This window comes from Eupeodes corollae, chromosome 1 (assembly GCF_945859685.1).
Source record: "Eupeodes corollae chromosome 1, idEupCoro1.1, whole genome shotgun sequence".
In the NCBI taxonomy this organism is placed as follows: domain Eukaryota; kingdom Metazoa; phylum Arthropoda; class Insecta; order Diptera; family Syrphidae; genus Eupeodes; species Eupeodes corollae.
The window spans coordinates 310,047,830-310,119,918 of record NC_079147.1 but is presented as its reverse complement, the minus strand read 5'-3'; the positions used below and the strand labels follow the sequence as shown (position 1 = coordinate 310,119,918).

The 72,089-nt window shown below is 32.7% G+C and overlaps 1 protein-coding gene across 1 annotated transcript; it reads right to left on the bottom strand.

Annotated features, from left to right (window-relative positions):
• Positions 1 to 31,474: 31,474 nt before the first annotated feature.
• LOC129940412 (homeobox protein Nkx-6.1) lies at positions 31,475 to 71,030 on the bottom strand. The gene is made up of 4 exons (XM_056048731.1): positions 69,215 to 71,030; positions 67,263 to 67,448; positions 47,865 to 48,076; positions 31,475 to 32,031 (listed from the first exon to the last, which is right to left on the bottom strand). Exons 1-4 carry the CDS (start codon positions 70,077 to 70,079, stop codon positions 31,825 to 31,827), a joined length of 1,470 nt encoding a protein of 489 aa, XP_055904706.1. The 5' UTR covers positions 70,080 to 71,030; the 3' UTR covers positions 31,475 to 31,824.
• Positions 71,031 to 72,089: the final 1,059 nt, after the last annotated feature.

Sequence of the window (72,089 nt, the reverse complement as noted above, 5' to 3'; positions counted from 1 at the left end):
GCATTAAACTGCCAGAGAATTCTTCAGGAAAACAATAATTGATAATTTGAGTATTTTTCCGGATATTCAGAGTAATAAGTTGAATCATAACTGGCTTATCATCGGGCTATTTTGGCAGCCCAAAATTTAACTTCATGATACAACAGTTGTTACCAGACAAATCTGATTCTTTTTGAATCAATCGATACATTTTCAAATTGAATATTTAAATTCAACAGGTTTGTAATGCCACCACATAATCTTCAACTACAGATTGTTTCACCTATTATTCTCCTGCCTAATTTGAACCTATCTGAACTATGCAACTATACACGTTTGGTCGTCAAAAAGATCACCGGAAATATTCTTGAATCAACGATTTTAATTGGAAAGTTTAAAGTAAAAGTGGTCCTGTTACTACGTATTTTAATGATACCATCAGATTCTGTTCAACACGAAACAAGAGAAGAACAGGCCGACCTTAATTTTTTTTCTAAAATGGAAAAACACACAATTCTGAAAAATTCCGAAAACACCTAAAATAAGTAAATAGAAAAACTCCAATAGTTTCGAAGGTGAATAGCAAATAAAGCTTGGAATTTGCCAAAAAGCATTTAAATAAACCAATAGAGTTTTGGGATTCAGTTATTTTTCCTGATGATTTGAAATATTATATTTTTGGGTGCGGTGTGTCTACTGTCAAACTGTTTTGGCTCGGCAAATGGATTGGCCATATTAACTTTTATTAAAGGTTTTATGACGGCCAACATGTACATTGACATTTTGCGTAATAATTTAAATGAATGTTTTCAAAATCTTGGTCTTAGGAATTCATTTGGCTTTCAAAAAGACAATGATTATAAGAACACGGCCAAAAACTCAAAACTTGTGGGTCGTTGATCAAACCTTGGGATCGAATATCACCTGAAACGACACCAGCTCTAGTATATCTGATGGACTGAAGATTTCAAGCAATATTTAATGCCAATTAGTTAATAAATAATAACAATAAAACCTTCTATTCATTGTATATGTAATCCTGTATTACAAAATATTTTGTGAACAAAACACTGTATCTTATAAAACTCTATCTTAAAATTCTTTACCTCAAGATACTTTATTACCAAGAAGTGTATTTTTAAAGAACTGTTTTTTATTTTTATTTAGGAAAACTTGGGACTAGCCGATTTATTCGAATCTGAAAAAAATCATACACAAGAATACATTAAAAAATCATAAGTAGATAAATAATGTGAAGTATGATATATAACCTAATTAAAGTCATGTGAATTTCAAGTTTTAACTTACTGGCTTTAGAACTACATATACTGGCATGATACTACGTTAGATTTTTCGAAAGCTTTCAACAAAATTAACCTCAAAATTCTACGCTGAAAACCGAAACACCTGTTTGACTTCGGATGCTCTGCTTATGAGGTGTGTGAGTAAGGAAACTTTTTATCTTTAAAACAGGGTCTTGACGATGTTTTCACGGCTAAGGAAACACAAAATATAGATCTTAAAAACAAATTTTACGATTATTTAACAAAGCACAAACGTTCTTCTTCTTTTTATTTAGTTTACAGCCTTTAAGTATCTAACTTAAATTCTTCTTAGTCATAAGTCTTTATTTGACTTTATATAAGGTTTTAAAAGATCTGAACCTTATACTTTTCTGGCTTTGAAAAAATATGTTTAAGAAATTATTTTTGGTGCTGATTTTATAATCTGAAATCCTATTTCAGCTGTGTGCTCAAATTTAAAATACCTGTTTACTTTTACAATGTATTTGATGCATTAGCCTTGATGGAAAACTGATTCGTTATCAGAACAAAAATGTACTTCTAAGCCGTATCATTAAAATAAACAGTTTATACTATCAAGAATTTTTAACTAGAGAAATTTTAGGTTATGACACTCACATTTCCTTATATTTAGCAATCTTCTAAATATTTAGAAATTAACTACAGCAATTCCACATTTTTTTTTATGATTTCCTTTTATTAGGATATCAGTTGTTGAATAAAATCTAAGGAAGTAAAACTACATTTGGGGATCAGGCCTATTAATTTTAAATGTCAGAAATTTATAATTCATGTAAGTCTGTCCAAATTACTTACACTTAAAGTATTAGTTTGGCTGTTAATGTTGTCTTTTAACTTAAAAACTTTAACTTTATGAATTGGATAAGTAATATCCTAAATCCTTAAAAATCAGTAATAATAAGTAAATTAAGCACTCAATCTGAAAACTATCTATTAGAGTATTTTAATATGTGTTTGTTAATAGCCTCTCATCTGTTTGATATGAAGATTTATGCACATTTTAAAATAAGCCTTTTCTTTTATAATAAATCGTATGACCTGCCTTTCATATATGAACTCTTTATTGTTGTCGTATAAAGAGCTGAAACTGCGCAAAGACCCATCACTAAAGTGTAATTTACTAAGTAACTCTTGATTCCGTTCCGGTATTTAACACCCCTCTTTAAGTAATATTTCCCTTAAAGCCCGCAACCATAAACAATCCACCCCACAAATTCCTAGAAATTTCCAAAAAAATGTCTATTTACCCAACAAGCACAAGTGCAACCCTCCTCCTCCTGTCTTCCTCCTTCTACTCCGCTCTGAGATCATCACATTACACAAAAGAATTGTATCCTTTTTGTTGCGCTCAATTTACCAAAGTTAAACACTTGGTTGACTTTTGTTGTTGTTATTGCTCTGTTCCTGTGTTTTGAAAGTCCTTAGCCAAAGTAAAGGAAGACAGAAAAAAACATCATTACCGCAGTTCAACAAGAATGAAAAAGCACACAAGATCGCGCCTCATCAAAGTCCATCGCCATCCTGTGAAACTCCCGCATCAGGACTCCCCCATCAATTTTGCTCGTAGCTCGTACGTATTAAGGAATAACAAAATACTTCCTTGTTGCAATGATATAGCTTAAAGACTATCAAATCATTTTATTCACTCTCATACCCCCTGGTATGTATATGGAAACGGTCGTTTTATAGAAAATTAATTCAATTGCTTTGCTGGAGTTGCGTTGATATTCGCGCACACAAAACATAATGACAATGAGGGTGAAATTTGTTAAAGGAAAAATGTACACATGAGTTGTACAGTGTGGTCAAAAAGTATTGCATCGCAACAACAGGGAAATTGTAGATTAATTAGTCTTAAGTTTCTTCTAACAGTTCACAAAATAATGTAGTATTTTACCGCTCTACCACGTGCATAGACTCCTAATTCCGTCGTTTTCTCATAGATGACTATAGTGCATGTATTGAACTACATTTGCCATACTTTTTGTGCATGTTGAGTTTGACGTCTGTGAATATCAATCATGTTCCTCCGGTAGTTATTTCTAGCTTTGTGCCAGAAAAGGAGCCTATGCACGAAGCTCTGCTTTTCTATTACAATTTGAAGAAATCGGTTTAGTCGATTGTAAGATGAAAATTGTACGGCCTGTGGGACAATAACAGTGCAAATTGGTTTCAAAATTTGCAGGACCATCAATTACATTACATTTTAAAATAAGACGATAAAGAACCCCAGAAAGTGCTTGCCGATGAATTGTGTGTTGATAAACCTGCCATTTTTAAGATTCTCCATGACATGAGAAAGGCTCACAAGACACAAGAATAAAAGCCAGATGGAGTGGCACCAAAACATGCAAAATCTTGGCACTAGATAAAAACCGAAAGTTTGTTTTCCTCCTTAAAAATCCACCATTGCACTTGTAAAAATTATCCTAAGCTACTTGGATACACTCAACTGAGAGGTGCTAATCCATCACGCTTATTCTCCAGAATTGGCAATGCATCGCTTCGATACTTGTGAAGACATCCGAAAATGACTTGATGAGTCATTTTCTTCGAAATAGAAGGAAGGTTTTTTGACTTTATATCCACAAACTGCCTTTCAATATGTTTGCTGTTGCTTTCTTCCAAAAAATAACATGAGTGTTTTTGACTAAAACACAGTATGCTTAAGGGTTTTCCAATATGTACTTTCATGTTGGTTAGAAATCTATTTGGACAGCTGTCATATTGAAGCTGTCGTTTTTCGATGGCACAACAACTTAATAAAATTTTTTTAAATTCACTACAAACAAAAAGTTTGGCACAGTTTGCAATTTTGTAAGAAACGTGTTCTTACAAATTTACTTCGCGAAAAGGTTGTGATTTAATTGTTAAGATATTCTTATCTAGGACCACAAAAAATATAAGATATACGCCAAAGCTCTCCAGTTGTAGATGCAATTGGTTTTCATCATTGAAATCGATCTGTTTTTCAGGTTAACATTACGGTGGTCTTCGAGTGTTGTAAACGTTTCGGTTATAGTTCTTTCGCCTATCACTTTCATAGCTCTTTTTTTGGATTCAACCTAAAAGCCTCAAATTTATTTTAGGGGCACCGTTCACGGATAGTTTCATGGGGTGGGTTACGGTTTAACGATAGGACACAGCATTAAGTTTTGGAAGCATTCAAATTTATCTAATTACACAATGCTGTCGAGATCGGAATTTAATGAGCTTATCATACGCTGACTTTGAAGTTCTAACTCACAAAGAACAAGGATGTGAATCTAGAAACTAATATGAAAAGCTGAGGTGAGGGTGCTGTCAAAACGAAAGAGTTCAATGAATTAGAAGTGGCAGACAAAAGATCGTCAGTGAAGATCAGCTCTATTGAGGAGTTCGAAAGGTATAGTTTCTAATTTAAAGAAGAAGAGATTCATCAATATCAAAAGCACGCATTTTTGAAAATAGAGCTTGGCAAATTCTATCAAATGCCTTTGAAATATCGAGTGCAATGATCCTACTTTCTCCAAAACGATGTAAGGATTTGTTCTATTGTTCGGGAAGATAAACTATGAGATCACCAGTGGACCTATTGCTTCCAAAGCCATGCTGCCGCTCATTAAGAAGCTTTCGTATTTCAAGATATTTCTTAAGCTGATAATTAATCAGCGTTTCCATGACATTGGAAAGAAGGGACGTGAGTGCTATTGGACGATTATTAGATGGGGAGAGCTGTAAAGTTGGAAAGATGGAAAAGCTTACGAAGCCAGCGGATTTGTGTATGTCATTGTCTTCCGTACCCTTGCAACTGTAGCTTCAACTAGCATCTAAAGATGGAATTCCAAAACTTCTCTAGGGCATACATAACATATGGTAACCCGCAAAGGTGGGAATAGAGGTCATGGTACAAATTTCATGAGGATATGAAATTTGTATCAAAATAAAAACTCTCATTGCAAATTTGTCTACTTCTTCTGAGCTAAAACGACTACACTATACTCAATGGAAAGTGTCTGAAAGGTTTTAATCCACACTGTTGCGATAAAGTCATGCAGACAAGAATAAAAAATGGATTTCAATAATAATAATAGAAGGATTTCGTTCTTAACACATGTACTATGCTGCTTCTGCCATTGTTCTCTTAACATTCGTATTCTTATGTGTTTCTTTGCTGTATGTACGTATTATTTAAGGATATACACAGATACGAGAGCAATACACAGCAACAGTATTACTTCTTCCTTTTCAAGGGTTGTTGTTTTTGTAGGTACAGAAAAGACTGTATACAAATAATATGAAACCAGGTCTTGAAGGAGACTGTAAGGAAGAAGAAGCACTTGTTTACAGGGAAACTACAATCGTATTATATAGCTAACACATGTATCCCTTGTATTATTTTATCCCCGCAAACAGAATCGAGAAGATGTAATTTGGGGGTGCGCTCTGGCATTATCCTGCCACTCGCCAACCCCCAACTCGAACAACTCGAATAAAGTGACTACATTGTCATGTGTGAGTTTGTTTCTTGAACGTTGTGGTTTTCTTTTCAATTTAAAAGCTAAACAAGGATGGTTCACGGGGATAATAATGACATAAGGGTGAAGCGCTCGCACTATTAAAGGTGGAAACAGAAACAAGGAAGAGCAGGGCCTTGGCAAACATTTAAGGAGTGATGAGCATCGAGCTGAGCTAACCTGAGCTGGTGAAAAAATTGTTGTGACAATCATTAGTGAAACGTTAAAAATTTGTATAAGCCAATTAAATTTACGATAGCCATCAGGAGCGGGCTTCACAAGTAGAAAGTAGGACATTATAAGTTTATGATGCTCATCTTTGTTTACTACCGCAATCAAGTTTAATCTGCGTAGGAATATACTCGTAATTATGAACTATTTTATGGAGTCAACATTTTATATGATTTAATAAAACAGATGTGGATCCTAATTCAAGCTGATGCGATTTTGCTTCTGGGTCTTTAATTGGAATTACATTTGATAGATTACTCTCCCATACCAAGTTTACTGGGTGGAGGTAATAATTTAATTTTCCTCTGATTTAAGTGTCTTAATAACGAATCATAAATCAAATCAGGAAGAAAATAAAAACAAAAGAAAAAAGCAAGGAAATTTTTCAAAATAGAAAAAAATAAAATACGAATGAAATAAAAAATTTCTTTTCCGCGATGTCAGTGGCAAGTGTCACCTTAAACTTTTAATTTAAACTCATGACGTTTTTTTTTTCCTTCGTATAGATATTCTGACTATAGGAAGGTAGGTTGCAAAGTTAAGCAAAAAGAAAAATGAAAGAAATAAGGCACATGGCGAGAGCTTGATGCGCTTCCGCTTTTATGTATTGTTGGTAGATATACATATACAATTGACCAACCCTAGATACGTAGGTATTAATTAAAAAATAATTTCCCAGTTGTTATTTTTCTTTTCTTTAATTTTCTTTTCTTTATATTCTTCTGTAAATATCTTGAGATTCTTCAAAATTTAATTAAGCATTTAAAGGGGATGATGAGAATGTTGAATTTACTTATAGTTTATATACTGGTCACTGGAAAGGGAATTTAATCAGGATAACCAAGTTTATTTGTTCACAATAGTTTAGAAATATAGTGAACTATCTAGCCGAACTCAAAACATGGATTGTCTTATTATCACCTTGTATTTATTTCATCAACTCCGACTTGAATTCTGTGTTTGTTTGAACAAATAACATGAGTTTTTTTTCTTTTAACTGAACACCCCTATTGCGTTTGTAAGCTATCAGTTAATAAATACTTAAATTCGACTTTCTAAAAATTGATTTCCTTAGAAACTCAGCAATTTTGAATTGGTATTTTTATGTTTTCATGCTATTCACAACAGTCTGGAATGTTGTTGAAACCTCTTTTAATTGGCTGATGAAATGTTAAACTATGATATTTATCAACTGTCAATTTATACTTGACATTTGCAATTTCGGTGTTTTGTTAATGCCAGTGAAAAGTTTCTCATATTTGAAAATTAATATCTTCAGATTGTTTTGGTTCTTGAGCGAGATTTATTTTACTTGTAGTAAGCTAAAAAATTTGTCTTCATACAAAAAAATAAGCAATGGCCTGATTAGGGCATACAAAGCGAACAGTTTTCAATTCGATATCTTCTTTACAACCGGACTTCTACTTCCAAGATTTCCTGATAATTGGCAGCTGATTTCCAGGGATTTTTATTTTTAATTTAAAATCCTTCTATTTATGAGTTATAACTAAAAATTACTTAATTTTTGAAAGTAGATAGATAGAAAAAAGTAGATAGTAAAAAAAAATGTTAAAAAATTTGAAAAAAAACAATAATAATAAAACAACAATTTGGTTGGACTCGTATACTACAATAAATTATTTAAGCAATAGAAAAAACTTGATAAGTAATTATTAACAATTTTGATATGAATTGAAACACAAAAAAGATATAAATTTTAATATGATTTGAAACATAAAAAGTTTACAATTTTAAAGTGATTTGAAACACAAAATTATAATATTTAAAATAATGGTAACTGGCAAAATGATTAGACTTTACGTTGGCAAACTATTTCGGAAATGTACCATCCTAGGGAACCATTTAATATCCCATGAAGTCTGTTTACAATGAAATGGCTTTCATTTAAATGTAATCGACGAATTTCCTGTAATATCGGACAAACCGCAATAGATAATTCATTATTGAAATAGTAAGCTTCTGATGGTAATTGCTGATTGAGGTTGCTATAGGTGTTCCTGGAGGATGTTGACGATGTGTTAGAGAGAACTTGATTGTAATTTCTTTCATCAATTTTGGCAGTAACATTTGCAAATATATAGCTTCATTCATCTACATTTGACTCCATTAAAGTTCTCCATTTTTTAAAAGGGATGTAATTAGAATGCAGTAGTCTTAGCAAGATGGTTTTATGAAGACTTCTTTCATCCCTCTTCATCACTCTTATTAAATAATCCAAGTTCATTTTGAGGTTTTGAGTACATATTTGTGTTACGCCAGACTCCACGTAAATATTATAAAATGGTGTTAAATTTGGTAATCTAAACAAGCGTTTGAAAAAATGTCTTTGAATTGCTTCAAACTCCTCGAGAGCCAAGTATCCAAAAACTTGATCACCGTAGCATATACAAGTGTTGACAGTTGCTTGAAAGACCCGATATTTTGACACAAGAACGATTTTTGGTTTGGCAAAAAACTTTGCCATAATAAATATTCGACGCAATAGAAACGAATTTGGATTGATTCGCTTGTTTATAAATTAAAAATTGAATGTTTATTTCTCTAGTTCAAATTTTTGAGAAAAAAAATAAAACCAATTTCACGGGTTTACCTAACCTCAAAAAAAACTTTCCGAAAATGTATGCGTTAAAGATGGAATTGAATTTTGAAAATTGAGCAATTGTAAAACGAAATAGGTGAAAGCGAAAGAAGTAATACTAATTCTCATTTTCGACAGCGAAAACAAGAGAATTATTTTTTACGGCTTTCGACGTGGATTATCAAGGCAAAGATACGCAAAGCCTCCGTACAGCAGCCTAATTTTAGTGTTTTTTTTTGAAAAATAAGTACTCGGAATAAATGTAACTGTAACATTTAAAAGAAGTAAGCTTCCACCTTCACCTTTTTACAAATTTAAAAAAAATTTATTTGTGATTTTCAAATACCTGTTTTTAATAAAATATTTTATTAAAAAAATTTATCGCAGAATCTATAAAAACAAAGCTGTTGTACGGAGACTTTTTGGACCTTGTGTACATTAAGATAATTGACAAATCCAATGTTAAATGGCGTGAGATCTGTAAATACGACCTGTCTTGAACATTAGTATGACGGCCAATAAAAAGACATTACATTAACTCTTATTTGTGAAAACGAAATGCCCACGTTATGGAACTCATAAACAGAAGCTTAAGAAATGTATTGGTGGTAGTTCAAAAGCCGTGTATAACATCGTCACAGTTGCTGAATCACGGGATTATGCCAATTACGTAATGCAGTCATAGCAATATCACAAAGAGCAAACCCTCGTAATAAGGTAAATACAAAAAAGTAAGTATACGCCCGAGTATCATTTTCTTGTAGGCACTTTTCAATGCATATTATGATATTTTCCCAAAGCTATCGAAAACAAACCAAAGTAATTTAAATTACTTAGAAAATGTTGTTTAAAATTAATACTGTACATACATTATTTTTTGTAAAAAAGGTACAAAAGCATTACGAAAAGTTTACGTAGAATATTTGTATTGTAAGACAGTGACTATTTAGATCTGTTTTATTCACTCTTTTTCAACTTAACTCAAAATTCGTAGGTGATCGACTCTATAGAGTTGATATCAAACTTAAACTTGAAAATCAATTTGATGATTGTTTACCTGCACTTTCGTAGTTAAAATTTGAAAGTTGACCTTCTTGAAGTTTTTCAAAAATATCTACTTGTTATAAATTTGAAAGTAATATTTTTTTAATTCAAAAATTATCAGGCTTGTTTTAAGTACGAAGAAATAAAATAAGTTAAAAATATTAAGTGGCCCATATACAAGTTCATTTTAAAGCTGAATAAAATTAACAACATTTTTCATATATTATGTGTGGCTTCATTATAAGACCAAACATTCATATTAATTAAAACATAACATCGTTCAAGTGGATGCTTCAGCTAACTTCGGGGTAGTGCATCCTATCACTCTAAGATTACAATACATTGTTCATGATTCCTTTTTCTTTGGCCTCAATAGTTTTTGGAAAATATCACAACATGTGTTCTTTACGCTCTGAGATGGCCAAGTGTATTAGTCAAAATAGCTGTTAAAACGATATGAAAACTTGGGGCTCAAGAAATCGGATGTGTTATGGCTGCGAGTAAAGGTCATCCATTTGTTTAAATTCACTAAGAAAAAAAGTTGTTAAACACGGCTCTGTAAAGACCACTTTAGGTCGAAGTGTTGTTTCCTGTTTGGTTTTCGGAGAATAATAGTCCAATGATGCCCCTTGCAACCGCGTCTTATACGATCGTTTTGTACCGCTTCTTTCAATTCATAAACCTAGAAAATTCATCCAAAATTTTTTTTTTCAGGTAGTTATAGTTTAAAAAGTATTTTGTTAAATGACGGAACAAACAGAAGACCTGATATAGAAAATCTAATGTTGTGTAGTAAGCTTTCTTGAGTGTTGAGAACATCTAAATTTAAAATCTTCTGTTGAGTTTGACAATTTCAAGTGGCAAAAATCGCAAGTTAAGAAAAAAAAACTTTGGAAGATGAAGAAAATAGATCTTGTAAATAGTCTTCGACGTAAACTTTCACCGTCCAGGAATATAGTTTTAGAAATATTCCCTAGGAGATTTCTTGTAAGTTCTTTAATTGAATTCACTCTGTATGTTTTATAAATATACTCATGTATGCAAATTGCTCGATAGTATTCTTAATAAATTATATTTTTGGCATCTGATCACATAAAACCTCCATTAACCAAATTATAAAACTCTGGAAATAGTTTTCTAATTTCGAAAGTTCTCTGAAAGGCGCCAAAAAATCTTCCAACAAAACCGCTTGTTAGTCAAATGATGCCAATAACAAGCTTCCCAAATATACTCAAGCTCTCATTCCATAACCTAAGATCTCGATCCATATTCAATTCCGCCGCTGCTCCACGCACATATTCATAAGACCAAAAACAAATTTTGACGAAGAACTAGAAGGACTACACTACATCTACTCATACGTATCCTTTCAGATTATAATTATCATTTTCCGATTTCCATTTACTTAATAAGGCCAAAGGCACACGAGAAGGGAAACATCAGTTTCCAGTTCCGCACTGTGTATACGGTACATTGTAAAAGTATTTGGATTTCATGGATATGCCAGGGCATAAATTAAAATTGCCAAAACCACACAGCAAACAGCTTTCACATTAAGTGAAATTTTGTTATTATCTCCAATTTCAAGCCCCGAACTCCCGATTTCTACGAACGAGTAGAGCAATAGTCGGAATAGTGTTGGTTTTGGGTTGGTTTGGGTTATCGGTGGATTGGGTAGGTCTTCCAATTTCCACTTATTCCATAACCCAACTCTCAGCTCTTGGGTGTAATTGATGTTTTATTATTTGCCATTTCCCCAAAGCCAAGCTGTGCGAATGTCTCTGTGGGAAAACATATTGAGATCGTGTTTTTAAAACATCGACACGACAGCCCTTTTCTTTTTAACTTTAGGTCTGCACGGACTAGTTGGGGCGTTGGGGGTATAAAGCGGAACCAGGTCGCTGTCGGCGTGGCGTGGTGGCGGTGACGACGACGACGGGGAGATAAGACTTCGTGGTCCTTTCCTTTATATTGTTGTCGTTCTATTGGATATGGAAGTCGCTTTTACGACTTTATTTCTCCGACATCACAGTGCTTTTAGTGTTATTTAATTTTTTTTTGGTCCTGACTGTCATCCATATGTGGGGATGCAAAGACGAAGCCGATGCTGATGGGGCGAGCCTGTCCTGGTCTCGGTTCTGGTCCCGTGTGTTTGTAGTTGTTAATTGAATTAGAATGAAATATATGACATCAGAAGAAACTTTTAGCCATTTAAACCCGAGTCTATGGTGTATTTGGTATTTGGTATAAACTACTTTGCATATATCTTAATTATTTCTCAAGAATACCGAGCGGGATAAACGTATCGTAGAGGAGCTTGGATTTTGATATTTGCTTACGTGTGGCGTATATGGTGGTTCCTTTTGGCATTACCAGGACCAGCCTTGTGCATGTCGTCGTCCTCGTCGTCGTTAAGTGCTTATTGCCAAAGTGGAAATCACAAATTTTGAAGAAGGGACCTTATTCTCTCTGTATACATATAGATGGGAAGATGAAGAAAAAACGGGTTTGAAATGTGTTTTTGTGGGTTTTGTATATGTATATTGTATATATCGAAAGAAAAGAATTTTGGAACAGCAGTTTTTCCATTTTTAGATGACAGTTCTAGAGGTATTGTTTTTCTCGTTTATTTAGTTGTGTTTGGGGTAAATGGTTAAGTAAACGAGTAAAAATCACTATTTGCCAAACCGCTAAGACCAATTTATTACTGGCCCCATGTTGGCTAGTAAGTTGACGAACATGATGGCATTTTGCAAAGTGGTTAGAAATGTTCTTGAATATTTATGTAGGTATACCTACAACTCTGTTTTTTAAAGAGAATTGTAGTTTTAACACTTCGGAGGGTTGACTATAATGTTTTGGGGTTTTCAAAAGTTAACATTTTCGGCTTCGCAGAATAATTTATAGTTTCCATATACTCTTGCAAAACAAAAACAATAACTGAAGGTATAATGGGAAACATATTATTGTATATACTAATGGGGTAAAAGGATTTGATTAAATTTGAAAAAGGATATGGAAATAAAATATTTAATTAAGGAATAGAAAATTACCTATTAATAATATATTTTTATTTTGAAATGAATAACAAAGTTTGGTTTTAGGTCGTAAGCTATAAAATATTGTATAAATGTAAAACTTAAAAAATGCAGTGAGTATCGTTAATCTAGATAACAAAATATCAAAGAGAATATTACATGATTTTTTAGAAAAGCGCTTAGTAAACATCAGTTCAGGGTTCGTAGCAAACACTTAACAATATACTCTAGTGGAATCGACTTAAGTGATAAGTGATTGTCAAATTTTTATTTTTAGATATGACTATAGTACAAAGTTTTTTGCCTGTGTTGATAGATTTAACTTAATTCAAGTCGATTGAAAAATTTGCGATACGAATCGTCAAATTAATGGGTGCCATTTTTTCGAAAGTCGTTACCTTTGTCGGTTTTTTTTTAATAATTAGCGAACACTAAAAGGGTTTTAATATGCCAAAGACACAGTGTGAGCATTATGAAAAGAGGGAAGGGTTGGATAGGAGGTGTCGGTGTACATTGATTTTGAATTCTGAACATTACAATGATAGGGAAAGATAGAGCGTTTCACATTCGAGTAGTACGTCGAAAAAATGATTCTCTGTACTTCATAGTACGGACGAATTTGGGCTCAAGGGTAACCTGAAGGGCATTCCTAAAAGCGTTATCTTAGTCTTAAAATAAATAAATAAGGTGGCGCAACAGTCCGTAGAGAACTAGGGCCTATTGACTTACAACTCTCAACCATTCCTCTGTGCGAGTAATTTAAGGGATGGAGGGGACCTACAGTTTATATGCCGAATCCGAACGGCTTATTTTGAAGAATTTGTCAATTCCTCGCAAGAGGCAGTACCTGTGAATAAAACTTTAGGTGGGAGGCTGGGACAGTCAGGAATATTTTGAAAATGACTATCTAATTTTGGTTTGAAAGCTTTTTAGGTATCATTTTTGATTATTTCCTTACACGTGAGTTGATTTTGATTGTCGTTTATCAAACATCATCCTAGTCGATTTGACCAAGATTTGATAGCCTTAGAAAACCAACTTCGAAATCATGCAATCATATCAATTTTAAACCACAGTTTGAAATTCTAGACAACAAATAAGTATATTTTTGTTTTCTTTTATTTATATAAATTTACAAAATGGCGAACAATCATCCAATTTTTTAATCCGTTTTTTTTATAAAGAAACCATACATATCGTTGTTTTGTAGGTTATGTCATGTCCTTTCAAAAGATGTATAGCATTTCCAGATACGAACTCTATAGATGCGAAATTCAAAAGACAAAAAGGCGAAAGGGAGATATTTTCCAACCTTTTATAAAACAATAATTTTAAGCGATGGAAATTTTTATTTCTGATATTCGTCAAGTGACTTGAGTCAATGTTGATGCACTGCACTTTTTAACGCATTCAATACAGCTTTCCGATTTCGGCTTAAAACTGAACACACTTATTGTCAAATATTCTCCTTATGGAATGTGAGTTTCTGAAGTATATTAGTATAAAAGTATGAATAGTAAGCAGTTCCAAAGATCATGAAACAATGCCAAAACAACAGATTGTATTCGACCAAAAAATACTTTATGCATTTATCCATTGTGGCTCGTGCTCTTTGTGTTCGGTTGCACCGTTTTTTTTTTGTAAAGCACATATTAACCAATCAACTTTTACCCGATTCAGACAATAATATTTCGTTTTGTCGATTACTTCTTAGATTTATTAGATTAACGCAACTAATGGCAACGCCTCTAGCTTAAGTCAAGAGCAAGTTGTCCGTTATCTCTTGCAATTTGGTTGCATGCCGCATCGGGAAAATTCCTTTTTCAAAATTTTTCAAAATTATATTGACATATTTTTTACAATCTATCATATTAAAATAAATGTCTATACTGTACTATTTAACTTTAAATTCTAATATTTTTTTCCTGCGAAGCTATCGAACACGTTTCTTTAATTAAAATTCGTTTTTAGGTCCATCTGGTAATGCTACATTATGTGGTCTATCGCCTGATTGATGTTTTGTCGCATATCATTAGAGATATCGGAAGCCATAGCCACGATTTTGAATGACCAGTCAGATGAAAGCCACGCCCCCAATTGTGTCCCGTGGTTTGCTAAGTGCCGGAGTATTTGTTTAGTTAGCGCGACACTCTTAGGAAAGTGAAGCTGACATTTACGCTGCGCTTAAACCACTGACTTTATTTGTCAAAAAATTAGACATAGTTATTGTTTTTACAAATGTTAAAGATGATTGACGTACTTTAATACTCATCTTCAAAAAGTGAGTGCGTTTTTTTGGCAGTAGTATAGTCTAGTGAGAAATTGCCAACAAAACAATCCGCAATAGCCAGATTTTTGTATTTAAAGATTGGTACAACTGAAGAAGAAAGAAGAAAGTTTTATGAAAAAGTAAAAATTAACTTAGCAAAAAACTAACTAGAATTAATAAAATGGACAATTTTCAAGAAAAAATGTTAAGAAAACATCTGGAAATTTAGATTCTATAAAAAAAAGTTAATTTAACAATAGCTCAAAGGAGGGGATTCGTTCGTAGACTACTACATTAACATGTGGTGTTGAAGCGAGCTTGAAGCTCGCCTCAATTCTTTATATACCTAAATCGTGTTGAAATGAGCTTCATTCGTCTCGATTCCGGTCGGGGATCGGAGTCGAGTCTAAATTTGCCAAGAAAAACCTGTGTGATTTTATCAAATAAAAAAAAAACTGTACATGGAGTAGGTAGCATATTCTTATATATTGCTGAACTATTTAATTTGTCATTGTTTAACATGAATCAAACTATCTCACTTGCACTTCATAAGAAATATCGAAACAACATTTGCATTTTAGAAAGTGCTGTCAAACATAATCATTTTTAAAAAACTGAAACTAAATAATATCAACAATATTAGATTGATTTTTTCCCCAATGGAAAACACATGATTCCTAATACACATCTACTCAACGAACACAGCCATCGAGATACAAATGCAATATCAATCGTATCAACATTTCAGAACTAAATCCAATAAGATCCATTCAAGACTCGTATAAATGTCAATAATCCATCCCTAGTAAGATTCTACTCTAACTTTTATACTATGGATATTGTTTTTGTTATTCGTGTAAGATCCTACTATACTATTATATTATATATGGATAGATTTTCCAACAAAACACGGGTAGTATTTTCAGTATCTTCATTTATTTTAAATTTGTTTCATACCAATGCCTAATTTTTGGCGTGAAAGAAACCCAGTTGGTATCAAATTTGCAGGTAGTCTTAGTAAAGTTGATTACAGAAACGTTTATCTGAGAGAACGTAGTAGCCGCGTTTCTGAGAAAAAGCGCATCAAAAGTAAAACTTTTCCGACAATTGAAATAGGGAAGGATATTAATTTAAATGCATTGCACCTTGACGCCAAAGACTTTCTGATTTTAAATATGGTTTTGACAGAAGTGTGGGTTGCCGCGTTTGTCCCGAAGAGTTCGCTGAAAACTCGGAATTTATTTCTTATTTACTCTGATTTGATTTTTTAAAGTTTTGACATAGGTATACTGACGTTTGTAGGTCCCTAAAATTAAAATCCACTTTTTAAGGGAGATGTTTGTTGTATGTTGTAACTTATGTATGTTCATCCGTATTTCCCTACGTCGTGAATACCTTGTTTAGTAACATATTGCATGAACCAGCAGAGAAAATAACTTCAAAAAAAGTTTCGTTTAACTTATAATACCATAAAGATATGCAGAAAGGGCATTATGGGCGATGCTTTGTTAACCCAATTGACAACAATTAATTTGCACATTGTAACGTCATAAAAACTTAACAACAAATTTAATCCGTAGTTTTAAAGATAAACGTTTTTGACATCTCGTAATTTTTTTAGAAAGCCCCGATTTATCAGTTTTGGTAACATAGAATACAAATTAATAATAAACCTTCAGAGAAACTAATGAGCAATCATTTAGAGTTAGGTACGATAAACATCCAAGGCAATGTTCCTGATCTAAATTTAGAAACAGATTTGTAATTTGTGTCAAAGGTTGTAGCTTATCCATTCAACTCTTTGAGCAACAGATTGTAACAATAATTGTCAAAACTACTAAAATCCCATATCAATAAAATAAAAATAAACTATTACAAAAATCAAGGTCAGTTTAATGCAGTGCCCATTTAGTGGACCATATCGACGATGAAAACATCTCAATTATACAAAGTGCGTACCTACGATTTTATGTACGTAATAATTATAAATCCCATCACAATTTAGCAGCCCCCTTTCTACAAATAGCCATCCTCATCCTTAATATAATAAACTATCGTTTTTTTTCTTTAAAGTGAAACTGTTTCCGACTACGACGACGGACAATAGAGTCCTGGTGCTACTGTTTCCACACTCACTTAATTATTACGGAAAAGTGCATTCTTCTCGGTTCCAAAAAGCGAGCTGATAATGGTTATAATGATTCAAATAAATGGCATTAAGATCGGGTAATTTATTGCCTTTTAATTTAATGGGTTGGTCTGAAACGCGCATATCGTATGGAATCCTTATATATAGGTATACACATATAGCCATTATGGTATTAAGGACTGTAATGCTTTGCATCAGGGTAAGGATATGACGCCGCTGCCTTGATGTTAGCTGGTACGAGTAACTGGTAGGTAGAAAAGTTTCAATTCATTTGTTCATCCCTTATATATTTTTGTTGAAGCTATAAACAAGTTCCATTTCTCCTGATTCTGATTCTTTTTGTAAAATGACAACTGTTCAAATAGACATGAAATTAAATGCAAAAAAGGGATCATCAGGCAGCAAAAATCACACACTTTATGATATAAAATTAATAATATTAGATAATATTAAGTGATATGTGTATGTGAAGTCAATAGCAATATTTCAAGAATACAAAAAATGTACAAAAAGTGTTGAACACAAGAAAGATTGACTGACATGGGCATTGAAAAATACATAGATTTTCGATGTTTCTACAATATAAGCCAGATGTTATGATTTCTGTTTTATTTTTTGAAGTTTTATGCGAAATTATAGATTTGTATGATTTTTCTAGTTCATTGGATTATTTATATTATTTTAAAAGGTCTAGGAGTGTAAGATTTCAGGAGAGAGTATTTTATGTTACGTGTATGCAGCACTGAAATTTGCATTATGAAATTGCTATAGAGCTCCAATTTCTTTAGGGATACTTTTGGACACTATAAGCAAAAACAAATGTTTGAGTCTGTTGAACTATGAACTATAAGTGTAAGAACAAAAATATTGTATTTGGTTCATAAAGGAAGCGTAATGTAGTTTGGACCATACCATGAGCTACAGTCAGTCAGATAACCCTTTACCTTACCTATAGAATTTTTTACTTTGGTTGCGTGATCGGCCTGTGTCTGATCCATAGAAAATAAGAAAGGGTCCGAATATATGTAGATGCGTATTTGTCTTATGATTGATTATTATAATGGAAAAAAAAAACAAAGTTGAGTAAAACATTTTACATTCTTGTTGTGTGGCTGAAAAAGGAATCTCTATTCATGACAAAACGTCCGAAAATGAACTTAAGGGTTAATTGTTGGATATTTTTAAGGGGAGCAATGCAATCGTCTATTTTAACAGACGTAAGGGACTGTTTAATGTTTGAGAATTTTATAAAATGAGAGTTTGTTTTTTTTTTCAGAAAAAAAGGCAAGTCAGTTAAGCCATATGAAGTAAAGTTCAGATGGAAAACCACGAGTCTTTGAATAAATAACAATTTTTACAGAGAGTATTTTTGTTTACACGATAAGTTCAAGAATATTAAAATACCAGTATTTCTATCCACATCCGCAGCAGCGACTTTTTTGAGTATATTCGCTGTCTAAAGTTATAACACTATACAAAATTTGATGGACGACAAATCGATAGCAGTTAAAAATTGTAATTTTGCAGAAACAATAAATGCAATAGAGAGAGGAATTTATTTGTGTCAGCAGTATTGAAATTGCATTACTTGATCTCACATCTCAACCATTTTCCCTGCAATATCTTGACAACTTTAGTGATGATTTATCTATAAACAGGGAAACAGATTACACCAAGTTTTTAGGTGGGACACGCATATGATGCAAAAATACTAATTTTTCATGAAAATTAATCAGCTGTAAGCATTTCAAAAACTTTGTAAAAAGATGTTATCAATTTTAATAAATCTAGGAACCTTCTCTCGAATCTCAAATCATGGTTTTTGAAAAGATGTCTTGTTGGTATTTTATACTTTTTGTTTACATTTCTCAAGAACACGGATTAATTTTGACTTTAAATAAATTCAGATTTATAGATCATAGCATTAAGAATGAAGAAAAAACTTGAAAAGAAAGAGAAATCCAAAACAACGGGTTATTCATTTAGCGGTTTCAAAAGTATAGGGCTGGATTTCGACATCTGTCAAACTAAGTTGTGAAAACAATTCTTTTATTCAGTTGAAAGTCTGACATTTACGAAAATAGAACTTTTATCTATCGCATCTATCAAAGCATATACTAATTGTTAAAACCTGCTACAATGATGCTTCTGCATCTATAAAAAGTTTTTGAAAATGACCTCAAGAGAATCGATGCAGTCATTTAAATGATAAAGTGTTTCACACATATTGTCATAACGTTCAAACTTTGGTTTACCCGGCTTCACCCGGGAGGTATTCAACTATTTTATATATATACAAATTAAGGATGAAAAAATTACTTTTTTCTTATATTGTACTTTTTTTTTATTTATTAATTTATGTATTATCTCTGTATATATTTCTATTACAGTTATAATACTTCTTTGTAAACAATATTTTGTGTTCTTTGGTGAGGCGCATACACACATATATTTTTTTGTCGAGCTGAGCAACATAAAATTGTCCGTGTGTAAACCAGGGATTTTTGATGTCCCTGTGCCTTATTGATTGACGTAGCTAAACAAAGGAAAATTGTACTTGTTTAAATTCGATCGGGTATTCGTTAATAATCATCGGTATCCTGGGAACGAAAACGACTGGACCTTAGGCTGAGCCGGAAAGAATTTTAGCTTCAATCATTTTCCATATATAGTTACTATCCGTAATCTTGTACCATGCATAGTTTCGGTACATTTAAATTCCTCATAAGTATTAATTTTCTAGTCCATATGCGAAGAAAGTAATGATGTATAAAAAATATTCAAAAATTGAATTGGAATATTAATACCATTATCTTGATCAGTCAGATTATCAATAGAAAGTTTGTTAATGGGCCTGGAATCGTTTTAGGTGCTAAAATCGCACGTTCGCGTAACCAATCATCCGTTTTTTCTGAAATTTGGGCGACTTGCGGATACACATTAGCTATTAGTTCATCTAGTCCAATGACGCTAGTTGCAAATGTTGGTTCTATTAGTACTTTACCTCCTATATCCAAAAGAGTTCTGAAAATTGTGTTGCACCCAAATGCACGCTTATATTTGTGGTCAATCTTAAAAGTTTGACAGAAGCGCACAGAAACGACGGTTTTAGGCAAACATTTACTTCATCACTTTTTTACCTCTTGGCACAACTGGCAATGTTTTCCGAAAATCACCAGCGAACAGTATCACAACACCTCCCATCGGACGTTGATCAGCTTTTAAATCTCTAAGTGTAGGTACGATTCAGAGCTTCAGGCCCAACTTTATTTACCATAGTCAATTTGTCCCACACATTAAACGTCATTTCTTTAAGCACTTTAGCCAGTGAGCTTTGTTTCGAGATACTACAAAATGGACGCTCTTTGCTTTGCTTTGCAAATCTAAAGGCAATTTGAAAGTTGCGTGAGCGGTTTTTCCATTCTGTAGTAATGTTTTAGCAATCCCAGATAATGCTACTGCTAATGCAATTTAGTCTTACATTTTAAATTTAGTAAGCAAAAGATTTCCAGTCCCGCCAGGTGCATCAAGAAGAACATTTTACCACTGTTCTGCATCACGTTGTCGATTATAGTGTTGTATGCAAGTCGATCGTCATCGGTTAATTTTTGTTCATTTTCTTGAACTAAAATAGAAATTTAGTTGGCATCATACGTTGTTTCTGAAAGATGATCCCTGTCCTGAAGAAATTGTCTGTCAGTTTTTTCAATCCGTGTAGTAGATTCCATCATTTTTCCTAATATTTTTAGGAGTTGATCTTCAACCAATATTAATGCCACAATTAAAATTTATGGCGTCATTGTTAATTCCCGGTTGTTAAAATTATGCCTGTGTTGTTGCAATATTTTAGATGCCATATTTTCTGTTTATTTCATAATTCATTTAAATGTATGTATGACAACGATTATCATGGTTACAAAAAGTTCGCGTAAATGCGATGCAGAGTGAAAAAAACTGCTTCCGTTAAAGTAACGTCCCAATGTTTAAAAGCCTGGTGGTTCTTAAGGCTCACTGACTCAAGTGAGATCAGTGTGTCAGTGATATTTGGATTTTATATGTATAGATAACAAATTATTGACTAACATTATCGGACTTTATTTATGCCTAAAACCTGCTCCGTGATATCCTCTTTCATTTAAACAAAACTGCATGACAATTGGATAACAAACCGTAAACAAATATTTTCTCTTTTGCTTGATTTCAATTTTATATTAAAGTAATAATATAATAAATATTGTATATGTGTTTTATTAACATTACTTTTGAAACCAAAAAATAAATAAGCCTGTATATTTGCCATCACGAACATTTTACGAAATGAAGAAAAATGATATTACAACCAAAATTGTTTTATGCAACAAATACTGGCGTTTTTGACATCTGGTGTATAATTTCAGAATATTCTAATTAGACAGTTTGTTTTTAAAACAAATAAAAACGTAAAACAGTACCAGTAAATATTAATACAAATTAATTTCTACTCGAATATCTTTAGCATGAATAAAAACGTTGAATTCAAACTAACTTCATCTTATACAAAAATGTTTGTTAAAATTTTTAAAAGAATAATATAAACCTATAACAAATACTTTTAAATTAATTATCTTAAGAACAAATAAAGCAATAAACTTCAAGCTAATCTCAAAAATATTCTTGATAAGTTAAAGGTAAATTCATAATAGTTTGGAAAAAAAAAAGAAATACTATAAAAATGCAACTCAAAATTGGTTAAACGTTCTGAATATCTCGACAAAAGAAAATTAAACATTAATTATAATGCAGATAGTTCAAGGTTCGTTTAGTGTTAATTTGGCTTGTTACAAGCAAAAATTATTATTTAAAGAAGAACCAATAAGAGAATATCAGTGTGGGTAGCATTTAAGTCCCTTTTGTGAAGTCTTAGTAAAGGATTCAAGCGTGCTTTAAATGCTTCTGTTCTTAAAATAAATCTTTTAATTGGCCATAACGTAACTTAAGTTTCATTCAAAAGTATATCTAAAGTTATTTTATTTTCCTTAACTAATAATACAACAATAGAAGTGTATCTTTAGATAGGTAGGTATAGAGTCTAATTCAAATACACATTATTTAATGAACTACCTATATTTATAGGTATATATTTAGATACCCAAACCAATTGTATCCCAACCTCTTTTGTATAGGATTGCTAGGTAGCTAGCCGTAAGAACGTAGCAGACTTATCTGGACAATTTTTCATTATTAATTGTAATCAATTATCGATTGTCCCCTATTTTTATGTACCTATTTATTTTTTGTCCAAACCCGTTAAAGTATATGTTTTCCCAGTTAAGTATACGCAACGCACCTCACCCTGTACGCCATGCCATTGGCTCCTATAATTTATTGATATGAAATAGATGTTCTTGTGTCTGCTTTTTCATGTCTCCATTAACTCGCATTTACTCATGTTATTTATAAAATATACATCTCAAGGATACAATATATATGTATATGTGTATACCTAGAACATTTGATAATATTATGTAGAAACAAACACAATATAAAACTATATTCGGTCAAAGATATAGATCCTACTTACATATCCTACATTTAGTACTTATGTATACATACATCTATGTATTTATCTTCTATATACGAAACGCCTAGGAAAACTCTATAAAATTCCATAAGAAAACCCTTTCCTCTGAAAATGTCCTCTGGAAAGAGCTTCCCAAAAGGACAACAACACCATCATCAGCAAAGAAAAAACCAACAACAAAAAATGACTAAATACAAATGCGCTCAAATCATCAAACAATAAACTCGAAATGGACTCCGGGTCAGCTACGAGCTACGATACGATACGATACAATACGACCACAGAGAATCCTTTTTATCATCTGCATTGACTGTGAAACGGAACGATTGGAACATGGAACGGGCAAATCAATCCAACTCATGGCAAGAGGAAGATGTTGAGTCGCATCCCTAACCGGGAGCCATTTTAGAAAACCCGTTTTATGTGTAGACACACCTAGAGGCGTGGCTAAGCGACACAGTCGTCAGTTGCTATCACCATCGCAGCTATGGCCATCAAAATTGTGCAATGTGTATAGTGTACTCCCGATTCCCGATGGCTTTTGGGGTTGTTTGTAACGGTGATGCTCATTATTTGCTGTTCACTCTGTAGAACTGTAGAACTAAATGGGATTCAAAAGGATTAAACAAAATAAAAGGAAGGAAGAGAACATTGAATGCCTAAATAAAAGTCTTGGAGTAAAAATCATTCAGTTCAGTTCACTCGGATCCGGATTTATCCGCCATATACCTACAGGCTACAGTATAAACATAAGTTGATTTAATGAGTGAAAGAGAGAAGGCTATAGCTGTGCAGTGAACGGCGCGGCGTACGTGAGTGAGAGGAAGAGCGTGTAAAATGAACAATACATCGCACACGATATACTCCACTTCATTAACTTGGAGCTTGGAACTTGGAGTGTTGCTGTTGCTGCCTCGTCGGCGGCGTCGACGACGATGACGATGACGCTGACGAAGACGACAATGGCAATGGCGTTATTGCTGTTCGTTCTTGTTCATATTCCTCACTCCCAATCCCAAAGCAAATCCTCATCCTGGTGGTATGGTGGTTGGAACACCAGCATCAGCATCAGCTTCAGCATCAGCATCAGGGTGCTATGTATCTAACCAGTAAGCTATCGACGAATTTAATCTGTTATCGATTTCGAATTTGTTAAAGTTCGTACTGAATTTGTAATCGACATTGGTGTTGTTAAATTGGTTTGGTTTAACTATATACTTCAATATTTATATCTACTCGTAGATACATACATATATAAAGATGAGAGGTTGGGTTTTGGCTATGAATATACATGGAAGGACAACTGTGTATAGTCATCATCAGACGGGATTTTACATAATCACAGTTCGAAAGACAATTGAAAGTTGCCCAGCAGATAGTAGCACTATTATATTATTCGTATGCCGTTGCCGAGTAGATGCGGAGTTGGAGTGGCTTGCGCTTGGGCTTGGGCGTTTTTATGAAGTCACGCTGTATATAGTGTCCGTTAAATAATAATATTCAAACAAAAAAAAAAGTGGAAAACATTTTGGTTTTGTTTGGATGTCAATTCTTTCGGAGCTTCTTGTATATTAAATGCTAAAGGTCGTTGACATATGCTGACGAGGTACTTATACTTATTATTTCATTTGAGTTTATTTTTTGAAGAGAACCTGCATATTCGGTCGATAGTTTCTTCATTTTGATAGGGAGCTATTAATTTATCGATAAGGATAATAATTTTTCAAAGTGTAACAGAAGCCACGGAATAAATGAGTAAAAACATTATGTTTCTGCCATCAAACTGTGGTTGAGTTCATACATAAATACAACCTTGTTGCCCGTGTCAAGCAGGCAGAAAAAAACTTTTTTATTGAATGTACATATTTCTGATCAGGAAAATACTGCAAAAGTATGGGACGCTTCTGATGCACTGTCAAAAAAAGTATATATACGAAATTCAAAATTTTAAAAAGTGTAGAAATCGGCACATCAAAGTATTTAAATATTCAATGATTTTACTTGTTTATCTATTTTTTGGAATCATTTTCCTGTAAAATGTCAACAAAACTAAACCCCATGCAGACTATCGCATAGGTACCTATTTCTTCTTTTTTTTTACAGAGTTATTAATGTCATAGAATTTGAATATATTTTATAACTACTTTATTTTTATAACAATTAACTTGCCCAAAATGCATTGAATGAGGTGATGCCAGATGTATATCAAAACACGCGAGATTATTTTTTGAAAAAAATCGGTGAACAATTAAGTTTTATGGTATATTTCAATTTAGAAAACGGGTGGAGAAACGCTGCATTTTGAAATACTGTATGGTTAAAATTCTGTATATATACTGTTTTGTCATAATATTGTACGGTTAATATTCTGTATTTCAAAAGACTGTACATTTAAAATACTGTATCACAAAATGCTGTATTGTTAAAAAACTGTATCTCATATAATATTAGCTTGGTGCAATTGTTTATGCAATTGTTCATTGTGATAGGTATAATAAATGTAAAAATTAAGAAGAAGAAAATCAGAAAGAGGAAATAAGAAAAAGATACCATAAAGAGTAGGTACATACTATGTTATTGTTCAAGATACATAGTACATATTAGAACATCATGCTTTAAACAATTATTATGATGGTTTCCTTAAAAAATATTTGGTTTTAAACATTCTGTATTTCAAAATGCTGTTACATACAAACATTTTTTTTGTTTGAACTGTTTGCGTCCAGAATTTAAAATGCTTCCATAAGTCGAATTGCCTTCCAAATATAAACCTCTTGAAAAGTTGAAAGTACAATGGATTAGCTCATAATTCTCAACTTGGCTGAGGAGTCATATCGTGAAAAATACTAGACAAAATGCTTCAAATTGAAAAAAAGACGAATTTTCAAACCTCAAACTTAGTCAGGCGCAATAGAAATCAAAAGTCGGTAAATCCTAAATGTCGTTTTATGGATTCTCCTATATGTGGATTGGGATTCATGTTTATTGAAGCCGATTTCTTATATGTACGTTACCTATACGCGAAAGTCCCACCTGATGATGAAGAAGGAGTTACCGGTTTGTGTTGGAGTCAAAATACGGAGCAGGTGTAAATACTGTTTTTTTCCGAATTTATGTGATCAAAATATTTTATGATGATATTTTGTATTCAAAATACTGTTCATTTAGAATTGTGTATTTTTAAAAATGCTGTATGAACAAAACATTGTACATAAGTCATAATACTGTTACTCCAAATTTCTCATTTCAAAATACAGTATCCTTATAAATTTTGTTTTTCATAATAATAGTTCTGTTTTGCCAGCACTAGATTTAATGTATTTTTGTGTTCAAACCAGAATGAACGTTGTATACAAATTTAATAAAAAGACATACGAGTAGAAGTTGATAAATACTATTAAACATCGTAATCGACAATTTCGTAACAATTCCGAAAAATACTATTACCAAACACGTTCGTATACAATTCGAACGCATTACGTGATATGGTGTTTCGGAATTCGTAAAAGTTTCCTATTACGGTGGAACTCGTTATATGCCTAATTCTAAATTCTGTCTAAATGAAAAACAAAATATTGACATGTTTCCAAATCACTTAAAACTAAGAACTTTTTAGGAACACAAAAAATTCACATGCTGTCTGACTGAAAAATATTATGATACCAAAAAATCCAAAATGCATAATTTCAGTATTTTTCAGCACAGAATTTCTAGAACAACATATACATATGTATGCTAATAAATTAACATACCAATTTTTCATTGACTATAATAAAGCAAAATATTTTAAGACGTATCATTCATGAATATGGTTTGAATAAACATGAATTTTTTGTGTAACTTATAAATGATTTTATAGTTTTCGAGTATTAAGTCACTTTTTATATGAACATATCAGTATTTTAAATTTTTATCGAAATAGTGTTTGTAAATTTGTATTAAATGAGTTACATACACGCATTAAATGTGGCTTGGTATGTAGCATCGTATAAATGTCTGTTTAATCAATTCTTTTATTTTACAGATAGTTAGAAAATAGATAATTGCGATGTTTTTACTCAATTTCACGATATTGTGTTCAAAAACATACACCATTACTATTGATTTGTCGGATTTTGTTTTTTATTTTATTTATTTAAAAAAAATATTACAAACACAAAACACGAGACCACTAAAATTCACTTATTACATGCAATTTTGTACTTATTAGTAGAAACAAAAGTACAAAATAATGGTAATGATAAAACTAGCAGGGTCAATTGAAATAGCATACTATTACTTTGTCAATAATTATTTCACATGTGATATTAACGGATTTTCAAAAAACGGGATGATTAAATTTATGTTTACAACATTATTTTACAATATTTTATTTTTAAAATATTACAGTTTTTAATTGAAGTGACTAAGGTTTGAACGACAGCTCTTTTGTTTATTTTGAAATTGAACATTTTTTTTAAGTGAATAGTTCAAATAAACGTAAATGGATTTTATAAATATCCAAACATTTTATATATAAAGTTTAATACACAAAAAATTCAATTTTGACTTGTGAATTTTAGTTTGACGGCCGCTTTCTTAAAATTTGATAATGCCGGTGATGTGTATTGATAGATGTACAAAACATTACAAATCAACCAATGTTAGGATGCACAAACTGACGTAAAATGAAAAACCATCGTATTAATTTTCAATACCCGTAACAAATATTACACACTTCTGTATGGGTCCCTTAACCAGTTACCATATCTTTAATTACCTTTCACTTCATCAATGAGTGATGGATGGTTTTGAAAGACAGTTCAAGAATTCATTCATAAAATTGTGTTTCGGATTTTCTCTTCTGTCATTATTTTTCCTTAAGATTCTTTTTTTTTTGCAGCTATGTACCTACCTACGTTTTATTTTTAGGCCCATATACAAAATCAAAAGTCTATTAACCTGCTTCGCATGGATGTTTCCCTCAAACAATGTTTGTAACAATGCTAAAGGAAAGGAAGAGAAAAAATGACATTTTTGGGTAATTCCTTCGTTTCTTCGATCTGTCCAAAAATCAAAAGGTTTTAATAAAGTGACAAGTGATTTAAAATTAAAGCTGAACGAATAATGCGCAACTCAGAAGCGCACAGAATTAAAGCAACAAGTTGTCCTGGAGGAACGCATCAGATTGATTAACTGTCAATCATAAAATACAAGTAAGTACAAAAATACAAATATAATAACAACACAAATAAAATTTCATTATATTTAGTCTCATAAATTTCATTAGCCATCGGGCATTATTCAGTCATGTGAAAAAATACAGTAGCTATTTATGGAAAAGAATTTATCGACCGAAAACATTATGGATGGATACTGTTTATTCGACAGACCATTAGCGGGTAAATGATAATGGAATTCACCCTCGTTGAGTCATGCTCTCCCAAAACAAAAAAAAAAAAACAACCAAATGTAAAGTGCTGAAATAAAGTATGTACATATCTAACAGGTGAGTCCTTTTTTCTACTTATTTTCAAAACCCTTTTTAAGAAAATAAAACAGAAAACTCAAATAAAAGATCAAACAATCCATCAAAATTCCTATACACCAGACAATAAAAGGTAGACATCCGGAAATTCCAAAACAAGCATGATTAAATAAAGTTCCTATGATGGCAATTTCAAAACCCGACTTTATTCCTAACGAACAAAAACAAACAATCAACCTCAAAGTACAGCCTATCGATCCTCCTTCTTTTTGTTTGTATGAAAGAATAAAAAAGAAGATATCGTGCGTCTTTGAATGCAGAGACTGATCATCACTCTTAAAAGGCCATAAAGTCAAGAAAGATTACATTTTTAATCTTTGAAATCGATACAGTCCATCGGTATAGGATGGGGACAAAAGCCAGGATGACAGGAACTAGGTTTCCTTGTGCCAATTTTTAATCCAAAATTTTGTTTCCTATATTTTTCTGAAGGTTTACCTACTTACGTCGTACAGTATCCAGGTGTGATATTTTTGTAACATTTGCATTTCTTCTTGTATATTATCTACCTGGAGGAAATGAAGGGAGGTGAAAGGTTACAACAAAAATTTGAACTCATTTCTCCCTTGGGATAGAAATTCTCGTTTCTCTTTGTTGTTTTCAAATCATGTATTTGGCAAATCGGAAGGAAACAAAAATTAAATAACAAGGGATTTATGAAAAATCTAAAATGAAAATGAGGATTTTGCGGATTTTCTTTACTCAATCGGATTGAAGTTTGTGTTTTTTTTGTTGTTGTGTAAAAGTTATACCTATACGTGCCAAAAAGGATGTTTTGTGTAGTCAATAGTTTGCCCTATATTTTTGTATATCTATTTATCATCCGATTTTGTACTTTGTGCGAGTTAATTGGCTTAAATTGGTCCTTTGTTGAGTGAATGGATTGGATATTTAACCTACCCATCTGGCAAATTGTTGATTCTAATCAATTTGATAATTTGTTGTTGTTTTTTTTACCCTAGATAATCCTATTAAAGGAGACAGACAATGGTCTTAAAGGTATAAGTCTTGATATTCGTCAGAACTAGCTTTCAATTCAAGATTTCGTTTTTACAAGGTTTTTTCATACTCAGTTTGCAGGGCATATAACCCTTTGTAAAAATAGCGAGTGTCGTATATTATACAAATAGCTTTTATTTCGATAAATGATCCGTGGCTTGATTATTCTTCTTTTAAATCGCACAATTAAGGGGATGTGAATACCCTTATAATGATTAAGTACAGTGCGATAAATTAAGAAGTGAGGAGAATGCAAATTTTCTTTGAATGTCTGCACGTTGTAATGAGTGGGAAATATTGAGCCTGTTAAAGTATTCCACATTCGTATAGTGCGACTGAAGAAAAAAATCCCTTTACTTAACAATATGTCAATAATAAGGCAAAGGGTAAACTGAGCATTCCTAGAAGTACGGGTATTACGGTTGAAGGGAGTAATTAAACCGACTGTTCCACTAGAAAAATAATGACAGGCATGACACCTTACGTCGCTCGGTGCTCAAAAGATGCAAAAGTTTCAGTTAGACAACGGTAACCCAATATTTAGCTCTCTTTTGAGTTCTGTTCAAGAGACTCAAATAAGTAATTGGAGCATCTGCCCGGATATGGGAATTTTACTCAAGTTTCGGACGAATGTATGCTTATTAAATTATAGCGAGATCTAAAGGCGTAAACAACAACGTACAGCGACACTAACCTAGTTAACAGAATTAAATTCTAACGACTTAGACGGCTGGGTCGTGTAGAGCGAATGTACATCAACTCTCCATCCCGGAATGTCCCCGAATCCAATTCCGAGGGATGGCGGCGCAGTAGAGGAAGACCGCGACTCAGGTCACCCACACAGGTGGGTGAAGACCTCAACTAATTGGGCGTGCGAAACTGGAGACAGCTAGTTATGGACCGAGCTGGCTGGAGAGGCATGTTGGTTGAGACCCACGTCCGCCCGGTATTTTTTCGTTTCGCCTATGAATATTTCCGACCGAAAAAATTACAAAATACTTTTCAAAATCTGCAGAGTGGTTTTCTTAAGCCAAAATGATGTACGGCAAAACATTCAAATTTCTTCTTTACCCGCTTAACCAGTTTATTAGAACGTCTTGATCGTTGATTAATGGTACATGCTCATCAACATTCGTTGCTAAACGATGATTCATGCTTTCAGACGGTGCTTATTTGCCACGATATCTTTGACCGCTTGCACGTTGAATTAACTTAACATAACTTAACTACAATTTTTAATCCAAAGCGTCTCTTTTTCGGTGTGTCCGTTGTGTCAATGTTATTCATTTAAATTAAACCAAATAGACTTTTTTAAAATATATCTACAAAATTGACTTGATTGCTAAATGTCAAAGCTTTTCAAATTTTAAAAAAAGCTGACATGAAAGATAGTGTATGTATCCGTTATTTGAAGGTTTTAACGTTGGACTCCTTTAATATGACGTGAATTTGATTTTTCACCCTTTTATAAACTGTCAACTTTCTTCTTTTATCTCTTTTTTGAAAAGAAGATAAAAGTTATAGAACACCGTTTTTGATTGATACACTTTGTTTTGGCCTTCAAATGTACGTGATGCGCAAACAACGTGAAACAAAAGTCAAATAAATGAAGTACGTATACGCCCTGCTCAGCAAATGTTCTATCACAACAGTGTTTCCATTTTGAAGTGTCGATATTATTATTTTGACAGTAGACACTAGCACAACGCTTGGAAAATGAGCGTTTGTTAGCCCCAATTCTACATGTCAACTATAGGTTGATAAATAATAAATAGCAGAATTTGACTTCTAATCGTCAAATTCATAATTTTGACAATGAAGAATTTCTCAGAGTGTTGTCAATAGGAAGACATTTTTTAAATATCGATTTAAGTTATTTAACTTCATAACGAAAGAAGTTTCAAATTTAGAATTTCAATATTTATTAATTGATAGTTGATAAATATGGGTGTATCTAAACTGGATTTTTGATAGATAAATCCTCTATAAACTTTGAATATCTTGCCATAAGCTAAGAAGCAATATTAATATAATTAAAGTAGACTTTTGCATACCCGTAAAATGTGTCACTTGTTGAAGCAAATTAATAAAAATCCATTAAATTTGTATTTATTTATTAACTTATTTATTTTTCTTTTGTTTTCACTCTTCCCAATTTTTTCAGTTCACATTGAAATTTAATTTTTTTTTATTTTAAATTAAGTTTTGCTTTTATATAATATTTCTTTCTTTTAGCTTTGTTTTGTTTTTTGTTTGTCTTTAAATTAATTTTATTATTATAATATTAAAACATTTTATCGCCATATCTCTACAATAAATCTATAATAACTATAAATTTGTATCCATTTTATTTTGTTTTTATTAAATATTTAGAATTATGTAATAATTATAATAGTTAAAAGTAAAACTAAATACACGTTAGAGTAAAAATTATATAATATATACAAGCTTTTATGTGTATTCCTGTTTTGTTTTGTTTGTGTGTGTGTGAGAGTGTGTAGTGTTTATATGTATGTGAGCGTATTTATGTATGTATCTTTATATATATATATGTATATATTTATATGGTTACTTTAATAAGCCTTTTGAAGACCCTCAAAGTTTGTAACTAATTATGATGAAACTCATCCTCCATTCGACATCGTTTCCTGTTCGGATCACCCATGTCCAAACTTTCTGAATCACTGTCAATTGTTTCACTACAATCCCCATCAGCATCGCCGCCATCATTAATATCATCTTGCTTCCGTTTGGCGGTAGCCATTTCGGCTGCATGCCTCTTGCGCCACTTCGTTCGTCGGTTTTGAAACCAAACCTAAAAAAGAAACAAAAAAAACAAAAAGAGTTAGAGTGGTGGATATTTTAATTGGGCTCATGTAATTGAACCGTAGATTAAGATTAAATAAAATGTTGGCAAATATCCTTTTTGCTTAAATATGATACAAAAAAGGGAATACTGCAGAAGGTAACAAATGGCTTCTTTCGGGCGAATTCTCTGGGTGAATAACCATTACCCGCACCAAAAACCGATTGCCCGGAACTTATACAGACATTTTGTTGTATCCCTTTGTGTGGATATATAATTCTGGGATATGTGGTATTTTAGGTCATTAACACACATTTGCCTTAATTCATTCACTTGGTTTCGTATTCGTAATTGTGATGATGAACATATGTATGTATAGTTGAAGCATTTAAGCACATAATACCCCAAGTAAATCGAATCAAGAAAATACCAGCTAAAAATGAGGCAAGTCTGGAATTTCACTTTTAACTAAAAAAAACACAAATATACATGCATATCTAATGTACAGTAGTGGCCAAAATAATAAAAGGGAATTAATCAATTTTCTTCATTCGGAAATTTTATCCAAAAAACCTTGATTTCTGTATATTTTACCAATATATACAGAAATCAAGTTAAGAATTGATCTCAGAAATGTACCAGTCAAGGGAATCTTTTAATTATAAAGATTTTAGGACAACAGGGTACAAAAATAAAATAAATAAAGATATCTTTTTAACGTTTTTTTTAATATCTAATCAACACTTCAAACTTACTCCATATGTTGTAGAAAAACCATTAAAGGGACCAAACAAAACTTAAAGTCAAAAACGAGTGCCTCCGAAAAAAACGTTACTTATAATCGACGGAAAATTGTTATTGAAGCTCTTAAAGATCAATTTTCAAAATCCACCTTGATCAAAACAAATTTGTTATAGCTCCCGAACGATTTTTTAACATTTACAAGAAAAAAAATGTACATACAGAATAGGTAGGAAGGTTCAACAATTAGGCAAAAGGAACATAAAGCAGCGTATTGAATTCCTATAAATGTTTAACAAACTTTGGAAAATCTAAGAAACTGGAAAAATATTTTATAAGGCGACAAAAGCGGATTTAGGTATAAGGAGAAATAAGAATGTCCAAGCAACACCATTAAGATAATTAAACATGGCAGTTATTAAAATTAAAATTGGGTGTTGTTTTTCTTATGCTGGGTCAAACTTAATTTGCGTAGATGTTCCAACACAAAAAATTACCCCAAATATTCTCCTTAAGTCGTGACAGAGTTGGAAAAAATGATTATAAACCAATTCAATTACAATTACTTGTAATTGAAATCTCTATCCACTTTTTCAATTAATTAAAAAAGTAATTGCAGAATTTCAATTACTTATTACTTGCAATTAAATTAATTAAATGTTATTGAAAATAAAAGCAATATTGATTATTGTTTGATAAAGGGTGATGCTTTAGCTATTATCTTTTTAGCAACACTGGTTTAAACAGCTGACGCACGTTTCGTGTTTTGTTTCACTGTCAAACATCTTCAGTTTGGTCTATAATTTTACCATAAATCGTCTTACAAACGAACAACACTTGCAAATTATTTAATTTTATTATTAAAATGGGTGCTCTGTGAAAATTGTGTTCAGCGACGAAGCTCATTTTCGGCTCAATGGTTACGTAAATAAGCAAAATTGTCGATTTTGGAGTGAATACCAGCCAGAAGCATTCCAAGAGCTACCAATTCATCCAGAAAAACTCACAGTTTGGTTCAGTTTATGGGCTAGTTGCATATTGGAACGTACTTCTTCAAAGATGATGCGAATCGTACCGTAACTTATATTATATAGACCGTAGGTACTATCGATTCAAATAAAGATTTCATGCATTTTTCTGTATTTTATGTGTTTTGTTTTTGAAAAACTTTCTTATAGCTTTAAAAAAATCACCCTTAACAATAATGCCGATAGATTAAGTCAATTTTATTTTAAAATAAATAACGTTCTATTTCATTGGTTAAGGGTCTATATTGTTATGTTGATAACAAATAAAACAATCACATAAGGGATTGCAATGTGTGAAAGTTAAAATTAATCATGACAAGTAGGTAATCATTATTTTCCAACTCTAATTGGTAAAGATGTGGTTTATTTTAGTTTGTCATTGACCTTTAAAATCCTCAATCTAAATTCCAAAACCACTCATCCGGAGAACCTATGGAAAGAAAAATTGTACGAAACAGCTTTGGAAATACTCCAAAAACTTAACTCGATGGCAAGAAGGTTATGTAGCACAAGTTCTTAAGACAAACGGCCACGAAACGGAGTACTGAAGTGTTTAGGTGATCCATGTTCTTTACAATTATCGAAAATTCTTCTTTTTTGGTAGATTCTCTTTAGGCAAGATCTGATTCATTTTTAATTTCTTTCAACTGCAAACTGTTTTCTTAATATTGTTAAAAACCTATGTTACATAATTAATAGTTTATAAGTCTAAATCACAAGAAAATAATTTGATTCTCATAATTTTGGCCTCCACTGTTTATGAATTGTTAAAGGATATTCATTGTGTTATGAGCGAAACCACTTAATTTTAAGTTCATTGGATTTAAACAGCGCCTGGCTGGCCCATATACCCAGTTTAAGGATAAAAGTCTACATCTGCGCCGCACATAACTACGGTACGTACCTACTGTCAAAAAATAACGAGTATGGAAATTATTGTCGTTAATTTGAAATCCCATATGATTATAACCCTCGGACTTTTCGAAAAGTGAGTGTAGGTGGAGTTTAAGAAATGATACGGATTTGGCTATGGATATTGTCGGTTTATTTTTTCACTTTTTAGCAGAATTATAATGTTTTCCGCCTTAACAAATCGCTTTATAATTCATGGGAAAAGTTTTTCTTTTATTTATCAAGGTGAATTGTTCCTTACAAAAAATACTGAAATTTGAGAAGATGATTGATGATGTTCGTAAATTCTAGAAGGAAATTTTGTCATGGGAACTGTACCTTTAATTAATTAGTTAAACACTTATTTAATATAGACATTTATCGAATCATTCCTTGATTTGTTGCATTAGGGACATTAAGGATATTTTTCCTTTTTTTGAATGATATTAAATGAAATGAGCTAACCACATGTTCTATATACCCAAGTTTGAATCGTAAAGAAGGTAAATTATTAAATACTTATTTTTAAGAAACTGGGATTATATTCCTGATGAGGTTCGTGAAAATATGATAGATTAGATTTTAATGGAAAATAAATCTTAATGAAGAACCCAACTATAAACGAGAATAAGTATATAATGACCAAAGAACCTTTTTTGATTACATTTACTTGCTATACCATCATTGCGGTCTTCAGAAGCTTAAAGGGAAGCAAAATACAAAAACAAAAAAATAAACCTTATAAAGCAAAGAATATACATTTTCACGAGAAAAAGAAACTTCTTCTTGATTCATTCATTCAATCTTATGTACGAGTATGTACCGCAGTAAATGACTTCATCTATTGTTATATAGAAATCATCTTAACATTTTTATTTCGTTGAGCTTTGCAGAACAATAAATATTTATTATATGATGATAAAGCCAACCAGACTCTAATTGCTAGATGTTAAGTGTATAAGGGGTCATAAAGCCGAAGAGAACATAAAAGAGATTAGATACAATTTACACAAAGAAAAAACTCAGCTCGAGCTTGGTGATGGGTGAATGGGAAGTTGTTTTTTAGTCTTTAGTTAGAAGCAAATCAATTAATTACTCGAAACATATCTATTATATTGGGGGTATAGCTCTAATGCTCTGCATGTATCTTTAAAAAAAAGTAATTTGCTAATAAAATGTTTTGTTCGTTAAAAACTAGCACCTAATTGCTAAGTTTTTCTTTGTTAAATACTAAATAAATGCTCACAGGCAATCAAATGACGTAAACAATTAACATTCACTTTTGGAATTGAGTTTTTTAGAGATAATTTGTTTTTAGTAGAGTGGTATGAAATACAAATAAATTTAAACTTTAACATTACCCTTGTTTTTTTTTTTAAACAGGAGACATTTATATGAATAACTAATACAAGATCCACATCAGTATCGCATTCACGACGATAAAACGTAAATTGAAATACTGCTGGGGAAAGAGATTTAACTTTCATTCGAGTAATTTTCGAGGTTTTAAAACTTTGGCATGTTAAATATTTTCTTTGTCACTTCGGCTGTGATTGTTAGTGCATTGGACTTTCATGCCAGAGGTATTTGGTTCAATCAATGTGCCTTCTAATGTTGTTTTTATGGATAGTGCCTTTTGCGAGAGTTCATGTCATGAAAAGTGCTTTATTAAATTAGTTCGGATTCGGATGGTTGAGTGTTTACAGTCACTAAGCCCTAATTCTTAACGGAATGTTGCACCACATAAATATTTTTACTATGAATATGTTCGTAGAGCAGTGATTATATAATATATTGGAACGTGATACCGAACCAGTATACTTTTGGAAAAAAAACCCAATCAACGGATTGAAAAAAAAAACTGAAACAAAAATTTTACGAATACAAAATGATTTTTTCTTCAAAACAATTTTGTGCTACGAAAAAAAAACGTTTTTAATATCTGGTAAAATTTTGAGAAAAATCGAATCCACAGTTTTTTATAAAAATTAAAAACTTAAAAGAAAATTTAACAAAAGTTGGTTAAAATTCTTTTTCTACCCAAATATCTTTTCAAAAATTTGAGATTATGGCTTCTTACAAAATTTAAATTATAAAAATATTGTTTAAATTAAATTGACAGTTTTTGTACAAGAAATAAAACCCTAAATAAAACAATGAATGAAACTTGGTAAAAAATGATTTTCGGCTTCAATAGCTTTTCAAAACTTTGAGATTTTGGCTTGGATATAATTTTAACTAATGGGAAATATTGTTTGGAACATTCTATAAAAAAAATGTTTTGAAAAATCGAATCGAAAGTTTCTTTACAAAAAAACTAAAAACCTAAACAAAAACTAAAAAAAAGGTTGGTAAAAATTGATTTTCGACTAAAATATCTTTTCAAAAAATTAAGATTATGGCTTCCGAGTAATTTTTTCTTATTAAAAATATAATTGTTTTCAACATTTGGAAAAATTTTGAGAAAAATCGAATTGACAGGTTTTTTTTACAAAAAATAGAAACCTAAACAAAAAAGTTAATAAATGTTGGTAAAAATTGATTTTCGGCTAAAATATCTTTTCAAAACATTTTGGTTTTAAGCTACTTTTATCTTTTAAAAAATATTGTTGTCAACCTTCAGTAAAATTTTGACCAAAATCTAATTGACAGTTTTTTTTACAAAAAATAAAAAACTAAAAAAAAACAATACTAAGACTTGGTTAAAATTTACTTTCGACTCAAATAGCTTTTCAAAAATTAAAAACATTGTCTTCAAACTTTTTTATTTTACAGCAAATATTGTTTTTAGTAGTTTTTTTTTATAAAAATCCAACAGTCCGTTTTTTCATAAAAAAATGAAATCTACAAATACTACCTACGACAATTTGGTAAAAATTGATGTTCGGTTCTTGATATCTAATATAAGAAATGCTTTTATAATTGGTACAAATTAGATTTCGAGTAAAAATCTATTTTACAAAACTAGATTTTTAAACTAAACTATTTCTTTATATGAAAAATATTGTTGGTAATTTTAAAACTTTTAAGAATAATTCAACTGACAACTTTTTTAACCCAGTACGAAAACCTACGAACAAATCGGCAGACGGGATGACAAGTTAACAGAGTAGCTAAATAATGATTGCTTTTCGGAATTGATTTTTTTTATTTCATTTTTTAATTGATCTTTTTTCAATTATAATTGCACGTAATTGTAGTTGAAAAAATATAAATTTTTATATTACAATTTTGCAGTTGTAATTGAAAAAATGTGCTTAATAATTATGTTTATATATGTAATTGAAAATTGAAATGGATTTGTTAAAATTGTTTAGGGAAATGCTTTTTATATTATACTTAAAGTAACTGATTTCTGATTTCTCAGTTATTTATTCTTCGTTTTTTATTAATTATAAATAAAAGAAACTTCTCATTTTATTTTTCCAGATTATTCAGCATAAAATTGATCTTTAATTTCCCTTCCTTTACTTGTAATCTTTTTTATAACTTTGTTTGTTTATTAATTAGTTTTTGAATCGTGCGGAAATATACATAAGTTTTGTTATTATTTACTATTTTGCAAAAGTTATTGTCAGCAAACAGCACTACTTATCGCGCCATCTGTTGCGCTTAAAAATGTACACACCATTTTAATTATTTCTTATGTTTTTTGAATACAATTTTCAAAATAGAAATATGATACGAAAAATTTTGATGAATGACATATAAATCATTACAGACATTTTAGTAGGTACCATATTCTCCTAAAAGTTGACCATTTTATGAAGTTAAAATTACTTACGGACTACATTGTTTTATATATTTTATCAATTTTGAAATATAAAAAATTATCAGCGATGACGAGTTTTTCCAAAAAAAAAACACTGGTATTGATGTTTTGTATGTAATAAGTACACAATTTAGGAATTTTATATTCATAAATTTGTTTTTGTTTTTATTTCACAATAAAATCAGGAATTGAAACCAATCTGACGAACTCAAGTCAAACAAAAGCTTCAACGTCCTGTTTAATTTGTCAGAGGATTTCAATTCAAAGGATTACTGCGCATATGTACATAGGTATAAAATACGATGCCACACGTAAAATAGTATACCTATGTTTGTATATAGGACGAGTAGACTTCACTTTGGATATTCTCAGCGAATGAAATCCAATAACGATTTTGATTTGATTGCTAGATATTTATCTGTCTGTCCGATTGTCTCGTCCTCGTCCTTTTGTCCAACCCAAATCGTCATAAAGGCATAAAATGCATTTTCCACTTACATATGGCAATCGATATCGATATATTCTGACAGAGGGGAGTCGAAGGGAATCACAGCCACCGTGATGTCGATGTGGATGTCCACGTTTTACCTTTTTATTCCGTCATTTTCTTTTCAATGTTTTTGTTGTATTTTTGTTTCTTTTTCGAATTCTTTTTTATATAAATCACATAGCAATAAAAATTCACTTAAACCATCACTCAAAATGAGATTTATTGCAGTTATTAAAATGTGCGCTCACCAACGACGACGTCGCTACGGATCGAACAACGACGACGACGCTATATAAACCATATTTGACAAAAGCAAAACTACATATGAAGGTGGAACGGAGCCATGGCTTTAATAGCCCAAAACGTCTGATTTGAAGGATATGGTGCAAGATCATGGCGTCCAAACAGTTAAATTTTGTCTGTCTGTTAAATATTTATTTGTTATTTTGCAAGAGCCATCTATATGTAGTAAACATAAATTAATTTTGAACTCCCTCATACATGTATAAGTTCTACCCTTGACAGATTGCCATTGCACCTTTAAATTTACTGTTTATTTTTTGACAGAACTCAGAATGTGGTAGAAGTTTTATGGCCTCCACCGAAACGTATACAATTTTGTTTTATTTGGGGTCTATTCTAGATAATTGGCTAGATAGACTGTGGATATCGGATGGAAGACCTTTTTGATGAACAACTGACAAATTGTCAAAACCATAAATTCAAATTTTATTTGATGTTGTTTTGACATGGTCGACCAGCCTAGATCTGATGATAGTCACCTTTGCTTACTTTGTTAAGAAGCCGTCATTTATAGATATAAATTCCTCTCCTCCTAGAGCGAGCCACCACTAAAATTTGTTACGCCCGCCTATGAGACTGCTTGAAACTTCCAGCAACCTTTTTTTTCGAAGGCACATCGTTTTTGTTTCATCAATAAAAATGCCAATGACTTCTGATTTATATTGGTTTTCGCTAGAATGAATCTGACGTAAACATTTTCCTTTTTTCGGACAATGGTCGTCAGACCAATATAATCCTTCACAATGAGGCTGAGTGATTTTGTATTCAAATTGGATTATCTCGAAAAATGTATTTACCTTACCTACCTATAGACGGGTTTTAAGAAAGTGCGTTTGTGTATCTATAAACAATTCAAAATATTTCAAAGGGAAACCAACTCATTTTGACACAACAATAATTTACAGAAACGACTGACAGGGAAAGTTTTGTGATTCATACACAAAAACATTGTACAAGCAACTGTCAGTTGCCAATTTGTCGTCTCTACACTTCAGTTATTCGGTTAAGAATCGATCAAAACTTACATGAATTAGACTTCTGTAAGTTAACATTTTGGGCCGCTCGAATAATTGTATTGAAAAGTTTTATTGTAGGTTCTTTCAATTATATGACAAGCTGTCAAATTATAGAGTGACATTTAAAAATACAACATTGGCTGCCGTTTGTGATCATCTATGTATACATGTGGTAAAGGGTGTTTCATAAATAACGCAAATTGTTGTTTTCATAGAAAATAAAGATATTTTAATAGACTTTTAAAATTGGTAACTATTAACTAAATTGGGATTTTGTATATCAAAAAGCGCATCATATAAATGGCCGCCGTGATAGTTGATGGTGGGTTCGTAATCTTTTATTAACATTTTCTGTAACCGTTTCTCATAAATGTAGAGTCAAATCACAAAATTGTGGATTTTCAGTTTTGATCAGAGAAACGGCCGATTGCACAATTTAAAAATGATTTATGGAGCTATTGAATTGTGTCTCTTGCATGCGGCATCGTCTTGTTTAAACCGCGTGTTGATGTTCGATTGAATTTATAGGATTTATTGTGATTTGCGATGTCAGGTGTTCCTCAGGGCAACCGGTTAGGCCCAATTTTATGTATTTTATTTAAAAATGAATGGTGTGATATAAATCGTTATTGATAAAATATTTTTCCAAGTATTTTTGGTTAAATATTTGATTCTTTCTTTAAAAGAATAAACTTCGGTATTCTTCTGATTTGGGATTAGTTTTAGTTTCAAAACTTGCTCATTGAGCAAATTAGTTATGTTGTTAAAAAACAGAGTCCTTGGCTTGGTCGGGATTTCCGTGATCATTATGTTCTCATATTACTTCCAATTCTTGCATATATAGTTATGTGGTTTCAATTTATGTTATTTAAATGAAACACACATTCAATTATTTTGAACTTTTATTCACTTATTTAAATTTATAAATATAAAGCGAGTTATAATTACTTAACATAAAGAACACACAAAGTCGACTAACTTAAATTATCTTAAGAACTTATTTACATACGAGACAACACTTAACGATGTATGCTTACGATATTAATTGATCTCTCCAGTATTATCTTATTCAAAAGATTATATTGGAAAGAGATTAAATGATTGTCTATGGAACACTCTTGCTGTTTGCTTTACAGACGGCAAGAAGTGTGGTGAAAATGACCTATTTACTTAATAGGTGAAGGCATTCCAATATGTGACAATATGCTTATGATGTTTGCGCCCAAAATCATATAATGCGAATGGAAAGAAGTCAGAGCAGGTTCTATCGTTTTTGTTTAGGTTTTTTCCTTGGTTGCGTGGAAATATTTTGTACCATTATTCTCTAAGGCTTACTTTTATTGACCAATATTGAGTGTATAATAAATTGAGCTTCAGTCGATTCTTATTCATTTTCACTTCAATTTAAGTCGAGTTAAGTAAACGATTGAAAAAACTATTATCTACATCAATTTCTTAGCCGATCAAACTATGATGCTCAAAGTCTACTTTTTCAATTTATTAAAAATGTGTAACACATTTTATTTTAAATTAAGTTCACTAAATGTGAATTTTAAAATTATGTAAAACAATTGGATGACATCCATATCATGAAATTAAGGTACATAAAACTCGGTTATCTGGTTATGAAAAAGAACACTATTAATTGTTATTCCCTAACCACTAATAATGCCTCCAGACCCTAACCCAAACTAGACAGTAACATGTTGAGAATTAATTTGTTTCTCAACAACTACTTCCCGTTTGTCTGAACCCGAAATGTGACAAATTTATAGGATCGATGTGAAAATGAGCTTCATTACTGAAGATGAATTTGTACGAAAAATAGCATAAGCACCCATTTAAAAATATTTATCAACAGTGAAAATGCGTTATTATTAATTTCAACTAACAATAAACTGACAGCTGTCACATTTTGCTATATTTTTTCTTTTGGCAACTTTGGTACCTTCTATTGGACACATCCAAATTGAATTATGGACACCCTTTACATGCAAACATGTATCGGAACTATTTTAAAGGAGTGAGGGTTATACATTTTTAGACTTATAAAAAATAAACAAAGTTCAATCATATACAATCTAAGCGCATTGCTCATCGGCCTACATAAGGGTGACATATTCCCCTTTTAAAAAAATGTCAAAAAACAGACATAACTTTCCACATTTGGATTGCAAATTGCACACCATATATAGCGAAGGTATTCATCCCTTTTATACTCCTATATATATATGTGTATGGTTGTAAAAGTACCTGTACCTGCTGTAAGAATATCTTTATGACTTTTATACTATTTTACATTGCTCCAATCCATTCTGAATGGATGCGAAATGCATATATGCATTGGAACAAGGGATACCTTACAATTGCTGGATATACATTTCGCGGATATCCTTTTTTCAAATACGTCCCTGTATGTGTAGATACCTATAGCTATCTTAATTGGGCATGCTGATGATCGTTATCGGAGTCTTTTTTTAAGGATATACATTTTTTATGCAGCTATTGGCTGTGTCGCCCGACAGAATAGATAGGTAGGAGTATATATGTATATAGGTTAGTTCGAATGAGGAAAACTTGAAAAATGAATTAATTTTTTCTGTTTTGAGTTTGGCAAAAGGTAGGTATATATCCTTTCCAATCATGACGTGTCCTAGAAATTCGGAAAAAAACCATACCACAGAGTTATTCGTTATCGTTTCGTCCTGGATAGAAGGTGTAGCAGGAAGAGTTATATATAGTAAAGTTGGTATGGGCAAGAAGGAAACAATTAATTTCCATAACTCTGATGGGATAGCAGCAGGCGCAAACTCGATTTTTGGTAAACATTTTCCAAAGCACTCTCTGCAACACAATGACGACGACGAGCTACGGGGTGACGGTAATTAAAAACCATTTAGGACGAAACGCACAAAAGCCTCTTCGTCTATACCGTTCATCAGCCCTTAGTTTCCTGGTGGGTGGCAGTGGCGATGGCGGTTGTGGTGTGGTATGGTATTGTATTGTTGTATAGAGATTTGATGGTGGGCTGCAATTTATCAAAATTATCTAAACTGACAAATCTCGGTCTTGATTTACTTGTTACAGTTTACAATCATCCATACACTCTGGAAGGACGACGACGACATCATCCATGGATGCCAAGTGAATGCCGGGACCGGCAGAAGGAGCAGCAGCATCAGCTTCCCTTTTCAAAATTTCAACCTATAAACTTTGAAACGTAGGTAAACATACGTATATACGGAATTGATTCAACCATTAATAACCCCAGAGATGTTGTGTATATAATTTTATAGGTAGGATTCTGTTCGGTGTAGTTTTGCTCGGTTCTTGTTATTTATACTCCTAAAGGACGAACCAGAAGGGTTTGACAATGACATTGTGTCTATATAGTATACTTTGTGCATGAATATGGCGATGGAGTGTCAGGCTGGCTGATGGCAATGTCAAATGGAAATCTGTCTCTTTGGTCTTAATTGTTTTGTGGGGTTTTGCATAATTCTCGAAACAAAGTGATTTCGAAAGTTTAATTATGAATGCTTTTGGCTATAATTATTCTTGTTAAGTGAATTTGTTTATGAATTATGGACCATCAGGACATATACAAACAAAAATAATGATAAGAATATATGTATATGTTGATAATAATTAATTGATAAAGATGAAGTGCTGAATCGTACAAAGTTGTTCTTGTGGCTAAAACTTTTACTAGCCAACCTTAGAAAATAAGGCCAATCAAAAAACACGTCAAACGACCGTCCCTAAGTTTGTTTAATATGTTAAAAGTTATTTCAAATACTTACTTTTTCGACTTATTCACATGTTTGAAGAAAAGCCTTCATGCTTAATAAATTTAAAAAAATTAAGAATTTTTTTTATTTTAATTTAGTACCGTTTTTTAAACTATGTTAACATAACACTCTCAAACAATGTTTATGTATTTCTTTCATATTTGTATCCTATTTAAAAAATAAAAATGTTAAACACACTAAACGAAACTAAACCTTAAATAAACGAGACGATGCTACAAAACAAATTCTAGACCAAGACGAGATTGAGTTATACCAGACCTACTAGCCCTAATTAAATTCATCAATCCTGAAAGGTTTTAGCGTCAAGTAAAGACAAGATCTCTGCGCATCGTAAAAATGACCTTCAAAATATATAAACATAAATTTGAAATAATACAGTTGCTAGGGTACCACAAGGATATGTTTTTTTTCGGTCCAATAGCGTTATTTTTTTGCAAGCGATACGTTTTGTTTGCGTTTGCTGATGACATTGCAAGACAAGATCTGTGCAAATTAATCAAAAAACTCTATATTACGCTGCTATAATTGGTAGAAATCGATAAAACTGAAACTGATTTTTGAATTAAACTTAGAAATCTCTTTAAGTCCATTTTTAGCAAAAATAGATAATATAAATACGCCTATTTAACAAAATCTTATTTCTGTCAAAAATCTCTTACATCTACGCTCTACTATTATTAAATTATAAAGAACTAGCAGCCAGTCCAGGCTTCGCAAGGGTAGACATAAATAGGTACAGATATTAAAGTTATAAGCATGCATACAAATTGTATGCTTATCTAAAAGCCTCCCTGTAAACTCGGTGGCTGTGGTATTTTTAGGTGGCAACAAAACGTTTTTATTTTCAGGAGATCTAACTCGAGAAAGTGCAACATACTATTGCCTGTGGGAAAAGCACTCTTTGCTTAAGTCAACTACTACCAACTATGGAAAAATTTTGTCACTGGGATTTATTTATTGTTAGGGCAAAGGATATTTTTGAAGAGAGCTGTAACCTTTTAAGAGATATGGGAAAATCAGTTGGTATCATCGGGATCCACGGAACATGAGCGAGCTGACCGGCCGGGGACCCGTAATGATAGTTGCTACAATCACATTATCTCTTAATTCTTTGATCAATAGTCTTGTACTGTAACACATTTTGGGAGGGCGTTTACTTCTTAAAAGCATAACGGGTGTATCTATTTTTAATTTTAGTATATGAGGTGGCAAGCCAGCAGGATTGAAGGAATTTAAAAATTCACGGTGTCAACAGATTGGTAACATTTAAAATCACCTGGTACTTTTTCAATAAGATGCCCGCCGGCATGTATTTTGTCTGATTTCAATAATTCATAAAGTAATCATCAGTCTTGAATATTAAATTATTTATTTATATAAAAATGTGTAAATGGTATGGATAACACGGTCTGATTTTGATCGGAATTTCTATCAATTTGTTAAATGTAAAAAAGTAGTCATAGTGACGTAACTACAATAGTAAGACATATAGTCTCGCGAAGTATTTTGTAGATATTGATATATTCTATTATATTGTCTAAAATTTGTTTGTCCTATCATTAATATGAAAGACATTTTATGGCTAATTTGTGTACACCTTCGGTTGGTTTTAAAAGGAATTTATAAAGATTTCTATAGAAATCAAGTACTAGATATAGCTTATGTTACTCAGTGATAATATATCTTTCTAACAAAAAAAGAATTATTAAAATCGGTCCATTACTTTTTGAATTTAATCGTTACATACAAATATACAAATCTTTCCTCTTTATAATATGAGTGTAGATAAACACTCCCGAAATCTGGTAATTTGTATATTGATTTGGATTTTGTAATGCAAATATCTCAAAACACCAAAAATTCAATTAGTATTAATAGAACGAGGACGATATACAGTTACAGCCCCCCAAAATAATTTTGTTTTACTATTTAAATACTTAAGATTAACACCAGCGAAGTAATAAATCATTGAAAATATTATAAACAATCTTTAATTATAGTTAAAAGCTAACAACTTGTAGGTATCTATTTGAAACACTATTTCGAATAACATGCATGCCACAATTGCAATTTGCGCGTCACCGTCGGGGCTTTCACTTCAAAAAAGGACTCCAAGAATGTAAAATTTTACAACAAAACCGAAAATCTAATACATTTAACTTTTCTTACTTCATTAATACTTGGTTTGAATTGCCTCACTTGCAATTTTTTTTTTAAATCTTAAAAAAGTTTATTGACATTTACAAAAATTGTATATTTGTCACCATTTTATGTCAAGCTTACTCACGTAACGTATTTAAATGCAATTGTATTTTTTACTCAAAGTATATCAAATAACAAAATCTCATTATTTACCTCAAAAATAACAAAGTTCGAGTTGAGTTGACATCGCGTGTAGGTACATCTATACCTATACCTACATTAATATCCAAGGATATCTTTTTCATGCTTATACTCATGACATTTATGTAATCAATTAATTTAAAAGTTAACTTAATCATTCGAAAATAAAATCACGCTCCTAACCTAAAAACTCACAATCTCAAATTAAAACAACAGAAAAAAGAAAAACCTCTTTCGCATACGATTTGCCATCCAGAGCACTTAAAACTCCCAATTAAAATATGGATTATGTTTATGTCTCATTTGAATAACACGCTTGTACACTTGTATACGCTTGTAAAGCCGGGAACGGGTACTCATCCCTCTTCGCAAAAGGATTTACCACATCAAATGAGAAAACTAAACATTTTTAAAATGTTTCGCTTCCAAGGATTCCTTCCATCACACTCAATGTGAATGTTGTATAAATCTAATATACATATCCTGACACACTCTCTCGCTCATGTTCGTGATGTTTAAAAATAATGTGTATAAATCCCTTCGCCATCTCTTCGTCGACAAGGCTGCAAGGCTGCTAACAGCAACTGAAAAATCCCTCCCATTTACCGCCCACAGTCATCACATCCTTGCTCCTCATCGTAGTAGGTAATCCTATTGCAGACATTAATCTGAAGTCGTCATCGAAGGAGTGAATGAACAAAAAGAAAAATGGAAACAAATTTAAAGAGAGGAGAAAAAAGTTTTTAAAAAGGATACCCTACCCGCACCATCACGTTAGCAATTTAGAGTTGCGGTAAGTCCTTGTGGACGTATAAAGTGCGGCACGACGACGACGACTACAAGAACAAGGACGAGGATGAGAACAACGACGACGTTCGTGGGTCGTGGTGGTACAGCACAGCTCAGCACAGCAGCAAGCCAACCAAGTTTTTAAATCCACTTGGATTTGTTTCAATAAATATGCAAATGTCTTTTCGAAAACACACGGACAAAGTAGATGGAGAATGTATTTTCCGCGCTCTCGAAACGGCTTCGCTTATCAGCGAGAACTTAATGTTTTCAGTGATATCCATCCGATGGTTTTATACACAATATAGCAAGGCAGCTAGATAAATAGACATGAACATTGTACAAAACACCACGTTTCGAGGATTGGATACGTTTTGCGAAAAAAAAGAAAATAAATTTAAAAACATGACTCAATCACTTGATAGACATTCTCTGTTTAAAGCGTGGGTTTTGGTTACGCCCATGCACAAGCACAAGCGGCAGATAATAGTGTTATATCTTTCGAATTAAATCTCAGGATAAATCCTTGTATCCTATCTTCAAAAGCATTGAGCATATACAATATAAAGTACGTATCCTTTTTTGAATTACGGTTTGGCTTATTTTAAAACTCAAAATTTATTTTCTAACATTTTCGATCGGGTCGAGAAAACTCACCTTAACTTGTGATTCAGTCATTCCTAAGGCATACGCTAACTTGGCACGTTCTGGTCCAGCCAGATACTTGGTTTGTTCGAAGGTTTTTTCGAGGGCGAATATTTGCTGCCCACTAAACGTGGGTCGCGTGTGTTTCTTTTTTCCATCCTTATCCGTGCTCTGGTGATGATGATGATGCTGATGATTATGTGATTGTGATAGATTTGCTGACACTGGAATAAAAAAACGAATAATAAAGTTTAGTATTTTATTGATATGTTATAAACAATAAAACTCAGGATACATATCGAACAAAAAGGGGGAGGCGAAAAAAGGATACTCTGGCCCTACTGTGTACGAGTCGAGTGTACTGCATTTAATTCGGAGTACGTGTTTATCATTTTCTTTTTTTGTTATTATATTCCTGCTGTCACATATTTCTTCGTTATTCTTTGCTCATCATATCAACACGGTAACATTATTTTATCCCATATTGACTTATTCCTAATTTATTCCATCAGTCGATTATCCCCTAAATTCTTAAGGTATCAGTATTGTTTTCAAACAAATATTGTTATTTATTTTTATTCTGTAGAAACGTTTTAATAAAAGTCTATACTTGTTTGCCAAACATTTTTATAAAGATGACATTTTAAAAATTACATTTTGAAAACAAATTGAAGAACTTTCTTTAATAAGATACATAAATCCAAAGAAATAGATCTTGATTTATCCAAATCATTTCTTCAAGTTCTAACGCATTAGATAGCCAAATATCTCATTTTGAATAAGAATTTCGATTAATTTAGACCCCAGAAATGATGGGTTTAAAAATTTAAGACTCTGTTTAAAGATTAAAGTATTTCATCAAAAATTGAGTTTGATAGGATTTATGCTTAATTGCTTTTTATTTTGAGTCCTGAAATTGAATTGAGTTATTCACTAATACGTTTATTTCAGGGAAGTATTAAACAGTGTTTTTTGTAAGAGATATTAAACTTTAAGTTGACAACAATGATTAAATTAACGGTCCTTTTTTAAGTTTTTATGTGATGTACCTAATAAAATTTTGCTTTGGCATTTCAATATGGACAGGCTGACGTGTAAAACAACGCTCCCAAATTCATTTTGAAAATCATGCTTCTGTTTTGTTCAGCGGTGAAGCATACTTTCAATAAACGTAGAACAAATAATCCTGAAGTGTATATGTAGAGGCACCGTTTCATTCATAGAAACCGACTGTTTATAGTTTGCTTTATGAACTAGTGAAATAATTTGTGCGTAATTCTTTAAAACGATGCTGACAAGAACGTTAGAATCAATAGCGACCGCTCCCATGTCATGATTATTGACATCCAGGATAGGCACTTTGATTTGGCGTCCAAGACCGTGCGACCTAAAACCGCAGCCTGACGGTGTGGATATGCGAAGTCGCTAGTCAACGCCAATAAAGCCGGAACAATTGAAAACCTGGAGGATAACATTCGATGCGTCATATATACGGCCATAAATGTTGAAAAAATTAACCGAAATTGGACCTCCCAGATAAGATTACGTCCGTCAAAAACCATATTTAAATTTTATCTTTCGAAAAAAGTAAAACAAAAATTAAAAATCGTTTTTATTTTATTCCATATAAAGTTCTATACCTTTAAATAAACAGCATACTGGCGAAGAAAAGAAACCCCACAGTAAGTTAAATTATCGAGTTTTAAATTGATTTTAAAACTTGGTCAGAAATGTGCGGTTGGAGAAACATAAGTACGAACATTTTTATTGGAGGCATTAATTTTGGGGTAGTAAATCATGTCCCAAACGTTTTTGGATTTTACAACAGACACGTTTAATATGCAGCTGGACTTCTGTGCTTGTCGTGTGTGTAACTGTAGTTAAAAGCTTATACACATTTACGTTACTATATTTGCACTAGCAAACAATAGCTTAGTTTTGCTCATTTTCTAGCCCTTTCTCTGAAACCGTTGAGCCATTTTTGCAAGTCGTACATGCTTGACAATATCATAAAAGGAAGTAATATTATAAGAGGTGTAGAAAAGGACATATTCCCGAAAAAGCGATTTTCATAACATTTGACCTTCCATAACATACGATACAGAAATATGAGATGTTATGAGACTTCAAAAAAAAAATATTGTTTAGAACGCTAAATTAAAAGTTTACATGAGTTTCCAGCTTATTATCACAATGGGCCTTTTCTTTTGGCCTAAGTGTGTGGATTATGAATCCGCAGCCACTTTAACCTAACCTAACCTTCCAGCTTATTGTTTTTGTAAAGAAAAATACATGTACTTACCAGTACATCTGAAATGGGGCTAAAAGATAAACTGAAGAGCAGTACAAGTATTACGGTGGAATTGTATAAGGGGATGAATGCAACTGGCGATGTCGAAAATGTGATCATTCCACAACAAATGGTTTGGGATGCACATATTTAGAACTGAAAGCTCTTCAGTCTACTCGATGCTATCACCACCCATAGATAGTTTTTAGACAGTAGACAGCATTTTTCGAAGCATTAAATTCAACACGATTTTGTATTCCCCATTAAACAATGGTATCGAAATCCCTTTGAAGTATCAAGTTCAAAAATCTTACTTTGTTATTTATTTCAATTTTTTTTCGGTCAAAAACAATGCTAAAAAGGTTATGTGAAGTCTAAGTTGTACCCCACATGCATTGAAAGTCTGTTTATTTGATCTAAACTTTGTGATATTGCTTTAAATAATAAGTGTTTTACTGGTTTAATGAAGAAAAACATAACTTTTTTTTATTTAATTTTGAAATTTATTCTCATGATAATGTGGGTCATAAAGACTGAGAGTATGAGCAACTATGCACAACTCCGGTTGTCATAAACACTTTTGTTTTATATGCCCACCGGGGCTCACAAAAATATTATAAGCAAAATTGAGCGTTGCACATTATGGTGTAAATTATAAGGACGCACATTCAAATTGAATAAAAAGACAAAATGCTAGCGCAGATTGTTTTTTCCCATTTATCATCAACTTATATAAACAACAACAAAAACAAAAAAAAGGACGAATTCAGGGGTCGGTCGTGAAGCTGTTGTCTCATCAGAAATGGTCTTTTTTGTGTGTCCTTATAAACATATAAACAAATGTCTGTTTGTCTGCAATAGCGTCATGGACTTATAGAGTCAGTGCGTCTCATCTGGTTTTTGTGCGCGCTTCATTTTTAATATTTATGGTTCATAAAGACCCGAATTCCACCCTCCTGTGTGTACTGTTGATGGGGAGCGCTTAAACAAGAGCGTCCACAGGGACATATATACTTTGTTTTCACTTGTTTTTGTTTGTTGCTTTTTTATTTTATAAATTACGGTTTTATTGATTCATTGAAAGGCGGAATAATACCTATGATATGAATAAGTGTGAATGAAACACATTGTCATTTATGAAGATTATTAAGGATTTGCATGCGGGATGCATTATGAGACTCCTTTTTTGTCCTGTGATAGAGGCATAGAGGATGCAATATGATCGGTTTCAATGCTGTTATATATTGTCGGGGAAACGTGAATCCTGGTGACAGGAGTCTTTGTATTTCCTAAACTGCCATTCTGAATTATTGATATATGAACTACTAGAACTCGTTTTAAATCAACAAATTTCACCAAAATCTTAATTTTGGAAACTTTGTGGTAACACGCTTTTCAGGTTTAACCGACATTTTGTTTTAAAGCTTTGGTAAAAATTGTAGAAGCTATAATTCCGAGGGTTTGCAATAATTTCAGTCAATATTTTAATACGAGCGCCCTAATCGTGCTGCAGGTAAAAAAGTTATTCGATTTTTCAGCCATAGTTGGATAAAATGTCTCGTGATGTGGTTTCAACTTATTTGGCTTTTCTGAATCTAACTTGCTTTCATCTTACTAACATTATCGTTTTTTTTTTATTCCTCAGCACCATAAGTGGACACTTTTTTGACATAAAATAAATAAATTAGGTAGTGCAACAGTGTTTTCAGAACTAGGGCCTAGTGACTTATAACTCTCAACCATTCCTGTGTGCAAGTATTGTTGTCAGGGATAGAGGGGACCTACAGTTTTAAGCCGATTCCGAAAGGCTAATATAAGAAAGCACTTTTCTTGACAAGAATTACTCTTGAAGTATTTGTCAATTCCTCGCAATAGGCAGTACCCATGTAAAAAACTTAAGATGGCAAAGGCAGGGTTTAAACCCAAGACCTCTGGCATGTCCAACGCACTAACTATCATACCACGGGTACTACTTTTTTGACCGAACGACCAACATCTTTCTAGAGATTTGTAAAGATCCAAATTTAAAGAAGAAAAGTATATATATATAATTTTTTGAAAGAAAACAAAAAAAATTTGAGCGAAACATCAGCTTATAAAAGTACTGGTTAAAAACAACAAATTTTTGATATGAAATGGAAATACAAGATCGAATCACGGAACTTCTAGCCCCACGTCTAACCCATTCTCCGTCACAAAAACGCAAACAGTTAAAACTTGAAGACTCAAATTCTTGAATTGATTACTAATGCACCACCTTATACATGCTTGACCTTTTCCTGTTCTCAAACTTTAACAATAAATTGTGTAGACAACGATTTCTTAATTCAGAAGAATCTAAATTTGGCTTTTAGTCTTTTTCTCATGGAGTTTAAAAATGTTTCCGAAATAGTGGAAACACATATGGAAAATATATTGTTTGTCTTAAACAAAGAATTGGATCCTTTCTCATTCATAATAAAATTCATTTTTAAAAGAAGTGGTCTATAACAAAACTGATCAACAGGAATTTGCAACCTGATTACACTTTTTCGAAGGTTTTTGATTATTAAGACAAAATAATTTTAACGGGTTTTTTGACGAATAAAATCAAAAAAAAATAGGTTTTTTTTTTAAATGTACTATAATTAACGAGTTATTGGTAGAGTAAAAGAGAATTGGGATCCATTTGTATAGCTGTTGGGTGCCAGCTCGAGCGAGGGAGGTAAATCTAGGATAGGACCTAGGTTAAGGATTGGAAATGAATGTGCGTTAGAACAGCTGAGGCATTCTCGCGGTGCACGGAGTAGCTCGACGGATTTTGAAGGGATCTCGCTACCGTTACCGGAGCTCACCTCCTTACAAAAAAAAACATAAAACATGCCGGATACTTCGATGAGTTGAAATTAAGTGTGCTCTACCATCCGGCGACCGCTGATAACGTCACGGCCTGGCCTTTACCCATCCTTCCTATAATCCACTCGGCCTGGTTTTCGGATTTCCCTAAAGCGGAACCAAGAAAGTTCACTGCCGCGGAATTACATCTCCGCCAAACCTGAAATTAGTCGCCCCATATCGCACCGCCTGAAAATACCTTCCCTATTCCATCACTAAATCCAAATTACTTAAAAGTTTTGGATCTAAATTCTGTGAAAGTATATTATTTGATAATTGTATCCAAAAAAAGTTATATTTTGTTGGACAGTGTTTTAAAATCTATCTTCTAAACTCTTATAGCTTGTTGTAAAAAATCAAAATATTGGCTTTTTGAGGCAGTAATTTCCCCATTTTCCTAATACTATGCAATCAATAACCTTCTTCAAACAAAAACTTACCCCAAGCAGCACATAGTTAACCCTAATCTTCATAATATTTGTTTAGGTTCGCAATTAAAATTTTATTAAGATATCATAACCAAACAGCAAACAGATATTATTCTATAGTTGATGTACTCGGGTCATATTAAAATGCATTTAAAGTAATTCAAACAAACTTTCTTATCAATTCAAGTACCTACCTTATTTACATTCCTGATTATTATTATATTCGATTCAATGGAAACACGTTGCAATAAATTCGAAGCTATGAACAGAAATAAGATTGCACTATTAATAAAGCCGCCATCTAAATGTTTGCTATAATTAAACCCATAAACACAATGAGTGCGACACTTGGTTACGCGTTACAAACATTCAAACAAATTATATTGGGAAAAATAACATAAGAACATTGCAATTAATTTATTAAATAAAATTTAATTATGTTCGATTAACGAGCGCTTTTCACGGCCCCAGGACTCGAATCGAAACTAATAACTCAATTTAACCAGACAACAATATCGTTTCCGTTTGTATAGTCGCTCGATTCAATTACCGCGGCACGTACTTCGACACCGTACCGCTTCAAGTGCAATACGGTACCTCAACTCCTAATGCTGCTTTCTTTTTTGCTAAGCTACATAAATACACGGTAGACCCTCCATCCCTCGAACTCGAGCTAGAGTCTTTGTGGAACGCTTCCCTGATTTGGTGGTCATGTTGTGGCATTTATTAATTATTCTCCAAGCGCAGCAGCTGTTAATGAACGAAGGGAGAGGGTGTTTTCTGTGTTTCGTTGGAGTGTTGTGCTTTTTGTGCGACATTTTGCCTCATTTATGTAATGAGAAGAATGGGGCGAAAACTGCCTGTGATGCGGTAGAGCTAGGAGCTGGAGAATTGCGAAACAAACCACCTTATACTACCGCTGGGGGACGATGATGACTACAAGACTACGAGAACGACGATGACGACATTAAACGCTAATGTTATAGTTAGCATGTTCTTGATGGGGACGTTAGAAGCTTGTTATTTCTTGATGTTTGGTAGTTGTTTGATGCGATGTTTATGAAGATGTTTGTGTCAGTGATAAAATTATTTCATGGATATTTGCCCGTTCGAGTGGTAATGAATTTTGTTCAAATTTGAATGAAAGCCTACAACTGACTGTTGAGCGCCATTTAAATAAAACAATATTTTGACAAATAGCGCAACGACAAGAATGTCAACACTTTTGAAACCAATTAAAGAGTATAGATGTATTCGATATATTTTACATTTTATTATTATTGAACAGTTTTTTTAAACATTCAAATGAAAACATAAAACTAACTGTTGGGCGCTATATGAATAAAACAATCTTTTGACTAATAAACGTATAGGTAAATTGAAGATGGACATGAACGTCAACACTTTTAAAACCTGTTCTGAAATGTACTCGATATATTTCACAGTTTTTTGTACAACTGTTTGTTTCAATATGTTCATACATATTAATGATTGAAACTGATTGTTGGGCGCCATAGCGCCAATATTTTTGAAACCAGTTCAGAAATATATTCCATGTAGTTGTAATTTCTTTATTTATGAAACAACATTTTGACAAATAGTGCAAGGACAAGGATGTCAAGATTTTTGAAAGCAATTCAAAAATGTACCCGATATATTTCATAACTCTGTATTATTCAACAGTGTGTCCAAATATTTTCGATTGAAAGCCTATTGTTGTCTGTTGGGCGCCATTTAAAAACTTTTTTTGGGGTGGTATTTTGTACCTCATACCACTTGCATCAAATATGCGTTTTAAAATATTTACTTTCTATTGTTTTCATACAAAAATATCGGTTAAATATTTACCTGGAATTGAAAACGCTTAATTGTAAAGTCATGAAAGCCAAGTTACATCTAACATCATTCTGGATGAAACCTGCAGTTGCCAATAATGCAAAATGTAAAACAATCCAGCCTCTTTCCCTGTTTCACACTTAAATATAATTCAATTCGATTCCCAAACATAGGGAGAGCTGAAATAAGCGATGTGCAAGCCTGGGGCAATTAATGTCACCCCATTACTAAGTGATCCCTAATTATGTGAAATGATTTAAACCCATAAAAAACCAGACTAAAGTGAGAAAAACATACCGGGGATGGAATCTATACTCGTTCTCCTTCTTATCTTGGTTGAATATGGGACTGGATTGAGAGTGAGGCCAGGGCGGATGGGACCGGGCTAATCGTTTCTTGTATTTTTCTCCCCCTGACGACGACGATGACGATAATGATGATGACGGCAATGGCGATGGGTTTTTGTTATATTTCAACAGTTGTGTGTGACTAATAAAATTATACGTAACATTTTTAAGGACACTAACGACGAGTAGATAATTTCTTGCAGATAATTCTACTGCAGGTTCTTCCTTTACCTTACCTTTGTAGGATGAAATAAAAGAGCGTTCGTCCTGACATTTACATACGGTTTAATTAGGGCAATAAGCGTTTTCGGTTAATGGGGAGTATGAAGATGGTACGCACCGTCATGTGCGCTTTCCTCCTTTTTCGTAACGGTAGATGAGGTATAGTGGTAAATTTTTTAATTATCTCTCATATGGTTTTATCTTTATGTTCCATTTAAAGATCTAATATTTTCTAAAATAAAACAATTCGCATTCAAAACGAACGACACACGTAAAGATAAGTAGATATTAGGTACCACCACCGGATTGTTCCTCTTGTTTTAATTCTTGTCATTATTTTTATGTTGAAAGAGGTTCAGATAATTAAGAGCACAAGCACAAGCACAAACACAACAACAACATAACACATAAGGTCGCATTAATTTTATAAATTCAATTAAAAAGCTTAAATTCATATATCTAGCTACGTTCGCGGAAGCTATAGCGTCTTTCTGGAAAAGGGTAGATATGATTAAATCTATTACATATTTGAAGATGTTTTTGTTCCTCATGTACAAAAATGGAGAATTGAGGGTACATATGTGCCCTTAGAAACGTGAGGAAAGTGTTTCTGTTGCTTGAATTAACTATACAATTATTTTATCGCTCCCTTGTGGGCCGTTTTAAGTTTTAAGTATTTTCATTATTTTTCATAGCCCTATTATAGTTGGAAGTTGGATACACCACATCAGCCTTGGAGCACACTTCCATGAACATCATATGGATAATGTTAATGTATCTATTGTATGGAACATATATCTATAGATACGTGCGTGAGATATAATACAAGAAAATATGGTTTGGATCAAAAAAACCGTAATGAATTGATTGATTTAATACTTAATAGTTTAAAATATTGTACATATTTTGGACTGCTTATACTAACGAATAGTAAGTGCAACTTGTGCACCCAAATTAAACCTATTAAGTAAGTCATATACATTACTTAGTTTTTTTTTTTCTTTAAGTTGCATAGAACGTTTACAAATTTAAATCTCAAAACCTGACCTACTAAAAGACTTCTCATTTTTTAGTTTAAAGTTTGCTGTGAATACTAAACTTTATAAGAAACAAATTAAAACGTATATTTACAAAAGAACCAACATTTAATTTAAAAAAAAACAACGGCTATACGCAGAATTAATGGCTATAAGTACCAGAAAAATTACTTGGTATTTGTATTTTTTCAGTACTACCACAAAAGTACAATTCTTATGTGAACTTCCACTTGAAAATTTTAAGTAGCAATATTAGGACTTGCAATTCTTCTTCCCATTCCTTTTGTATAGTTTCATTTATTTCAATTTGTGTACTCGTACCTCAAATACAACTCACGGTTCTGGGACCTAACGTTTACAATGATAACACAAAGTAATTGTGCTTTATTAAATGAGAGCGCTTTAAGAGTTTTTTTTAAAATAAAACAAAAACGTTTTTGGGTATCAATCAAATTCTTTATATCTGTGAAAGTACGTTCGATTTTCGATTTCTTTTGCATGGCGACAACACGCTTGAAGAAGTCCAGACGCTGATCCCAATTTTTCACGGTTTTCACGGCCGATACTGCTCTTATTTCACGTTCGATATTCGCACGAAGTTCATCAATCATTGGTGGCTTGTTGGCATAGACCATAGACTTTCCAACAAGCCAGTTAAAAATAGTCGAACGGCATCAAATCGCACGACCGAGGCTGCCAAGCGACTGGATCATTTCGTGATATAACACGTTCTCCAAACTTGGTTTCAAATAAATTTATTGTGTGGCTTGTGGCACCGCGCTGTTGGAACCACATGTCCTCCAAGTCCATATCATCTGATTCGGGGCCAAAAATATTCGGTTATCATTGAAGTTTAGCGATCCCCATTCACAGTAACGTGCCGATCTTGATCATCGCGGAAGAAGTACGGCCCATTAAACCACACCATACCGTAATTTTTTCGGGATGCAATAATGGAATACGTGGCAGATTGCTGCCTGAACCAGCATAAAAGTGTTCATATATGTGTTTTGCCCAAATTTAATAGTTGGGCTCATCAGAAGATGACCATTACACCTTGTCTTGACGCATATTTTCCCAAATAAATCTGGTTCGATTTTAAATCATATTTATTAAAATAAACGGTGTTCAGGAAAAAACAATTCGACTGTTAACAATCAAATATTTCTTCTTCCACATATTTTGTTTATTGACGAAGCCATTCAGCCAGAAATGAGCCTCATCGCTGAAGATGATTTTTCGATGAAAGTCCTAATCATTTTCAAGTTGTTGCTCAGCCCAATTCACAAACATACGACGCTTCTGGTGGTCAAGTGGCTTGTCAATTGGCTTTAGTTCTTGGGTCAAAGGTCTTTCGCAAAATTCACCACAACGAGAGACACATTTGAACTTTCTTCAACAGAAGCCCCAGCAACCGCAATATTCTCAACACTGTGAGAAATTCTTTGTCTTACTGGCACGGGAACATTTTGTACTGTGCCTGTGGATTCAAATTTTTCCACTATACGCTCGATTGTTGATCTGCTAGGACGATTGTGGCGATCATAAATTGGACGTAGCGCTCTTAATTTCGACTCGTTGTTGGCTCGTATATCTATATCGAAATGTCAAAAGAGCGGCAAGAAATATGGCGTTGTTTGCTGTTCCTGTCGTTCTACTTTTGTAGCGTCCTTGTTGAACCCTGCATTATATGACCTTACAGGTCTAAACGTATACCTTTTTTTGAAGGTTATACGAATGGAATTAACTCAGATTTATTCGAAAGCTTTCTTTAAGGATTACAAATTTTTGTCTTCATTTAATTACATCAAGATAGGTTAAGTTTGTTACTGTTGGTTGGTGATGGATGGATGGTAACCATAACTAAAAGCTAACTAAATTTTGTTCTCTTCTGTAACAGTCCACATTATTTCTAATACAAAAATTGGCTAGGAAAGTTGGAAAACGTTTGGAAAACATGTCAATAACACTTTGCACAAAAATAAACAAAAATAATTGTTTTTAAAGTGAACGAATAGAGGTGATAGCTGTGGCGGTACTTTTGTAGCATCGAAAATCTTAAATATATACTATTCAAAAACTAATATTTCTTTTCGTTTTAAGGCCGTCCGTCGTAGGCAAAGTGATAAATTTTTAACTTCCCATAGGAAGTTGTTGTAAGTGGTCCGATTTTTCCGATTGAAAATTTTGAAATTTCTCGACGTTTCAAGGCCGCTAGATTCGAAATAAAAGATTTTTAGAGGGATGTCTGTGCGTACGTGTGTATGTACCTACGTTCGTACGTCCTTACGTCGTCGTTGGCTTGTCTGTACTTTCGCGAAGCTTTTTTCGTAGCTCATAGCTCAAGAACCATTGCAGACAACTACTTGAAATAAATTTTGTTATACGGATAATGCAGAAAGATGCAGAAAGGACTCTCAACAAAATTGCGTGGGTGGTTTTTTTATCATAGGAATTTTAAAAAAGGTGCAATTTTAGGTTAACCCAAAAATTTCACGAACCAATAACGCCTGAGAATTGAATTAAATTTTATATTATGTATATATTGTTACGTGGTACCAAAGAAAATATCCAACTAACGGTTCTGTCACCTCGAAAATTTTATCTCCAAAATAATTTTGTGCAACGAACGTAAAATTTTGAGAAAATCGAATAGGGAGTTTTTTGTACAAAAAATAAAAACCTAAAAAAAAAACAATAATTGGTAAAAATTTACTTTCCACTCCAATATATTTTCAAAAATTAAAAAAATTGGCTTTAAACTAATTGTATCTCACAACAAATATGGTTTTCGACATTCAGTAAATGTTTCATAAAAGTCGAACTGTCCGTTTTTTCATACAACATTAAATATAAAAAAAAATGGTAAAAATTGATGTGCGGTTCTTGATATCTCGTGAACAATAGAAGATATTGATTTCAAATTAATTTCATGCATCCAATTTGTATTTGTTTATATAAGAAATAACAACTTTTACGAAATGCTACTGAAATTGATATTTGCATATGATGCAAAATATTGTTGGTAATTTTTATTTTTTTTAGAATAATTCAAACCTTTTAAGCAAGACAAATCGGCAGACGGGATGGAAAGTTATCAGTGTGGGTCACATCCCAACCTCTTTTTGTTTTTAATATTGCCTTAAACTTATGTACGGGATGTTTTTTAATTGTTCTTAGTTTATACTTATGAGGGTAACTGTGAGACATCTTGTTCATTAAACCAAGTAAATGTTCAATATAATATTTCTTCAAAGAAATTAAAAATCGATGAAACGCGTGAAATCAAGAACATGTTGTGATATAACCACTTAAGAATTTCAATTGCTTTCGAGAGTTTTAAAGAGCAATTAATTGATCTGAACAGTCATAGCTGCATCATTTCACAGATACGTAGTTGTCAATCTTAAAGTTAGTTTTCGATTTTCAACAAAATTAAGCTTGATGATCTGATTCGATATTAAATATGTAATACTTTTTCAAAGGACTTAGTTGATCTGAGTTCGAATTTGATCTAATAATTTCTTAATAAAACATTTTTGCAGATTTTACAATACACAAATGTTTATCTTCTGATAAAGTTAAATATTTTTAGCATTTCACCACTAAGTTTCTAATTAGTCGTAATTTTTACTGGACTCTCTAAGATACTTTAAAAAAACATTGAAATTTATGCTGGCGAGGCTTGGCTTTGGTGACGATTTCGAATCTGAACTTCGATTTCATTGTCCATTACAAACATGATGTGATAGCTTCGTTTGGAAAAACGATCAATTATTTCTAAACCATTTTTGTCGTTTTTCCAAAAACAATTTAGCATAAATGTTTCTTTCATATAGTCATGAAAGAAACATTTATGCTACATATGTAATGTAGGATAGATGAAGACGAAAAATGAATGACGAGTTTATGAAGTACTGCCAATATTCAAATCAAATAATGTAGATTATTTACGTAATAGTGTGATTTTAATAATAGATTCCGATTTGGGTTACCAAAAATCTTTGGGATATTTTAATTTTTCTGTGCGTTAATGAACGAAGCGTAAATTTATTGAAAATGTACACTTTTCGGAAGAAAAAATAATTTATATTTCTGTAGTTGTAGATATAGCTATGTGTCTAAATGCATTTAAACTTCCAAAATTAACCTAAAAATTCCACACCACTTTATTATAACCATACACTCAGATGTAGTATAGGAACAAATTTGGCCTGATTCTGGAATGTTAATCAAAAGCACAGACACTGCAGACCTAGGGGTATTTGTAAACAAAAACATGTCGACCAAATAAAATATAAAGCTCCCTCTTTGGGCGCCATTTTTCTTTCTCATCTTTGTGTGGGTATTTCTTAATGCTATTGTTTTGCTGTTTGTGTGTGAGTGTGAATGTGAAGTAGGTACATTATCCTTGTGGATTCATAGTCACAGTACATAATGTCCTGCCAGCTTTTCGAGTGTGGAAATGGAGAAGCAAGCATCCACTCACTGAGCATGCTGTGTGTATTATCCTCCTTTTCACAATGGAGTCCATGGAGCTTTTCATTATGTACCCGTTGGCTGTGGCGGTGGTGACGGCGACAAACGTTGACGGGACGAAGCGAAGGGTGACAACAAATTCTTCCCCCAACTCCTTTACTATACCACCCAAACAACAATTGTTTCAAAATATGTATAAGGGTTGGTGTTGCAGGAGGATATGCTTGTAGAATAATGTAGATACATCACATATTTTTGGAGCACGCACACACCAATAAAAGACTTGTTAGTAGGTTTGTTCTTCACAGATTTACAAGATCTTTCCTGGTGTGTTTCTTACTCGGGGATGGAGATGGGGTTGGGGACTTACATCAGAAAACAACCTCTCCCTCCCTTAGCAAACGGTTTGTGAAAATAATGCAATCATATATTATTATTATACGTATGTCAGTTCATCGTTCGCCTCCCTGCCACCCAACTACGAATGTCTATGGAAATAGGTATTTTTGGGGGGTGCTCTCAACCAACACGGGGGTGGATAACAGACATTTACATCGTGTATAACGGACGTTATCTCATCGTGTAGGTTCTGCTTGTGATGTCTGCCTTTGCTCTGCAGAATGTGGGGATGCTGGAGCTGCTGCTGCTTACAAAATGGAGAATTTATTAGATGAGTTGACATAGAAGGGACTTGAAGGGGAAGGGGGATGCTGTGTGTGCGGATGAACAGAACATGTTTATTTTGCTTGCGCGTATATGTTTTTCCTGGTTTCATGATACATAAATATGTGAAAATGATTTTCATCGAATGAAATGAACATTATAGTGAATTATGTATGCATGTTGTGAAATGGAGAATGAGGGGATTTTGATAAACATTACAGAATTGTTTTGTTATATGGAGATTTATGTTTTTTTTGTATTCTTAGGGACCGTATACCACCTATGTATAGATATGTAGGGTATGGGCTCCTATAAACACATTATTTTTGTTTTGTTTTCTCTTCTGTTATGTTTGAATGGATAAGGATAGGTATCTTTCTTTTGGTTTGGTGAATTTAATTCAGTAATGATTATTGGAAATATATGTAAAATATTGCAGCTTCACCTTGGAATTTATATACAGAAAATGATCAATCAAATTAAACTACAATTCCAGCTGCTGTAAAGTGTAATAAGAGAGTAAGTAATTTCCTTCCTTGATGAAATTGGTGCGATACACTACCTTACCCAAAACATTAGTTACGACATATTTTTTCATAGCAATCTCATGTTGGGCGCCAATTAATGATATCTTTACTTTATAAACTAAGCGGAGTGTTTTGATTGCAGGTTGTTGGGACGGTTAAAACAAATTTCAAAATATCCATTGAACAAGTTCGATTGATAAAACAATTGATTATAAAAATGGTGACTGTTAAAAAAGTCGATAGATCATAATACGGACAGAAAATTAAAAAAAGTATTTATGCAATGTTATAAGTGAAATAAGATAAGTTCACGCGAACGAACATTTTACTCAATTGTTCTCTAAACGACAAATAAGACGTTTTCAAATTTTGATTTTACATTTATAATAAGAGACCCTTTCCCAAATATCCGGGAACGAATAAAAACATTTTGTTTACAAGACAATATTGGCATTTCGACAATAAAATAAAATTTAAAGACGCAAATTTACACAATAGTTTTCCGATGAAAATTACATTTTTGCTCTGAAAAAAAAAAAATGAAACTAAAATTTGTTGAGATACATGAGATGATGACAACGATGATGCTATATAGTAAAACGAGATTTGTTTTAGTTCTCTAGGATATAAAATGTATTTTTCTGAAGATTCATGTTCCAAAGATATGTAACGTCTCAATAAATTATGCATACAATTCAATGTAGTAATTTTCCACAGCAAAATCATATAATAATTTTTTAGTTTAGGTAAAAAAGTCTTAAGTCAAAAAATTGCATCCTAGGCTTTTGATTTGGCGTAACAGACTGTTTTTTGTCTGTTTCCTTTAGTACTTGAGTACAACTTGAGTTGGGAATAACTAATAAATAACGTACCTTTCAATTCAGTCTTTAGAAAATAGGACAGAAGAATGTATGTTTATTTTGATATTAACATATTAAGTAGGTACATTTGGTCTGTGTGACCAGTTTCTGACTTAAGTCCTCTTTGACTAACGTCAAAGAATTGTATGCAAAATTAAACAGCTTTTTTATGAAAAGATAAAGATTATTCAATATTTTGCGCCAATTAAATTAACACTGATAGAAAATATTTATTGTATACAAATTTCGCTTCATCAATTCCAGTTTTGTTGCCTCAAAATTAACTGGCTCGACAAAAATATTAACCTTATTTACCTTTAAACGAGTTAATAAAACCATTGAATTTTTTTAGAGTTTCATTTCTTTATGATGAATTTTCATCATTGTTCCAACGAAAAACTTTGTAAAAATATGATTTGCTTATCATTCGGAAATAAATAGAAACATATTTGTCGGTCAACATTCTTATATACTCAAATTAAAAACACACATTTATCAAAGAACCCTTAAAACATTCTCATTACCGCTTTCACCGTGAAAAAACATTCATTTTTGAATTGCATTATTATAACAATTTGCAAGTTTTTTGATAGCCCGCACATGCACGTCGGATTTTTTATTTTAAGTTCCTGGAGCGACTTTTTTCTGTCAAAGAATCGTACGCTTCTCATTTCATTTAATGCTGAAAAGCAGAGTATGAATTTTTTTTATTTAGAATCTAAAAACAATAATTTTTGTTTTAACAATCAAAGAATGAGCACGTAACTGCATGTCCTTCTGAAAGATCTTCCGTTTCTTTGGGCTGTCTTTAAATTTTTAACAAAACAAATAAACATCATGTGGTCATTTAAATTCTTTTAAAAGTAACTATACAGAAAACACGAAAAGAAAACACAAATAGGAATCAAATTTTTCTTAGAAAAAAAGAAAATCATTTCGGTTATCGGAACATTTTGTTAATTTTCTAACAATAATGTTTCTATTTATCTGTTTGCGGATGAAAAAGATCCTTTTTTTTCAATGTACAATGTACAGGTAGATACAAACACGTACCTAAAAATGTTTAAACTCCAATTCGTATTTTCATTTCCTTTCTACTTTATACACATATTTCAATGATGATTTTCCAAAAACTACACTCGTGGAATTAATTAAAATTAATCACGTTCCATCATATGATTGTCAATGACATTTTATAGTTTAAATTCAAAAAAAAACATAAACAATCAATCATTCGACGATGCATAATTATGGTCGCATAATTATGCTTAATATTATGTTTCACACTACGCGTTATGTCAGTTGATGATGATGGTGATGGTCATGGGGGATATAGGAACTCCCAAGAGTTATTCTTTTCCTGGATTCTGTGCGTGCGGATGCATTTTCCCGCAGATAATTACAGATTACAGATACACATAATATGTAATTCATTTAGCGTTCGACGAGACGACTCACGATAACGATACGATCTGGAATATGAAAAACACATGCATTCATAATAATTCCCAAAATATGAATATGGAATTGTGAAAACATTTACACAATGAAATGACAAAGTGCCAACGAACAAAGTTCAGGCATCATGCCCCCTTCATTCTCTTGACTTGATATAACTCCAAGAATATTTATTTATTGGAACATTGCCGCAATAAAAAAAACACAATCTTCAATCCTTTTGTGATCGTTTGGTCTCGTGGTAAAAATTCTGTGGAAGTTTAGTGCATCTTCATTGCATTGTTTGTTTTGACAGGAGTCACGAAAAAAAACTTCTAGAAATCATAAATGTATACACTTAATTTTATTAAGCACCGCTCACAATAATTGACAAAAAAACTTAAAGGAAATGACTTTTAATAGGGATAAGTGAAATTTTGCAATGTCATTTTCATAAAATATAGACAACACCTAGAAATATTTAAAATATTCTTAAATCAATTCTTTTTAAGATTAATTTTTGTTTCCTCGGAGCGATAATTTACTATTCCTATTGTGAGTTTCAACTAACAATTGATATTTGATAAATATCGAAATTTAGCATTTAATAGACATTTTGTATAGCTACCATATTAATTATAGGTACCTACTTCAAAATAAGTTTCACTGCAGAACTTTAGTTTACAAGGCGTCTTAAGTTTTTTTCCAAAGCTTCATTTGGATTATTTTAAATATTTGTCTTATCCTGGCATAAAGGAAACGTGATATCAACATCTGATATCCGTATTTTCTCACATAGTCAGGCCGCTATCAAATCTCTGGACTCTGTCTCTACAAAATCTATAACAGTCCCTTACTTTTGGTCATATCTAATAGAGATGACACAACAGTTTAATATTCACCTTTGCTGTTTGCCAGGCCATAAAGACATTTCAGGAAACTGTAAGGCAGATGAACTCGCCAGGAATGGTACAGTACAACCCATTCTACCAAGTTTGGCAAATTCTGGCATACTAATCGCTACATGTAAACTATTGCTAATGCAGAACGCACTGTCTAATAGAAAAGCATGCCACGCGGGTAGACGTATTCTCAAATGACTTTTGCAGAAGCTGTATGAATGAGAAAGTGGAGAAAACTGTTCTTCACCTCCTCTGAACATGCCCTGCTCTAGTTCAAAATCGCAAGAATTACCTATTAGAATTCTTCTATAACGATCTAAATCATATTAACATAATTAGCATCTTACGTTTCATAAGGGATTCAAACTTGTTTCATTGAGCTTAGAAGAAAGAATCAATATTTAAATATTTATGTGGTATCGCAATGGGCCATTTAACTGATGGCCTAAGGGTGTCCTACTTCATCACGGACAGCCACTTTTACCTAACTTTGTCTATTAAATCAAATTTGTCAAAAACTTAAAAATATCCTTTGTCACAAAACGACGCGACGTAAAAAAACCTTTGAAACAAACTCAATAATATAAACATAAATATGACCATTGAATTTTCATCAAATCATTTTAATTAAAAGTTCCCTAATTTCTTTATAAATGTCCCTATTTCAATACTTATCGATTGATCAACTGATTTTTGACACTTACATTTGGGGTAATAATAAACTACCTAATAGCCATTTGAATTCCACCAAAATTATTTTAAAAGGTTTTCGTGCTTTAAGGTTTTCACAAATTTCTTTTAGAAGTCAATAATATCGTTTGACAAATTTTTGTTTTTAAGATTTTCGAAAATATTTTCAGAGTAATTGCTTTTTTTAATTGTGTGATACCTAATACTTTAAAAATCGAATCATAAAATTTTTATTCTCAGAGTCTTGAAAGCATGAACGACAGTTTGTATGAGAAATGTTGTTCATATTTCTGATTATATACAGAAATCTCTGAGACCTTAAAATTATGAATTAGCCAAATATTATTTAAAAATTACCTTTTTTTAACAAGTTTTGTAAAACTGTAAAAATAGTTTCCCTTTGTCACCAATGATATTCACTTTTTAAGAAATACAATTTTCAATTATTATTGTTTTTAAATGTGATGTTGGTTGTTTTTTGACCCAGACTGTAATGTATGTAGGTTAATCAACTCGATCGCACAACAAACCTAAAATAACAACCGCGAGATCGCGATCGCTAACAATTATTATGAACAACAATAATATTTATACGATGACAATTGAATCGATGATTTAAGAGGCAATGACGAATGCATTTCGAGTAATAAGAAGAAGTGTTGAGATTTAAGTTAAGTTAATTATATTCTCCGTACAGCCTCAATCATACAAGCAGTAGTATATGTATTATCGATTTTTTAATGAGGTCTTGACTTTTTCAACATCAAAAGATTATAAAGCATAATAACATAACATTTGCATTAATTTATTATACTCACTTGTGTTCGATAGTCGTTCTCTCCATGCCATCGGATTTGCCACTAGACCTTGAAGTCCCGGCCAATACAGATGTGTTCGGTCCACAATGTGTCCAGCGTGAGCCTTGAGAGGCGCTCCTTGACTTTGTGACAGGTATTGCGCCATACCGGCAGCAGCAGCAGCTATTGAGAAACGAGGAATTCCGCCTGCAAAAAAGATGTTATTATGATCTGAACAAGTTATGTACAGTTTTCATTTAAAATTTGTTTAAGGTATTGATGGAAAATAGAATTGACGTCAACTGGTTCCTTGGCTCTATGAATAAGAAACTATATAACAGAGTCGCTTGGAATAAATGAAGAAGTTCTTTTTATATTAGTCATTAAGAACTGGATTGCAATTAAGTTAGCTAACATTTCTGTAAACGCACGAATAAAAGTTAAGACAAATAACAAGTTTTTTTTTGACTTAGCTGTTATAACCCTGACTTAAACAGTCATATTTAATATTTGCTTTATAACTTGTTTTATGGAAAATAAAGTTCTTGAGTGGATTCGAATCTTACATACATACATTTCTTAAAAACCGTTACAATTTAAATTTTTAAATATGAGTCAATAATAATAATTCTTTGACTGACAAATAGATCAAAATATGTCTAAATTAACGATTTGCAAAGAACTTTAAACTGGAAATATTTATACTTTATCTATTAAACTAGTTTTGAAGTGAATAAAACGATTGTAAGTTAAGCAAAGTGTTAATAATGAAGTGCCTTAAGAAGTACATTCTATGCGCGTCGATGGTGTTCAGGCTTTTTAATTAAGTTAATGAATTGGTAATTGGTATACCAAGTTATGGCCATAGTTAGTTTAATTTTTATCAATTGTTTTAACCTAAAGTACTTTTACTTCCCTGACAGTGAGTTTGCGTTTGACTTCCATCGGTTAGATTGTTCTAGAAAATTAGGAACTTTAAATAAGCCTAAGAAAATGTTTCTTTTTAAGAAGGAAAATTTCGTTGTTGTGATTTCATGTGAATTGTGTTGATCTTACAAATCCCAGTTTCATGAATGCAGCATAATTTTTCAGAGGAAAACTAATTTTGAAAAGCTTTTTCGCTTTTTTTTGATGATAGACTTGAACATTAATTTCTTGTCCAGTTCTGCTTTGAAACTTTGGCTGCAGTTTTAAAGGTTTTAACATGTTGAGATTTCTGAAGCTGAATATTCTGATTGCAATAGAATCATCATTACATATTTCGGGATGATTTCGACAAAAACACTAACACGGCCAGGAAAGGAAATTATGGTTGTTGAAAAGAGCTACTGACAAGTTCTCCAAGTTCTAAAGTTATACCAATTGAAAGTTCTTCTGGAACTTGTCGTTTTGCTTTTTTAAATATCTTATGTTTAAGACGAATCCTTACATTTTACATTGTCTATTCGTATATGACTTCAAAAAGTGAAATCTAAAACTTTTTTAAGTCTCTTGCTCACTTGTAAAAGTTCCATTTTGCATAATTTTAAATATATTTATCATAATTAGAGATATTGTTCGCAATTAAGTTTGAATTTAACTCAGTTTGCATTAAGCGTTTTGTGCTATAGTTAGTAAATGTTTAAACTAATTATCAGGCAAATTTTTAAAATTGGTTTGCCGTCGCACAATCCAAAGGGGTTTATTGAGATGAAATCTTTTCTAAATGGTTTTAGAACAGATATTTAATTTGCTATTCGAAGCGACTTTTAATAAAAATCATCTTGATAGTGTTTCCTGATCTTCTAAGCTAATTTATTAACAAAACAAGTGAAATAATCATCATATAATAACCTTTAGGGTTTAAAGGCAAACCTAAAAGAAGGCCTTGGCGACGGCTTTTTTAAACTTATTGCCTTTAATCAAACCCATTTAGGATAAGTGTCAATTAATTTACTATGACTTTAATCTTTGTTATATTTTACTTTACTTACCTCCAGTTAAAGCACTTAATCCCGCCGACGTCACAGGTGGTGGCGGTTTAGACAATATCGTATCGATTCCATGCGGATTCGCTGCACCCTGTGTGTGTGTGGTCGAGGTGTGATGATGGCTATTGCTCATACCATATCCGCCATTGGAGCCATTCGAGTTCCCTAAGGCACTACTAATGGGTCCGCCGCCGCCACCACCTCCACCCTTACCACCGACGGCTGATTTCATTTCAGTCATAGAATGTAGCGCCGCCAATGGCGGCCCCAAAAAACTCAAAGGCAATTTATGATCCAACATCGTACCGGAACCAACGTACCGTTTGTTCGATAGATTTTCCGGACTGTAATCGCTGCGCGGGGGACTTCTTGATTCGCTATTGTTGCCGGCCTCTTCGCTACTCCGATGGCTGACAACGGAAAATGATTTAGTGCTGTCGACGGGGCTGGAGTTTTCGTAGCTGCGATTGTTACGGTTGTTATTGTTACTGTACGGATTGCAGTCGGTTGGACTTTCCGAATGCAGTCGGGATGACGTTAGAGAATCTCCCCGATAAGCGCTATCAACAGAACACAAAGGCGGTGGTGGTGTGGAGGCGTTTTCCTCTTCGGAGCGGGATTTAAGCGATGATGGTGTTTCGTCAGGTGATTTTTTCAACAAGGAATTAGGGAGATTGTTATTATTGTTGTTGTTATTGTTGTAAGCGTTGTGATAGTCCAAAATCGTTTCTCGCTTTCCGTAAGTGTGATGCGGCAGATATTCGCCTTGCGGTGAATTGTCCGAATTATTGTAACCGTTAGTCCCCGAATGCAATGGTGGGCTATGATTGTTCCCAACTGCTGCGTATCCGCCACTATTGTGACGCATATACGGATTTACCAAATCCAGATTGTTGTTTTCTGGATTGTCTTCCCGGAAGTTGGGATAAATGTTGCCGTTAAAAAATTGATGTGCTCCGAAAGGAAATCCCACCGGGGCTCGAAATGCTCCAAAATTGAAAGAAGAACTGGGAGACAAATGAAATTGTTTGGGGTCACCACCGCCTATCAAATGGTGTTCGGGCCTTGACAACTTGGGGCTTTCGGAGCCCGAAGCTGATGTAGTCAAATACGGGCTACCCAGATTGACGAGATATCGAACTTGCACGATTTGGAAATTATAGACGACAATAAGTATCGTTAACACGACCGATTAAGCATTAAGGAAGCTTTATTTTCAATTTTTAAGAAGATTAAATTCACAATAGCCAAAAGCATTCAAAATTCAATTTAATATTTTCTTTGAAATCACTGTTATCCCATTGGTATTTTGAATGAAACACTTTTAAAAAACACTGTCACTGGCATAAACAGAACACCTAAACGTCCATTGGCACGAAAGAGTTTCACACGAAAAAAGTTGGTCGCGAGCTACCGTTTTGCCGTGTCCTAATGATTAGGCCCAAAATCAAAGAATGATTTCGAAATTGACTACCGACGTTTTTTCAATGAGCTCAAAACTAAACACAGAACAGAATTCTTTTCCTTTTCCTTTGACACGACACAACGATTCCACTTGGATTGTGTTGTGATTCTATACGTCTACGTCTACGTGTGTGCGTACGAATGCGGAGAGTCACTAAGTAAAAATGAGAATTGAAACGAAATTAGATTTCATTAACCGAAACCGAGATGGCATTCTGGGATTCCGGTAGTCGGATAGTCGGGTAGTCTGAGCTGAGCTGAGGATTTTATTCTGATGTAGTCCGTAGTGATGCAGTAACTTCCTCGATCGATGCGAAAGGGAGAAGCAGTAGGGTTGGTTTTAAAGAAGAAAATTATTAACACACACATCCAGCCGAAGGACCATAAAAAATCATCCACCACCAGAAGTCCAGAACTTATCTACCTAAGTTTCATTCCGTTCCATTGCAATGAACTTGAAATGGATTTGGAACACCTATTCATACAGGCATACCATTGCCTTATTCGAAACCACGCCTCTTGCCAGTGAGGAAGGGAAATGAATTTCGCCATCATTAAAAGACAGCAGCCATTTGGAACATGCGTTTGCGTTGTGTCTGGCGGAACAAGCGGTCAATGGGCTGATTCCAAGTTATTCCGGAATTCGACAGGCGGAGTTACTGGTTACTGCTATTGTCATTCATATCGGACAGAGTGGCTCATTAAACACAGAGAAGTGTCTTTTGTGTTTTTCTTTGGCCATTTGGCGGCTTCGGCTTGCAATGAAAATGAACTTTCAGCATTTATCCCGTGCTGGCAGTGTGGTGCTTTGAACTTTATATCGGAGTGAATTCTTTGCTGCTGCTGCCTCTGCTTCTGAAGCTGATGCGGCTGTTTTGGGTGGGAATGAAGTGAAAATGAGATAGAATAACGATGTAGGTAAATAAAGAAGCAGTTAATATTGCTGTCCCCTCACGCTCATCCTCAGCCACAGCCACAGCCACTGCCACCATATGTATCTTGCTGCCACTGGTGGCTGGCTGTTGTTTTGTTATTGTTGTTTCTTTTGTTAGCTTAATGATCTCTCTTCGCAATCGCAAGTAGCCCCTGTTGAAGAGCGAGGTGTTCTATTTACGATTCTATTGTGTATCGTTTCTGACGGGGATCGAATTTTGAGCTCAGGAAGATTTGCTGCTTCTGCTGCTGGAAGCTGGAGTGGCAGAGTACCGACCGGAGTAGAGTAGAGGAACCTCCCAAATTGCTTAATAAGAGTATTATTATTGCGGAGAAATTAATTTTGTATTTTAACCTTTTGAATATGCGTTCATTGTTAATTATGATAAATTGATGTTGTGTTGATATTGTGTGCGTTCGTTTCTTTTTTTTTAAATTTTAATGTGCTTTTTAATGGCTTTTGAAAATAAGAAGGTGCCTA

What these genes read in the sequence shown, in the direction of transcription:
- LOC129940412 (XM_056048731.1), bottom strand. Translation starts at nt 70,079, where the DNA reads ATGCGTCACAATAGTGGCGGATACGCAGCAGTTGGGAACAATCATAGC. An exon ending in ATTAAGTGCTTTAACTGGAG is followed by an intron (nt 67,449 to 69,214) that starts GTAAGTAAAGTA and finishes TCTTTTTTGCAG; the next exon opens with GCGGAATTCCTCGTTTCTCA. An exon ending in AGAACGACTATCGAACACAA is followed by an intron (nt 48,077 to 67,262) that starts GTGAGTATAATA and finishes TTTTTATTCCAG; the next exon opens with TGTCAGCAAATCTATCACAA.